Source organism: Oryza glaberrima, chromosome 11 (assembly GCF_000147395.1).
Source record: "Oryza glaberrima chromosome 11, OglaRS2, whole genome shotgun sequence".
Taxonomy (NCBI): Eukaryota; Viridiplantae; Streptophyta; class Magnoliopsida; order Poales; family Poaceae; genus Oryza; species Oryza glaberrima.
This window is the reverse complement of record NC_068336.1, coordinates 25,669,823-25,740,519: the sequence shown is the minus strand read 5'-3', so window position 1 is coordinate 25,740,519 and position 70,697 is coordinate 25,669,823. Positions and strand designations below refer to the sequence as shown.

At 44.6% G+C, this 70,697-nt stretch overlaps 6 protein-coding genes across 9 annotated transcripts in view; all 6 read right to left on the bottom strand.

Moving 5' to 3' along the window:
• The window catches only part of LOC127754130 (disease resistance protein Pik-2-like), an 11,106-nt gene extending 5,884 nt beyond the window's left edge, over positions 1–5,222 (bottom strand). Inside the window, exons 1-2 of the mRNA XM_052279597.1 lie at positions 5,003–5,222; positions 3,619–4,911 (exon numbers count right to left, since the gene is read on the bottom strand). Coding sequence (XP_052135557.1) covers positions 3,619–4,886 — 1,268 coding nt within the window. The 5' untranslated portion in view covers positions 4,887–4,911; positions 5,003–5,222. The remainder of the gene's footprint in view (positions 1–3,618; positions 4,912–5,002) is intronic.
• A 1,974-nt stretch (positions 5,223–7,196) lies between these two features.
• Positions 7,197–13,683, bottom strand: LOC127755547 (disease resistance protein PIK5-NP-like). Of its 4 annotated transcripts, none has more exons than XM_052281222.1 (4): positions 13,556–13,683; positions 12,031–12,908; positions 7,697–9,873; positions 7,197–7,608 (listed from the first exon to the last, which is right to left on the bottom strand). In XM_052281222.1, exons 2-3 carry the CDS (start codon positions 12,828–12,830, stop codon positions 7,773–7,775), a joined length of 2,901 nt encoding a protein of 966 aa, XP_052137182.1. In that variant the 5' UTR covers positions 12,831–12,908; positions 13,556–13,683; the 3' UTR covers positions 7,197–7,608; positions 7,697–7,772. The 4 variants fall into 4 exon arrangements, with proteins under 4 accessions (XP_052137182.1, XP_052137181.1, XP_052137183.1 ...); XM_052281221.1 differs by having other exon boundaries at positions 7,197–7,605; XM_052281223.1 differs by having other exon boundaries at positions 7,197–7,605; positions 13,564–13,683.
• Positions 13,684–17,873: 4,190 nt separating this feature from the next.
• On the bottom strand, positions 17,874–21,110 carry LOC127755209 (uncharacterized). The gene is made up of 4 exons (XM_052280868.1): positions 20,983–21,110; positions 19,967–20,416; positions 18,260–19,504; positions 17,874–18,164 (listed from the first exon to the last, which is right to left on the bottom strand). Exons 1-4 carry the CDS (start codon positions 21,088–21,090, stop codon positions 18,081–18,083), a joined length of 1,887 nt encoding a protein of 628 aa, XP_052136828.1. The 5' UTR covers positions 21,091–21,110; the 3' UTR covers positions 17,874–18,080.
• Positions 21,111–32,262: 11,152 nt separating this feature from the next.
• Positions 32,263–37,396, bottom strand: LOC127755465 (cytochrome P450 87A3-like). The gene is made up of 9 exons (XM_052281144.1): positions 37,164–37,396; positions 34,505–34,829; positions 33,950–34,096; positions 33,514–33,765; positions 33,086–33,175; positions 32,908–32,986; positions 32,700–32,806; positions 32,444–32,574; positions 32,263–32,353 (listed from the first exon to the last, which is right to left on the bottom strand). The coding sequence occupies exons 1-9, from the start codon at positions 37,394–37,396 to the stop codon at positions 32,263–32,265; spliced, it is 1,455 nt and encodes a 484-aa protein (XP_052137104.1).
• Positions 37,397–56,863: 19,467 nt separating this feature from the next.
• Positions 56,864–60,241, bottom strand: LOC127753980 (uncharacterized). Its single transcript, XM_052279427.1, has 4 exons — positions 60,110–60,241; positions 59,286–59,690; positions 57,375–58,616; positions 56,864–57,287 (listed from the first exon to the last, which is right to left on the bottom strand). Exons 1-4 carry the CDS (start codon positions 60,173–60,175, stop codon positions 57,219–57,221), a joined length of 1,782 nt encoding a protein of 593 aa, XP_052135387.1. The 5' UTR covers positions 60,176–60,241; the 3' UTR covers positions 56,864–57,218.
• A 4,999-nt stretch (positions 60,242–65,240) lies between these two features.
• LOC127754947 (uncharacterized) lies at positions 65,241–69,509 on the bottom strand. The gene is made up of 4 exons (XM_052280556.1): positions 69,287–69,509; positions 68,293–68,739; positions 66,354–67,700; positions 65,241–65,650 (listed from the first exon to the last, which is right to left on the bottom strand). Exons 1-4 carry the CDS (start codon positions 69,353–69,355, stop codon positions 65,615–65,617), a joined length of 1,899 nt encoding a protein of 632 aa, XP_052136516.1. The 5' UTR covers positions 69,356–69,509; the 3' UTR covers positions 65,241–65,614.
• Between the last annotated feature and the right edge of the window lie 1,188 nt (positions 69,510–70,697).

Below are 70,697 nucleotides of genomic sequence, written 5' to 3'. Positions count from 1 at the left end.
ATTCTTCGCACGTACTTGTAGAGCCCGAGAGAGTTGCGGATCCAAGTGAAGGCCAAGACCCGCAAGACTTTGAGCAAGGCAAGTCATCACTATTCTTTGAACATGTTGATCCCAATTGCGAAATTATTTTGTTTACAAATAAAATTGCATGCAATGATGAACATCCTATTTGTGATTATGCCATGCCTTGATTATTGTTTACCCCTTATTCCTTCGTAACCATGTTTACGTATGAGTCCCTAGTCAATTATGACAATTGCTTAGGAATGCTATTCTAGAATTATGCATACTCATATTTATCAAATGCTATATGCTTGGGCAATTACCTTTGGGAAGGTAATTGAGATGCGGCATGTGGAGACATGAGCGCCACATTGCCATGATATTGATGACATGATTTGTGAAAGGAGAAATAAAACTAAACAACTGTTTTCGACTGGGGCAGACGGAGGATTTGGGTGGTATCTGGAAAAGGCTAGTACCGGCCCCGGTCAATTAAGGACCGAGCCATGAAGTTAAGCATGAAACGACTCCCGTACAACCGCACTTCTCGTATGGGTATAGACCTAGCGGATTAGATAGCCGAGCGGAGGCAGTATCCCTGCATAGATGGTTCACCCCTGAGTGAGGCAGGTGCGCTACCGTGGGACAGCCGTTGAGGTAGGGCCGAGAGGCGTGCCCTACATCGGTGTCGCCATTGGTAGGACTGCCATGAGTGTGTGAGAGAGAAACTAACTTAATGAGTGTGTGAGACTTCCTTTCCCAGGAGCGCCAGAACTCCTCTCACTGCTAGAAACTGTGTACGCCTAGAGTGCATGAGGATGAAAAGTTCATGGAGCGGGTACTGCCAATGCGAGGTTATCGAAAAGCTTTGCCGTGGCGCGTCTCATGTGTTGGGACGAGGCTCATGTGTTGGGCAGTCGCGGAGTGCGGGTAAAGTGTACATCCACTGCAGTGTGAGTAAACCAAATCTATTCGAATAGCCGTGCTCGCGGTTATTGAGCACCGGGACATGTATTACACTTGGCTAGACTCTAAATTCTTAACCTGTGTGGGATGGGATATTGCATGATGATTTTTATGCTGATGGAGCCACTTCCTGAGAGGTGGGAATGTGGACGTCCTCAGAAAACCATAACGACTCGATGGCGGGAAGCTATCCTTGGGATCACAATGGATGGTGGACAGAACCGTCATTGTTTAATATGAACGCTGGTACTAAAATTTGGTTAGTCTGTGCTAGGTCTTAGGCTTGCGAAAAGAATTACAAAACTGGCTTTGCGCAAAGGAACCATAGCTATCCTTTGAATACCCCTATCATGTGCATTTCTTGCTGTGGTGGCTTGCTGAGTACGGTTGGTACTCACCCTTGCAAATATAAAATTAATCAGAAGTGGGAGATGAAGCTTCGGAGGATCCCTATGCCTACTACCAGGAGGGAGATGAAGACGATGGCACTCAGTAGGTCTTAGTTACGGTCGTTGCCTGTGGCAATGGCATGCCGCTGCCTGAATTCCGCTGCCTCATCTATTTCTGCTTTTGGATGTATTCCGGACCGCTCGGTTCGATGATTTAAGAGAATGTCTGCGGGCTTATGATGTAATAATTAGCACTAGACTCTCGTGTATGTGCTTTTGGTATTTCAGCTATAAACTCGTGTGTACCAGACTACTTGATCCAGGGAAATGGTACTGTTTACACGAATGATTCCTGTTATAGAAACGGGGGTCTACAATCTAGCGGCGGCTGCCACGACGACAACGACACAGGGCGATGGATCCGGTGGCATGGTCTCCCGTGAGCAAAAGATCTAGCAGCGGGGGTCGAGCTCGGGGACGACAACGAGCGCGACGGTGGTGGGCTCAGCGAGGTGTTGCGACAGCTGGCTGTGCTTCCGGCCGGCGGTGCTTGCGACTGTGGCAGCCGGCGGCACTGATTTTGGATTTTTTTTATCCCCAAAATTGTTTTTACTGGTGGTCCTCTTTAGCTTGCCGCTAGCAATAATGGTTGTGCTTTTGCTAGCGGTTGTCTTAGCATGTCCGCTTGTAAAACTTGATTTTCACCATAGAAATTACCGTGGTTTGTAGCTGGAAATGAATTAGTTGATTTGAACATTTGAATTACTTGTAGCAAAAAAAATGTAACTGTTGTTATGTAGCACGGTTTGATAATATATTCTAAATACAATTAAAAATTGCCGGTATAAATATGATGGTTGCAAATTGTAATTCAAATGTATCCATTGGAAGTCAGACTATACTATTTTAATTTACATGTATTATTAATAAACAACAATTCTTCAATACCACTTGAAAGTTTAATTATTGTTCATTTCCTTAATTTTTATCATATAGTATTACCTATGACAGGTTAAGTGGACATTGACTATATAGTAGTTAGTAGATGATACCCCATACTTTGCTGAGGAATTTATGGATGAATTTATGTTAAATATTATAGAAATGATATACGTTGAAATATTGTTAAAATGATGTGAGGACGATGATTTGACATATACTAAATTAATAAATTGTAGATGATATGTCTATAATGCATGAGATTTAAAATGCTCTAGAATTATACTCCATCCGTTGCAAAATATAAGCATTTTTTAATTTCAACACAATTTTTAAAATGCTACTTTGACCAACAATACCTATAAAAATAAGATGTTTTAAATAAAAATATTTGCATGTTATGATACTTTGTTTAATGATAAATCTAGTAACATCAATTTTACATAATTAATTTTTATTATTATTTTATTAATAGTCGAAGTTAAAAAATATGACTTGGCACTATATAAAAAAACTTATATGCTAGTGGGTGATGATGTGGCATATTTGCATATTAAGTTATTTATTATTGGATGAAATCGATGGTCCACATACAGGAGTAATTAATATCATTCAGGATATAACTTAACAAATATGTCTGCGCGCGTGCGCTCGCCCATGTGTGTGCATGTGTGTTTGTATTGTGTTTGTATGTTTGTTTGTTTGCACACTTGCATGTATATATGTATGTACGTACGTACGTACGTACGTACGTATGTTGCCAATATATTATCAACTAGCTGATGGTAAATTAATTCATGTGGTATGTATACTGTGGAATTTCTAATGGATTTAAGCTTATGTTGTTAAGAGCTCTTTATTTTCGTACATAAGCACTTCTTCTAAAGAGTTTAATATACATTATATATACACACACATATATGTATATATATAAAAGTTGAAGATGTTTTTGTCGGTACTTTGGTACGTTATCCATGTATGAGTCAGTTTTTAAGTTCGTTCGATTTTGGAAATACAAATCCGTATTTGAGTTGGGTTTTCGTTCGCTTATGAAAATACAGAAGGAGTTGTATAAGATATTTCTTTAAAATACTCGCATGCTAACTTGAGACGATCGTACACCTAACTGCAGCATATATATATATTTATTTATTTATTTATTTATTTATTTATTTATTTATTTATCTCTGGTTGTGTGTGGGGGGAGGGGGGGGGGGGGCGCTGTAGGTGAAGAGTACAGTAAAGCCTATTCGATGTTTTGCCACAAAATGCAGGTATGATATCAATCATGACGAAACAAGGGGTTGAGGAGGCTCGGTACCTTTTTTCATTTAGGTGCTCCTGGAGCAATTTTGAGAGACCGTCACGCTTCACTGTTTGAATGTTAATAAACTCCTTCCCGGAGCCTGAGGTGCTACCACCTTTGTCATCCTGCGGTGGGTGGCGACGGCGATCCCAGGGCATGAAGGCACCCCGTATGGCAGCAATGGCACTAGGCTTTTCATCGGAGGTGCCCGTGCCTTTCGGGGGGCCAGTTGCAGTGGTTAATACTACTGTCTCAGATGAGCCGGCGGCGGCAGCATCGTTGTCGTCCTGCGGATCGTTGTCATAGTGGCGATCCAGGGTGGAAGCTCTCGGGAGACACGCTAGCTTTAGTAGCTTCCCCTCTCTCATGGAGTTGGAGTTGCTTCCTCCTAGGCGCTGGCGCCGGAGGGCCTTGGGCATGAGAGGATCCAGGTAGCTGATGAGTGCCTGATGGAGAGGCTTCTTCTGGGAGGCGTGACCACCATGCTGCTCCTGACCATCCTTGGACTGCGGCATGACTTGCTCCAGTATGATTCTTAAGATGGCCTCAACGTCGGAGCTCTGAGACACCGTGACCATCGCCCGGCGGTCAAATTGATCGCCGAGTTGCCGGTACAGTGCCGTGGCGATGGTTGTCTTCCCCACCCCTCCGAATCCGAGGACGGACAGCACGCCGTCTTGGAAATTCTCGTTCGTCACCCAAATCTTCAGCTCCTCCATGTAGGCCTCCACTCCCACCAGGCGCTCCCTCACGCCGACCAGCTCAAGGTTTGTGTGCTGGTTCTCGGCGGCATCAAATCCAATGGTGGCTGGACCAGATTTGTTCTCTCCCTTTTGGGGGTTCTCGACGCCGTACCTCGTGCGCCGCTCGCCGATCTGCTGCGCCCGCATCTTGAGCTCCGCGATGTTGGAAGCGATGTCGCGGCGCGGCCACCATGTGAGGATCTCGTACACCCTGGACACGACGAAGCCGCACAGGTAGTCGCCGCCGGGGTCGTGGGAGAGGCGGTGCGCGAAGTCGTCGATGCAGTCCTCGATGTCGTAGGTGACGTCGCGGATCTGCTTCATCCAGTCCTTCATCCGGTGGTCGTGGTCGTCGCCTTTGCCCTCCGGCGCGCCGCTCAGGTCGCGGATGAACGCCTGCATGCTCGTCAGCTCGTCGCGGATGTACTGGATGTCTCCCCGGACGCCACGGATGAGAGCGTACTCCTGGGAGAGCAAGCCCCCGAGCTTGGTCAGCAGAGACCTCATGGTGGCCTCCGAAGCACCCACCACATGCTCCATTGCTGCTTGATCTACTCAAGATCTCCTGCAGCTTAATGGGATTATGATTTCGGAGAGAGAGAATGTATATCAAGAAACAAAACTGGACGCATGCAACACTAGCTAGGAGTACTTACAATTCCAATCAACACGCCTGTAGAGAGAGATCTTCTTTTCCAACAGCCAAAATGTTTTTTTGTAGTTGAATTCAGGACTACTTCACTCCTTAACTTAATTAGTCTAAACTAGTACGTAGTGCTCAAATTTTGGTCTCTGGATCAATATAGCACATCTAATAACGCGCCATGTGAAGGAATCCCCACTAAGCAAGATGCTCAGCCGCCTAGCTCCAAGTTAATTATCTCAAGGAATCCCCACTAAGCCTTATCTAGCCTGTTAGTGGACCAGCTCAAATATGACCTCATGCGGACTCAGAGGCTCCAGGTACTTAACACGCGAGACTGGTGGAAAAATAACACGAACTTGGCGTTGGGGTGGGTTACTATAATGGATAACAAATGGAAGCAACTTCAATTTTTCTATATTCTTACCTTCATTTCATATTATAAGTCATTTTAACTTTTTATTAAATTGAACTTATTTTATTTACGTTTGATCAAAGTTTATAGAAAATATAACAATATTGTATTGGGGGAGTTACTGTGCCAGCCCTCCTATTGTGGCCTACTCCCCGCAGGGTTTCAAATTTCAAAATCAAGATTTCTATCGGAGGTGGGCGGTAGAACCGAAATTTCGGAATTATTTCGTACGAAATTATTTAAAATTTTGACTGATTTTGAATGAATTTGAATAAAATTTGACCAAATTTACAAAATTTTGCAAAAAAAAACAAAAATTTCGGGCGAGATATGCACATTTTGGTGGGGGCGAAATTTCTGAAATTTCAATCCCTGTCTCCCCAGTCATCCTCCTTCCGCCCTTTGTCCTTCTCTTGTGTTCTGCAAGACGCTTCCTCTAGCTCAACTTTGCCTCGTCACACATCGCCAAGCTTCACTACCTTGCCGGACTTCACCACTCTTCACTTTGTCAAGCTTAGCCTCTCATCAGGCTTAATTGTTCTTCACCCGGCTTCGTCTTGCTATGAGTTTGTTTGCTTGGGCAGTCCGGCCGAAAGGCCTCATAACCTGCCTCTTGCCTCCAACGGTAGACACAGTGAGGCGCTATGATAATTTCATCAATTTAAAGATATTCGGGCCACCCTCCGTACACCATTGATTTTTACCATATGTTTGACCATATGTCTTATTCAAAAACTTTTGTGAAATATGTAAAACTATACGTATACATAAAAGTATATTTAACAATGAATCAAATGATAAAAAATAATTAATAATTACTTATTTTTTTTAATAAGACGAACGGTCAAACCTATTTAGAAAAGTCAACGGCGTCAAATATTTAGGGACGGAGAGAGTATGTGTTTTATATAAATAGGTGTATGCTTATAGGGGCGAGTATATATGAAGGAGGGTGCACTTGGCCCAATATTTGTTGCCAGCAAGATCGTACTGTGTTTTTTAAGCAATCAATTATAGTGACAAATTCGATCGGCAGAGTTATTGCAACAGTAAAATAAATTTCAATTGAAGGACTCCACATTTTCTTTCCCACTGCACTGACATCATTTCCTTTGAATTAAATTTGAAAAATATACTGCTTATTCAATTTTTTCAGAAATATTCCGTATGCAACTTTTTTAAAAAAAATTATACCGTCGATCTCGCACAACCGTTACGCGAAAATGACGTGGGTGTAACGTCAACGGACGGTATTGCGCGATGAAAGTGCGAGAGTGCATGGTCTCGCGAAACAGAAGAGCGAGTCTCACTGATGGAACGGTCTCCACTTTGATTAGTGATTAATTACATAATTAACTTTTAACTGATAATATTTAGGGATTAATTATCTTGATTAATGATTAATTAACAGCTTAATCGCTAATCAAGAATTAGTGGCAGTCCGGTATCGCTGTTTTAATCAGCGAGACCCGTTCCGTGTGTTCTCGTCCTTTTGCCGTGCGATACTGTCCGTGATGTCATGTCCACATCATTTTCACACAATATCAACGGTATATTACTTAAAAAAAGATTTGCATTCCGAATATTCCTAAAATAAGATTGAATGAATAGTATATTTTTAAATTTAGTTCCATTTCCTTTCACCCGTTACCACTTACCAGTAATCTGTATATGAACTTTTCGCGCTCTTGTTAAGTTCGCTGTTTTTACTAACTAGGACTATCGACATGAGCATACAGAATTTCAACAGAGAATAAAAACACTTAAAAACCACAAAAAATCAGTAACTACAAGAAAATATCGGGAAAACACAAAGGTTGAGGGATCTTCGAACAAAAGATATATATAATTTATTGTGATTCAATTATTGAGAAATCGTGATATGTTAGATATCAATGTGAACAGGGACACATTAGTTCCAATTCAATACATACTAATACATGCCGAATTTTGGAGAAACCAAATTACCAAAGTACCACCTGATTGTTACTTGCGCTCCTCACTGCTGCGAATTGCAATCCCTAGCAAATATTTTTCAACTTAATTTGGCTTCTATCTTGATTGATTTGGTTTGGCTTGAGTATTGTAATTCCAATAGGATCTGATTTGCCCGTCTGCTCCACAACTATGTCTGGCACGAGAATGAGGATTAATTTGCCGTTTGTACGATGCAAGTTAATATACCAGTCCATATAACCTACCTGCTACAGGCAATACAAATAAAATTAATATATATGCACATTAGATACCATTATAACATACAGCTAAAATTAATAGACAACTTTGTCATACCAGAGAACAACGGCAGTAGAATGCAGTCGGATAGGGCGTTAACAATGACAATATTGTTCTTCAATTTTTGCCTGTGCTAATCCTGATGCATGCCATCAACAGCATTGACCAGGACAATCTCGTGTTCGCCATTTCGAGAAACAGCATTTTGTGGGAAAATCTCATGCTCACCATTTTGAGAAAGCACGATCATATTGGGATGCTCACTGCTTTCTTTTCTCATTTTAGAAATTGTATCCTGTACACTAGCACTGCTTTGGTAATGTGCCGAGTACCGGAGGATAACCTTTGTGAGACATGGTAGGCATGTAATACCTGAAGGAATTTTACCCGCTGGGCCAGCATAAAGCTTCAGTTCGAGGTATTGCAGACTTGGCATAGCTTCTTCTTTAAAGGTTACCCAAGGCACACGGCAATCAAATGTGAAACCATTTAGTTTGCTAAAACTTGCTTCCTTTGTGATTTCTAGTTGTTTTATTGGCATGTGAACCTGTGTTAACACAAGTCTCTGCAGGGAGCTCATCTTGCAAAGTATCTTCAGATCACTCTCTTCTAGGCTGCAAACCCTGATATCTAGAAGGGTAACATTGCTGAATTTATCAATCCAACCAGGAACACTCAAACATCTTCCGGCCACCTTCAACTTCTGAAGTTTAGGAGGATTCTGGAGTGCAGGAACTTCATTGCCCAAAATGAAATCACCATAAATTGTCAGGGATTCAAGATTGCTAAATTTGAATATAGAATTCATCATACGAAGATTACACTCCTTGCCCTTGGTCCCGTCATAGCACACTACTGAAAGCTCCGTCAGCCCTGTCAAACTACTAAGCTCCCCCATGAAACTTGCTGAGCATTGTGTTGAATCGATGGCACCCAGCACCTTAAGTGACTTTGAAGGATTACCTCCCACAGGGAACTTCACTCCGCCGTGAAAACCACTTTGACCAAAAAGCAAACACACCAATTTACGAAGTTGAACAAGTTCCTTCGGTATCTCTTTGACCTGTGTATGCCTTACATCCAGAGTCTCCAAATCTGGCAACTTCCCAATTTGCAGTGGGAGTTCTGCGATTTCGGTTTGGGTTACAGCCAGTGTCTTGAGACCTCTTAGATTCTCAATCTGTGGAGGTAGCACAGTTATTCGTGTTTTCTTCAGACTTAGGTACTGCAGCAGGATCATGCGGCATATATCATCCAAACTAGAGTTGTCCACATTCCAGCAACCTTCCAGATCCAACACGTGCAGGTGCTCCAAAAGCTTAAAAGAAACTGGCTTTGCATAACCACATAGAGTTATGGAGCGAGCAAGCGATAGACTCTTAGGTTTTTTATTTGAATCTCCTGAATCCGAAATAATCTGAATATCACCTTTATCAATCGAGATTCTTAACTTAGAACAGTGAAATGAGAGGCGATGGATAGGCTCCTTGCATGATATCAAAATATTATCAGAAAGGAAGGTAGCAAAATTCCTTTCTCGTGCTATCTGCCTAAGAACATGGTGCATCAGAAAGTGGATTTCATAGGTTTCCTCCCCAAAACTGTTGTCCACTTGCTGAATCACATTCCTATTGATTAGTTCCTCAAAGCATTTATTCGCCACTCCGTTAATACTAAGGTCATTCTCTTTAAGGATAATTCCTTCAGAAATCCATTTCCTAGTCAAAATACCCCTCTCAATCTTATGATTGTCTGGTAATGTACTTAAGTACAATGAGCAAACCTCCAGAGTTTGGGAAGGACCACAGCAACTGAGGAAAAGAGATTTTTTCAATTTCTGCCAACTAGGAAAATTCTCAAGTTCAGAATGCAAAGAACTCATCATGATCTTCTGAGACTCAGTTGTGACTAACTTGTTGCGCAGAAATGAGCCAATACATTTTAGTGCTGAAGGCATACCACCAAACATTTTCAAAATTTCATCAAAAACTGGTGCATCTGAGCAACTGCCCTCATGGCCCAAAATTTCCTTGAGAAACAATGTTCTGGAGTCCTGGTGAGCAAGAGGCATGACCTTATACGTCAAATCATGCTGGCCAGAGCTACATGTTTCGGCTATGTTGTTTAGACGAGTTGTAACTATCAATCTGCTACCATAATTGGCATCAGGCAAGGCATCCTTGATAGTCTTCCAATGTTGCATATCCCATAAATCATCAATTACAATGAGGTACCTGTTAATACCACCCCAAAAGAGGAACACTAGTATCAAACTTAGCACAAGAAGTAAGAAGGAAGCTTGGTAGAAGTTGACACAACCAGTCAACAAGAGGAGAAAGCATCAGCATATATATACCCCCTCCTTCCTAAATTGATCATTATGTAATAGAATCCAAAATTTCTCAAATTGATCATCATATAACTGCATGGACACGGATTTCATCGGAATACAATTAATACAGTATGGGAGAATGTGTGCATACTAGGGTGTAATTGGCATAGGATTTTAATCGATGCATGCATTGTGGGAGAATGTGCGCGTGGTGTCTTGATTGATGTGATTTAAATTGTCCTTGGTCTTGGTGCATAAACTTATATGATGATCAATTTGGGAAGGAGGGAGTAATTTGGACAAAAGGTATTTAGAAGCATGAATAACCCTAAGTGACAAACTACAAAAATAATAGAGATACCAATAGTTCATTCTCACTTTTATGGAACAAGCCATCACTAAATACAACTTCAGGGATCATCACTAGAACTTTTTTCTTGAAGTTATGTTAATTAGGAATATATGATCAAATATAGGAGGAATGGTGCCTAGGAAATTTGTGGAAGGTGTGGGGTGGGTGTAAAACCCCACAAGTCCATTACTCAAGTTATCCAGTTTGACTTAGATATGGGTGTTTATTATTCTTAGTTACATCGATACTTGGTTCCACCAAGATGTCCTAACTCTTAAGGTCTTTATTTCTCCTTGGTATCCTACAGTCTTAGTTCCTCCCAGGTTGCTCTACAGTCTTCTATTCTATAAGTAGATAGACCAATTAGAGTACGTTGCACCAATGGGTCTTTGAGCCCTCTGGACTTGTATGAATTATTGAATGGGGCTGTTATATCACGGGATCCCGTCTGGACAGGATAATACCAGGTAGGTATCACATTCTGATACTTGTCGGTATCAGGTTATACCTATGAGGTATCAGCTGATATTTGCGCGGTATCAGATGATACCACATAGGTATCAGCCAATATCTGGTGGTATCAGGCCTGATACCGAATGATACCTATCGTTATCAGGCCGAATCTTAGGTACCATACTATACCTTGCCTTTACACTACTCCTCAAACAATTCATCTTCTTCTCTTCACCACCAAACAATTCCTCCCTAAATTTATCCCCTTCCTCCTCCTTCAAGAAAGCCAAGAACAAGAAAGAGAAAAGATATTATGTGGTTCGGTCGATTAACCTGTGGATGGAAGACAACATCTCCATGCCTCCATCGACCTCCCAGCCTCAACTTCCACGCTGTCACCACCGCAGGTGGTGCCGACCAGAAGCAACACGTCCTCTTCCTCATCATCGGTGTCGGGGCAGCATCGGATGAGGCTGTAGAGGAGGAGGGGGAGGAGGAGACGGTGACAGCGGCACGCGATCGTGACAGGGACTCTAGCGTCGACGTCGATGCCGCTCGCTCTCCATCTCGCCTCCTTCTTCGATACCGTGTGGGGATCTTTTTTTTCTTTCAAACGCATGGTGGGGCAGGATGCCGGTGTATAGCGTTCCCGTTATTGACAACTAATTGGCCACTCTTCTCCACCAACACTTGATTTTCAACCATGGTGGTGTTAATCCCGTAAGTTGGTTGCCAAACACGAGAGGAAAATGTTCAATCCCCAGTGTGATCCTTGTAAGTGGCTGATTTGGAAGGAGCACAACACCCGAATCTTTGAAGGAGTGGTGGTCTCGATGCAAGAGCTCTACGCCACCACCATCGTAGATGAATGGGGCATTTGGCAGGCCACGGGACTACCCACCTTATCCGGAGATAATCTTAATAGGCTAGCTTAGCGGGTGTAATCTGTAAAGTGCGCCAGCTTTCATGGCCGAGTTGTGTGTAGTAATGATCGAACTAGCACCCTTTCTATCTTAATATACTTCGGCCAGCTTCCGCTAGCCCAGAGAAAATAATAAAAGTAATTGCCAACAAAAGATGCATATTGGTTGTTATCTAACCTCATTTTTATCATGTGAAATCTTATATGATCAATTTCATAAGAAATAATACGGTGGAACAGAAAACATACACAAATTAATTTTTAGGTAGGTCTTGTCAGAAAAAGGACAGGCCAAATTATCAAATGATATTAATTTTAATAAATGTTTATACCTCTTATCCTTTAGGTCTTGTCCAATTTGAGCAATGACTTGATTTTCGTTCAAACTAGTTGGATACTTCCGCAGGCCAATTTGGTCTAATACATCAAATAAGACCCTCTTCATATCAGGCATCTTGGACACTGTCACAGAAGCATGCCTCTGAAATTCTTCTCGAAGCATTCGATACACCTTTGACACAAGTGCGGTTTTACCAATTCCACCAATTCCAAGCATGGATAGAACCTTGGGTTGCAGCACAGCTTCGTCCTCACCATGCTTCAGAAATTTCAGTAGTACATTAAATGGGCCATTGGTGCCAATGAGCTCCGGTTGGCCCTCTGAATCGGGGTATGGTGAGTAAGGAACAAGCTGCGGTGCAAGCTTACTCTGCTCTCTGATGCTTAAAAGGTGCCCAATGTGATAATTTATCTTGTCCATCACCTGACCAACTTTATTGAAAACATCGACATAGCTTGACCTTTTGACAGGGTGCTTCTGTGACCCCTCTTCCTGCAGTTGATGAGCATAATACAAGTACTTCTCCATTACATCCTCAACAATGAAGGCCAGCCTCCTCACTGTGGCAATCCAACTCTCATCTAATGGGTCACCAAGGTTGACTGTGCTTATCTGCTCTTGGATGAAATCATTGGTGATATCCAATTGCTCCTCTATTTGTTTGATCTTTTCCAGCAATTCCTTGACAAGCTTATCCTTTTTAGATAGCTTGAACATTGCGTTCTTGAATGAAGCTTCAGTCTCTAAACAGGTTTTAATCTTTGACATTGCAAGGGCTATCGCTTCAGACATCTTGTGCACTCCTTAGTGTGGCTACTAGTTAGTTTCTCCGTGAAGGAAAACGCGGAAACTCCAACTGCTATGCCTTATCTGCTCTCCACGAACAAGTAACAAAGAAAAATTTGTCATTGAAATATGCAGTGGAACAGGAAAATGTTGAAAAGTACTCATCCACATATGTAGTAGTCGAAACAAAATATGCGGATCACAAAAACAAGCTGAACTTTTGCGCGCATTAGCAAAGCAAATCTTGAGACACCGTAAAATGCCAATTAAATTAACTGAAATCTGAAGCCTGTTCGAAAGGCACCCGTGGACCTGATAACCTAACCTGAATCTTGTCTGAAAACTATCCCCCGGGGATCCATATGGTATGAAATTTATCGTCTGAAATCATAGTTCCCAAAGAAATTTGTCCCAAATTCCATGAATTAAATAAATTCGTTCTTACTCCATCACTGCCGGCGAGCAGGGAGCGATGGCGCCCAACTCCGAGCAAAAGGTGGCAAACATGAAAAGGATGATTTTAGCAAGTTGAAGTTTAGAGCAGAAAGAAACCAAGGAAACGAAAGCAACACACTATGACTAAAATACGAGAAAAACACCAAAGAGAGAACAGCACGATGTGAGACGCCCCCCTCCAAAAATAAAAATAAATCCCTGACGAACAAGATTGGGGATGGGAATCATCAAGCAGGGACCCTTATTAATTAAGAAGAAAAAAGATGGGTGCTTACTTGCGCACCCGATGCGATAGCAGATCTCGTTGAATCGCAGGGGGTGAAGATTTGCAAGCAGAGAGGAGCCGAGGAGTCGTCTCTTTGGTGTTGCTGCCAAGTGCGAGGAAGACGGCGAAGTACTAGTAGTACAGCAGTTTACTGTTCTCAAAAAAAAAAAAAGCTACATTAGTTTATATTACAAAATGGTACCCTCTGAAAACAAAAAAGTTTACAACCCATTGTCCCAGTAACCCAGCCCACGATTTATAGGGACGAAAATCAGCTGGGTCGATCCATGAATTTTGATGGGCCAACATGGGTCGGGATCAACATACATAAGAGAGTCCACCCGCAGCTGTTCGGAAAAAGTACACCAAAGGTCCCTCAACTTGTCATCGAGATACAAAATCGTCCTTGAACCACAAAACCGGATACAACGCATCCTCTAACTTAAAAAACCAGTACAAACTAAGTCCCTCAGCGGTTTTGACCCCGGTTTTGACCAACGTGGCAACTGACTCAGCGTGGAACCCACGTGGGCTCCACATGTCAATCTGTCCACGTCATCACCCATCTCTTTTCCTTCTTCTCTCTGTTCCTTCTCTCTCTACTCTCCCTGAGACGATGGCGGGGCGCGGCCTTGCGGCGGCGGCGTGACCCTACGGTGGGCCGGCGAGGGATAGGCGGCGGCGGCGGCGCTGCTCTGTGGTGGCCGGCGGGCTGCAGCGCCATCGACGCTCTCTCCCCATTCCCCTTTTTTTTTCTTTTATTTTTGACTTGTTTCTCTCCCCCGATGCCGCCGCTTTCCATGGCAACTGGCGTGGAGGTTCGCGGAGGCGCGGCCGGGCTCATGACGCGGCGGCTGGATGTGGCCGGATGCGACCGGAGGCAAGGACAACACCGCCCGCAGGCTGTAGCCGTCAAGCCCCCACCTGCCGCGCACCTCTCCCACCGGCCGAGCTCGCCGCCGCCGTCTGCGCCCTGCAGGTCGAGCTGCCCATCGCCACCGTCTCAATGGCATTAATGTCTCATTGCCAGCTGCTCCCGGCCACCGCCCGCTTCACCGCCGGTTAGCTATCCCGGCATTAATGGCGATTGACGGCTAGGGGAAAAGCCGTGACGAGAAGGGCGGAAACCACGGCACCCTCGACCTCGCCGGGAGACTTGCGGCGGTGGGCGCCCTCGCAGGCAACCGCGATGAGGTGCGGCGTGGCCGCGCGCGCTACGGCGTGGAGGTGCGCGGCTTTTGCGCGGAGGATGTCAGCGACGAAGGGCGCCGCGGCCGCGCTCACGACGACGGCAACGAGCGACGCCAAGGCCGGGGTCACGTGGGCGGCGAGGGGCGCAGCGGCCGCGCGAATGACGACTACCAGGGGCTCCGCGGCCGCACGCACGATGATGACGTGGGTCTCCTGCTCCGGGACCGTCGCGGCCGTGTGGCGGGTGGTCCTGACGAGCCGCGCCGTGGCCGCGTGCTTGACCATGGGGTTCTCCCGTGCGAGGCGATGCTGCGGCGATGGCTAAGCCTCTCCGCTCCATTGTCCTTGTCTGCGGCGATGGCCCCAACCTCTGCGCCAAGATCGCCCACTTCGGCGCCACCGATCTCGTCGGTGAGCTCCCGGAAACTGAAACCGATCAGGGCACGCGTGGGTACATGGCGCCGGAGCTCATCGCGAGCGGAGCTCCATCGCGGCGGTCGGACGTGTACGTGCTGGGCGGCGGTGGCGGGCTAGTGGCGGAGGGAGGAGGGGAGACAATGTGGTGGTGGGTGGACTGGAGGCTGAGGGACTCGTTCCCGGTGGACGCGGTGGAGGCGATGACGACGCTGGCGCTCCGGTGCATGGCCAAGGACGCGGTGGCGCGGCCGGAGATGTCGTGGGTCGCCGCCAAGGTTTCCAAGCTCTTCCTGGAGTCGCAGGATTGGGCCGACTAGTTCCGCATCCCCCACCGACATCTCCATCTCCATCGCTCCAAGGTGAACCCCACCTCGCCGGAGACTCACTGCCCACCGCCGATTTGGGTTTCCGCCGCCTTGCTCCCCTACCCAGAGCCACAGCCCACAGAGACAAGAGTGAGAGAGAGAGAGAGGGGAGGAAGGGAGAGACAAGGGGGAGAGGAATGAGGCTGACGTGGCCACGCTGACATGTGGGGCCCACGTAGGTTCCACGCTGACTCAGCAACCACGTTGGATAAAACCGGGATCAAAACCGCTGAGGGATCAATTGTGACCGGTTTTGATTAGTTAAGGGATGCGAAATATTTGGTTTTGTGGTTGGAGGATGATTTTGTAACTCGATCTACTTTTTCCCAGCTGTTCACCCTACCTGCACTGCAGCTAGCGCCTCTTGTTCCTTAGCCTGGTCGAAGCTCGTGTTTCCTAGATGGAGTATATATATTGGGCCTAATCGATGATTGATTTTGTGTTATTAATGGGCTGATTAAAATTAGGTGAACAACCACTAGAACAAGGAGCTCTCTAGCGCTGAACAATAGTCTCATGGCTTTCTAGCTCACTCGGTTTGTTGTTGAATTGTTGACGAGTTGAGTTAGGGATTTAGCTCAAGATTTGCTAACAAGAATTAGGCTGTGTTCTTAAGTCTAAATTCCCAATCTCACTCTCTCGTTTACCGCGCACATGCTTTTCAACTACTAAACAACGCATGTTTTGCAAAAAAATTCTATAGAAAAGTTGCTTTAAAAAATCATATTAATATATTTTTGAATTTTTTAAGCTAATAATTAATTAATCACGCATTAATCCATTGCTCCGTTTTCCGTGTTGAAGGTGAGGGTTCCCAACCCTCACCTAAGAACACAGCCTAATGTGTTTTACTTGCCGTCTATCTTAGGTAGGCCGGGACGGTATTCCATTTTATGTGCGGCCCATCTTAATTAGTTGGGCCCAAATTTTTTTTTCTTTTTAATCTTTTTCAGATCAAAATACGTATACATTCCGTTGTTAGGTTTAATCTCGTTTGGTTATAGTGTGAGTTGTAGTTGGTCGTGTCAATAGAGGTATGCATGAGTTAGTTCGATAGATAGAATCCATGATCTGCATGCAGGTGACGTCGGTTTAGAGTATGGCCGAGTTCAGTGGTGGATCTGCCATGGGAGCGTGCGGGGTCTTGAACCCCACACTGCCGATGTTGTAATCATATTAGAGCTCTTTTTTGATCCGTCTCTAGCCGAGTCAATTAAAGCTATAGTTTCGATGGAAATAATAGATCAGATAATTGTTGGGCCAAATTTCCCTCCACATGGAGCCTTTACTCTCATCCCATTGCAACCAAAAAGTCTAACAAATGTGAGCCATTAATTCATGTTTTGATCAATGGTGGATATTGCCTCATCTCATTGTCATGGGAAGAAAAACCCTAGCCTTCATCGGAGGGAGAGTGAGCAACAACCATTGAGGTGAAGAAGAAACCAAAAAAACACAAGAAAGGGAGAGGAGAGTGGAGAAGAAGTGCAGCTTGTTCAGCTTGGGGGCTCTTACCCGATCTTAATTAAGTCAGCGGTTGGAAGCTTAAACGTGGTTGGATTGGTATCAAACTTAGTTAGTTTGTTTATCACTTTGAGCTCTTCAATCTAGTCAGTTTGTGTGAGAATTGATTGAGTAGAGCACCGGATTTGAGTGATGGTTTTTCAACTCGAGTTACTGCAGTTACAGCTTGCGCAGCAGTTGGTAGAATGTCCGTTTGAAGGGTCAAACGGTGTCCGACTGGGTTGTTTTTTGAATAGCTTGGAAGAGACTCATAGACCATCATTTCTGCCAAGTTTCGTGCAATTCGCATCTGTGGTTTAGGAGGTTTCAACTGAAAACCGAAAAGGACAGAATTTGCTATTTCTCCGCTTGTTTGTTGATATACCTCTTTTTAGCTTTGATGATTGATGTTGTTGATGTCAAATGTGTAACTTGATGTTATAGCTACTGTTGTGGTGTGCCTTTAGATGTTCTAGAGAAGACTCCATTTGTACCAATTGTTAATTATAGTGGAAGCTTGCAGTGGACCGTTGGTCCCATGGTTTTTTACTCCTCGCACCGAGGAGTTTTTCCACGCAAATCACTGTGTTTTGTATGCTTATGTTTACTGTTGTTCCGCTGTTGATTTGCTAGTTAAAACTATCATCAAAGTTCATAGTAAGATGAGTAGTTGATTGTGTGAAATATGTTTGCCGATCGGTAAATTCTACTTTGCACATGAAGTGATTTGGTTCAGTCCCAACAAATATCTCTATGCATGCATGCGTGTGTCCGTTACCTCAAGTGATGCTCTACATGCAAGGAAATGTAGGCTGCACGTAGAAAAGTGATTAATTAGCGATGTGGTTGGCAGTCGTGCGGCTAAGCGTGGCTGAGATTGTGTGCTATTTAACCATGTAATCAGTGAACGGTTGGTACACGTCGATCGGGATCGTTGAGGTTCATTATTAGGGGAGCGGCGCAGAAAACAAATCATCAAGTAGCAAATGCAAACAGAGACAGGATAAATCAAGGCAGAACAGTGCATTGCATTCATGCACGAATTGATGCAGCAGCTAGCTAGCTGTCTGATCGATGAATGATTGCTTCATCTGCTACTTCTTCCCCGGCGCATCGCTTCCGGTTGCTCGCGTGCACCACGGCCTGCATCCACCATATCCATCCATCAGATGATCTAAGCTTGCCTGCTTGGTTGCTGATGATTAATTACGAGCATATATATGCAATGCAATGCGTACCAGGTACACGTCGCGGTGCATGGCGCGGTCGATGGCCTCCAGCGACGCCTCCCGGAACACGGCGGTCACCAGCTGCTGCTCCTCCTCCTCCTCCGCCGACGCCGATGCCTCGTACATCAGCGGCACCTCCCGCCTCACCTTCGACCACAGCTCCAGCCGCTGCCCGATCATGTCCTGCACATCATCGTCGCACCCGGGCTTCTTCTTCGCGGCTGTCGGCGGCGGCAGCCTCCGCGCCTCCTCCACCATGCTCACCATCGCCGGCGTCATCAACCCCGCCGCCACCTTCTCCGGCGAGCCCATGGCGGTGGCGCGCTGCATCTGGTGGCTCGACACCCACGAGCTGACGTAGGCTAGTCCCCTCCTCAGGCTGCTCACAATGGCGTCCACCTCCTTCTCCATGCCGTCCAGCTCGACGACGCCCAAGACCTGCCAGGCTCGCCGGACCTCCTCCCACTTACGCTGCAGCTGCTCCGTCGTCGTCGTCGTCGTTTTCTTCTCCAAGATGATGATCTCGCTCTCGACGAAGCCGGCCACGATCTCCAGCAGCTCGAACCGGACAATGTGTTGCAGCACCATGGGCGAGAGGAGGAGCACCTCCTCCTCCGGCCTTTGGACGAACACGCCACGCCCACCGATGGATATCGCTGAGGCATCCGGAGCGCGGCGGTAGGAGTAGCCGATCTCGAGCAGTCGCTGCTCATGACGACGACGACGACAATGGTGGTCACAGACGGTTGCGGCGTCGCAGTAGCCGCACTCCAAAGATGACACCGACGCAGCAGGCAGGTGCAGATGGATGATGAAGTTCTTCACCTCGCCGGCGTAGAGGACGCCGACGACGACCTCCCCCGAGGCCCCGCCGCACGCGACGTGGCTCTCGTAGCCACCGGAGTCGATGCGCTCTATCCGCGCGCCGCTTAGCTCGGCGACCTTGAGGCTGACGCGCGTGTCGATGGCGGCGACGGTCTTGAGGCCGCCGAGGCACACGGCGAGGGCGCCGGCGATCTTGTCCATGTTCTCGTCGTCGACGAAGGAGTAGGTGCCGCGCGATTCTTGCGCGATGTAGAGCAGCGCCTCCGAGTTGTGCGCCGCGCCCAAGCCGAAGGTGTGCACGGGGTACTTGCCGACGGCGCCATGGATGGCCTCGCGGCTCCACCGGAACCCGCTCGTGTCGTCGCCGTCAGTCAGGAGGATGATGAAGCCTACGCGGTTCCGGCTGTCACCGGACCGACTGTCCAATACCTGTGATGTGATTAGGTTATGGATCAGATTGTTAGTTTAATCCTTAAACAAATTAAAATCATGATATATATCGATCATTGAAATCAATTCCTTTGCATGCCACCAAAACAATCGTAAAAAAAATTAAAATAAAATGATAAGATAGATTAATATGAGTTATATTATTCTACAAATATTTATGTTCAAATTTGATTTGTGTAAGTTGTAAGAAAAATAGTAAATATAACTGTGAATCTACGTATATTAGTTTCAATTTAATTTGTTCTTTTTCTACAACTGTAATATGAGTCGAATTTGAGCTCTATATATATTTATGAAGTGATATGCCTCATATTAATTTATTTCACTTTTTTCAATAGAAAAATAATAACTATTAGATAACACTTAAGAAACAAGAGTATATCCTCATCGCTGCGACTCTGTTCAAAACGTCAAGTAAAGAAGAATGTAGCTTATATATACCCTGATGGCCTCCTCCAGGGCTGGCATAAGTGCAGTGCCTCCCTGGGCCTCGAGCCAGTCAACCTTCTTTTCAGCAATTCTCCGGCCATTACCGGAGATGTCCAATAAACCGGTGCTATATTCTTTGACAGGTCGATCGTTAAATGCCACGATGGAGAGACGATCTCCGTCGTCAAGTTTCCTGATGATGAACTTTATGGCCTCCTTCAGCACATCCAGCCTCGACGGTGGCTTGTTCTTCTCGAAGTTGGAGGCCGCCATTGCCGGATCACCCATGCTGCCGCTGACATCGAGCACCGCGACGATGTCTATGGGGACATGGCCCTTGAGATCCGCCATTGGTGGTGCCTCGACGCGCAGTAACACCTGAAAATCCTTGGTCGTGTGGCCTCGTGAGATTGTGGGGAAGATGGTTGTGGTGCTCACTTTCACTGGATCTGCACTCGTCGCCTGCATAGAGACGATTATTGTTGGTGGTTAAAATTATACTTGTTGTTGGTCAGTTTCAACGGGACATAGATTGACTATCGTGACCTGCGAATGAATGTGTGCGAAATTGTCAGCTGATTTTTTTCTTGGCGATAATGTTTGCTGGGTGTTCTTGGAATTGTTCTTCTCAAACTATTTACGAATGATTATTTTCAACTAATTCCTTTCCAAAATGTATTGTAAGGTACTCTGGCCCACTTCAAAATATATCCATGGCTATTGGCTAATGCTCAATTTTTTTCTGTTTCCTTATCCAATATATATAAATATAATGACATTTTCTCCATCTTTTGTACCACATTTATTTTCCCATCTTTTTTTCTGTTAACACCTACAATGAATGTATCCTCTTTTATTCCCGCGGGCCGAGGTCATCCCTCTTTGCATATATGGTTAAATGACTTCGTTAAATTCATGTACTGCTTGACCAAGATATGGTTTTAAGAAAACTGGAGGAATATAATACTACCATAGTGCAAATTATAAGTTAAGAAACAAAAACAAAATAGGGTAGGAGATAATCAGACCTCTTGGAGCAGTAGCGTGGAGAATAGGCACACCAACAGAGGCCACAACCAAAGCCGCCCTGCCTCGGATCGAAGACATCCCCTCGAGGTGTAAAAAACCAGCTCCATATCTGTGATGTAACTGAGTGTTATTTGTGATTCTTGTGTTCAATCGATGGAAATGTTATAGCTAATATATAGGCCAGCTACAATTGCCTCTCCACACCTTGAGCACTTTGATAATATATTAAAAGGTAATTCAATTGATAAAGACCTTGCTTCCAAGTGGTTAAACCAAGTCAACTTTACCATTGGGTCTACACATATAATAAGGTAGGGAAATAGTTAGTCCACATGCTTTGATGTCATATAACAACTGTACATATAATTTATTCTGCATATAGGTTAAATAGTTATGAAAAATTTTAAAAAGAAAACAAAACTGTATATTGTGGTACATATTCCTCCATAGATACAAGTTCGACCTACATGGGAAACAAAAGCAATAAATCCAACTAGAATGCATATGTACGCACATTTCATAGTTTGGTTTACTTTTCTACTTCTTGTAATTGTATTTTATCTTGCATATTTACGAAGATATACGTGACATTATCATCTATTAGTTTATTTTTCAAAGAAAATTATAACTATTTAAATCATATAAAAAACGACATAAGTACCTTAAAGGTTTAAATTAGTTTCTTGCTAAAGAAAAGTGTTCACAAGGTCAACAATATTGGATCTCGGATCTACCACATCGATCCAGTGGAGACCATGTACAAAATATATCAATGCATTATTTCTTGTTTACATCAGTTAACCGTTTGGATGGTTGGTGCACGCGTTGCAGTGAACAGTGATAGATTTTTTTTTATTTTTTTTGGAAAGCTGCACTGACATTATATCATTAGCGGAGTAAACAGAGCACAACAGCTAGCGAACAAATATTATTTGAAGGGGAGATAAAATCAAAACTAACTAGTACATAATCACAACGCATTTATGCTTTTTTTTTAAAAAAAAAAAATGTCGCAACAAACTTTTGCTCCTCCCATGCATTCATGCTCCAAGTTCATTGCATTATCCATGACGTGTGTCCTTGTTACGTGATCAATATGACGCGAAAAAAAAAAATTTAAGATCGCATCTTTTCCCAATAGGCGCACATGCAGCCACATGCATGTAGCAAGTTCCAGTTTTCTCCACGTCCCGAATTCAATCTAAAAAAATGCAGTACTCTAGCTACTAATATATGTACAAGTACATACAAAGAATATCCGAGTGAATGGGTCAGCTAAACAAACTAATCTGGTCTTATCCATCTTATTAGGGCATCTCAACGCATAGTTTATGTACGTACACAAGCATGTGAATAACATCCTCAATCCATCTTGCAGCAAGAAGCCCCACCGGACCACATTATGGTATGTACTCCAATTCATATGTGTGTTGCTCTCTCTACAAAAGAAAAAAAAAACTTTCCTTGGGCCAAATATATTGATTTGGATTCTCTGACTTGCAAAGTGCGGTGATTATATGAGCTAATCTTGGCCATCGACCCCAAAGATGAATTTTTGAAAGGAGGGATTTTTTTTTTTTTGAAAGGAGGCCCCAAAGATGAATGGATCAGATTATCCAGCCCAAAGAGACTTTTTATTATTTTCCGAACATTTTGTCCAAAAATAGCAGTTTGGATGTCACTTCCAAAAGATTGCTTAAAGATAAATGTGGACACAACAATATCAAGATCATGGACAAGGGAGCCGTTGGAGCTACCCTCCGTCAAAAAAAACTTAATCCTAACTACAAACCTGCACATATGTGTATCCAGGTTCGTAGCTAGGTTTTGTTTTTTTCTTGGGACGGAGTAGTATGTGTTGTGCAGATGTGCTGCATTCACTGATGGAGAAACCATTTATACTCCTGGTTGGTTCCAACCGGGACTAGCAATCCGGGACTAAAGATGCCAATCTTTAGTCCCGGTTGAAATATGGATCTTTAGTACCGATCTTTAGTACCGGTTGGTGTTACCAACAGGGACTAAAGATACCAACCGGAACTAAAGAGAGGGTAGCGGCAGTCCCACTAGGTCTCCTTTCCTTCTTTTTTTTTTATTGTTTTTGAGCCAGAGTTTAATCCTTGTATTTTCTCCCAAATCGAGTGGGATGCATATTCCCAAATCAAACCCAAATCAAAGTAACATCCCAAAACATTCACATCACAAATCTTGAGTTACTTGTATACACAAATCAAATACATCACAAATCTTAAAAAAAATTACACACAAACCAAATACATCGCATATTATACATCTCAGATCCAAGCAACAAATCATAAAATTATACATCTTCAGTGAATCATAAATTGTAAAAAAAAGAAAAAAGAATTGATGCCAGCAGCGCCGCCTACCGCCGCTCGCTACTTGGCCCGTGCGCGGCCCCGCTGGCTGCCTGACGCGTGCGGCCCCCGCTGGGTGCCGGATGGGAAGGGAGGAGGGAGAGGAGGCAGCCCTCGTTGGGCGCCGGATGGAAAGGGAGGAGGGGGAGGAGAGCGCCGGATGGGAGGAGAGCGCCGGATGGGAGGAGGAAGGGGAGGAGGGGGAGGAGGAGAGGGAGATCGATCCGAGGAGAGGAGAGGCCGTTTGTTGAGGAGATTGAGGCCGGTTGTGGGGGAGAGGATAGAGAATAGGGATTATATACTACGCGTGACTTTTAGACTAAAGTGGTGATCTTTAGTTCCGGTTTGTGACACCAACCGGGACTAAAGATCCTCGCCCCTCTGACAAGGTACTGACAGGGATGAGCCGAGACTAAAGATGACCAACCGGGACTAAAGATCGTAGAATGGCTGTGGGGTTTTAAACCGGATCTTTAGTCCCGGTTATTTTTGAAACCAGAACTATTGTGGTTTTGGGTCGACTGAGCAAATATCAGTTTCCAGTAGTGATTCGATGAATTTGTGGTGACTAGTACTTTGGTTTAGAAAGTGCTCTCTGACACAAATACAATATAATTACTCGGGTATCGAGGCAAGAAAGCAACATTTTACAAAAGTAGAATTTCTTTATGAAAATCGGGCTTGTGACTTTGATGCTCACAAGCTAGCTAAGTTTGCTTGTACTATACAGGGAGAAGCGTCATGCTTGGTTTTCAAATCCTCCTTGTAATCTAAGTAGGAATGTAAACTTGGTTCTTAATGAATAAAGTGCCCGATTTTTATTCTCAAAAAATATATAATTCAAATAATATTATTTTGGAAAAAATACACCGAAGGTCCCTCAACTTGTCACCGAGTTACAAAATCGTTCTTGAACCACAAAACTGGATACAACACATCCCTTAACTTCCAAAACCAGTGCAAATAAAATCCTTTGGCGGTTTTGACTCCGGTTTTATCTTATGTGACTTGGGTCCCATGTGCTAGGGTGGCCACGTCATCATCCACCCTCTTTCCTCCCTCTTCCTCCTCTCTCTCTCAGTTTTCTTGTTGCGCAGGTTGCGACGGTTGCCCCGACGCGACGGGCGGGTTCGCCTTCGACGAGGCAGCCATGGCGCAAGGACCTACGCCTAGTGGCGCCCGCCGCCGCTCGCCGATGACACTGTCGCACATCGTGTTCGGCATCGGCGCCTCGGCACGTACGTGGGACAAGCGGCGCAGGTACGCGGAGCTGTGGTGGCGCCCCAGGGAGATGCGCGGCCACGTCTGGCTCGACGAGCAACCAGTGGGGCCCTGGCCGGCGACGACGTGCCCGCCGTACCGCGTTTCGGCGGGCGCGTCCTGTGGCAGACTCGTTCTTGGACGTTACGGTGGAGATGGCGAACGTCACCACCGATTTTCCCGAGGCGCGGTGGTTCGTGATGGGTGACGACGACATGGTGTTCTTCCCAGACAACCTGGTGGCCGTGCTGAATGTCACACCCCAATCCGGCACCGCCATACAACGGCACCTAATAGGAGCGTGTCGTAGGAATAACGGCGCGAACCGCTTCCTACGAAACTGCGATCTCGGTACCAGTCCCAGGACATAGTGCTGGTACCCACGGTGACAAATATGAATCATTGCGAATCCTTAAAATAAATAGAGGACTTATTTACCTTAACTTAGGTTGCAGCTCAGAACAACCCGAGAATGCAACCGACGATACGGACGAGGAAACACCAACAACAGCAGCAGGAGCGGAGCCAACGGACTAACACCCAACACCACAGGCGACGGCTGGGAACCAGGACGAAACCCTAATCTTCACTTCACTTTATCTTTAGCTTCAGAGCGAAGGAACTATATATATTTATATAGAGCAAAGGTGAGTACTTTCGTACTCAGCAAGTCACGGGAATTTAGGAGTTTAATGCAAGCTTGGAAGAGAGGCAAGGTTGATTTGCAAATCCTTTGTTTGAAATCATTTTGAAATCACTAAGTGATTCACTTCTTGTTAAGTTTGGGCCGAAAGGAGACTCGCGTCTCAAATCGACTTAAGAGATGCTTTTCAACAACTCAAATGGTAATGTACCGACCTCCCGGGTCAGATCATTACTTCTTGGCTCCCAGAGCCATTTCACTTGATTAAGCGGCTCCCAGAGCCTTTTTCATTTTCTCGGACTCCCAGAGTCCAGCTGCCCAGCAGCACAACAATCCGCTTCCACTCGGGAAGCCTAGTCTATGATGCCCGTAGACATCCCGAATCACACAGATTCGTTTCTGACCACTCAGGTCATCCATATGCCTCATAGGCTGATTCTGGTTACGATTCCCACACCACAACAACTTTTCACAAAGCACAGGCAAACAAATCTACGCAACGGGAACCACCTCACATCCGCCCATGACCGTGGGCACGGCTGTTCGAACAGTTAGTTAACCTCTGCAGAGGGGTACACTTTACCCACAAGATACGAACTTATTCCGAACACCCGTCGGTATCGGAGGTTCGCAACAAAGCCTTTCCCAAGCCGACCCAGGGATACCTCATGCCACATAGAAGGATCAAATCCTCACATAAATATAGGCCATTTTAGTTTTCACAAATCAAACTCCAACCACCTCGATCGGTAATCAGGCAAGCTTCGCGTTCTTGCCTTACCAGGAACCCGGGTTGGCTCCAACCGACCCCGCCCCGGCATTCCCAACTATTGGCATGCGAGGCTTCCCTGAACCGACTAGTTACTTAGCTAGGGTGTCCCATACCACCTTGTGGTTGCACTTTGTTATGCGTGATGAGTTTCCCACAGGAATCGGTCCTTATATGCGAATACGGGACAGTGCCACACAGGCACAACCCCCGCATCGCGAGTTTTCACAATTCATTTTATTTTCAAACACACCGACACCATATGTCGGGTTTTCGAGGCTTCACAAACCCATTTCCCAAGTTTTCGACAAACAACGGTGTATGTGGGATATTTGGTATACACGCTCAGAGAGCACGAATACCGAGGTACCACAAGGGTGGAGCGACAAGGAATCAGGGTAGTACGACCTACAGGAATTAGTACGACTACTGGGTAGGTCCGTCGGTTTGGCACGCAAACCGAGGCCAAGCAAGTTGAGTGTGTGATTCTAATAATGCAAGTTGCAAACAAAATAATAATGAATTTCCAATTATAGGAGCAATTCATCAAAGGGTGACTTGCCTTGCTCAAGGTCTTCACGAAGCTTCATGAATCTTCGAGAAAACCCGCGATCGACGAAAATCCGGTAACCGCAACTATACGCAAACAATCAAAAACCTAAACAAAAGACCAAAAGAAAGATCCTATTTAGACTAAATAGTAGTGCCATTAAATAGATCTCAATTTTACGGAAATACTGGAAGTGGAACGAAGTCAATCGGATGAACGGATCGAGAGATATGAATTTTGGAATCTTAACTGGAATTTCTGGACAAGGAAATGATTTATTGGATTTTTCTAGAACACGAGAAATGGTTTATGGAATAATATTCTCAAGAATATTATTGATGGTCACTAACGTGCGGGACCAAAGGAAATGATTCATGGAAATTTTTGGAATAAGGATTTGATTTATGAAAAAGGGAAAAGGATTTATTAATCCCTTTGAATAAGAAAAGGAAGGAGGGATAGGAATCAGACTTTCCCGAGCGGCTTGGCGCGGCCCGAGAGGATTTGCGCAGTTCGGCCGAGCTTATTAGGCCGGCGCGGGCTACGGGGAGGCGGCCCAAGAGAGGGGCGCGGGGAGAGAGAGGGGGATGGGGAGCCGGGTGGACCGGGCTCACCTCGCGGGGTCCCGAGCGGGCCCGCTTGTCGGTGAGGCGGTGCACGGTGGAAACGGCACATGCGGGGGCGGGCGCTAGGGTTTCGGGTGCGCGTGGCTCAGGAGCGGTGCACCGGGTGGACGGATGGTGGCGGGGCCACGTGCAGCCGCACGGCTTGCCGTGAACCGCGCGCGCGGGAGGGAAGACGGAGGGAGGGGGGCGGCTGACCGGCTTGGCCCGGTCAAAGCCCAGGTGGCGCCGACGTGGCGCCTACGTGGCAGCAACGCGGGCCGGCGGGAGGAGGAAGAAGGGGAGGCCGAGATGGACGGCGGACGGCGGCCAAGTTCACGAGAGCTCATTGTGACGATTCGAGAGAGAGGGAGTACACCGGAACGATGGGACGGACGAGAGGAAGTGAGCCACCGGATCGGATTCGCCGGGGGGGAGGCCGGCGACAACGAATCGCGGCGGCGCACGCCGGCGGCGAGAAAAGGGGGAAACTTCACCGGAGCAACGGGGGTTCGATTAAAAGGGTTGGGAGCATATCCGGGGTTCAAGGAATCCGTTTCCGGCGCCGGATGGGACGGAGGAGCACCGAGGAGAGCCGGCGACGAGAGTCGGCCTCCGGGAGTGGGCGCCGACGGTGGCAAGGCCATGCTGAGCGGCGGCGGAACTCGGGGCGGCGTCTACGCGCGTTCGAGGGGCTAACCGAACTATCATGCAAGCTAGAGATGGCGAGGGAGAACGAGGAAGGAGAACGGAGGGAGGCACTACCGAGCTGGGCGCAGTGAAGGACGGCGGCGGTGCGGGGCGAGCTCTCCGGCCTCGGGCCGGGGAAGGGGAAGGAGAGGGTGCCCGGAGTCCCGCGTCACGCGTCCACGCACGCACTGGTCTCCCTGGTGCTTCGGCGACGGACAGCGAGGGCGACTGTAGGGCGGGGTGGCAACAATGGCGCGGTGGAGGTTGGGCAAGGAAACGAGGAGGAAAGGGAGGGGCTCGGGTTGGGTTTTATAGGTGGCGATGTCGGTTTGAGAGAACCGACCTTGGGGCGGTCAAGGAGATGAGGCGGGTGGCGCGAGCGGTCAAGCGGCGCAGAGGTGGTGACGCCGGCGGTGGTCGGGGAAAGGGAAAAAGAAGGGGGAAAAGGGAGCTCTGCTCCTTGCTGTTTCGGGAAAAGTTGAAGGTGGGAGAGGGAGTGAGAGAGGGGCTGCCTCTCTCGGCTTTGGAAGCTAGCGGCGTGGAGCGGCAGAGCGGCAGTGCACGACGCAGGCGACGCCAGGGCTTGACGCGGCGGCAACCGGGCGGCTGCGCGGCGCAGGCGTGGCAGGGCTGACGGTGGCAACGACCGGCCGGTCAGCCATGCGCGAGCGCGGGAAAGAGCGAAGGCGGTGGCGGGTTTTGGGCGGTGACGGCGGGAAGCGGCGTCGGCGCGAGAGAGAGAAAACGAGAGAGAGAGAGAGAGAGAGAGAGGGAGAAACAGAGAGAGCGAGAGAGCTCTCTCTCGGCTCGGCTCGGCACGTGCAACGCACGTGCGAGGCTGAGGGAGGAGAAACGGCTGAGGAAGGGAGGTGGGCTAAGGGGGAAAACGGCCCACAACACCCGAGGGAGGTAAAATAGACTTTTGCAGAGAAGACTGATTTGGAGTGGATTCGAATTGGGGTTTTGGATTCGAATTTAAATTTGACATTCGAACTTGATGGTTTAGGGAGGAATCAAGGGAGACTCGAGGAGAAGTCAAGGAAGAGATTCAAAACGGAAACTTGGATATTTTTTTGTAGTCGGAGCGAATATTCGGCAAGGATTCAAAGGAAGGGATTGACTTTCGGAATTTGATTTCGGAGACTTGAATTTTGGATAGGAAATCTTGAGGTGGAGGATTTTTTATTTCGATGAGAGGGTACAACGGGATTGAATTGAGATCCATGGCACGACTTAGACTCGCACACAAAGAACAAAATTTTCGCAATTAGGATTTTACCGAATTAGTTTTTAACGTCTCGCGAGAAGCGGAGCGTTACACTGAACAAGTACGACCACGCGGAGATGTACTATGTCGGGGTGCCGTCAGAGAGCATGGAGCAAGACGTGATGCACTCGTACGGCATGGCATTCGGCGGCGGTGGGTTCGTCGTCAGCTCCCCAGCGACGCGAGGCGGATGGACGGCAGCGCGCTAGCCCGCTTCTTCCCCGTCGGCCGCACCGACCCTCTTCCCCGCCGCGTCGGTGACGCCGCCGCCGCCGCATCGGCCCTCGGCCTTCCTCTCAACCGCGATCCTCCCTCGCCAGCCGCCGGCCGCGCCGGCCCTCCCCTCCACCCCACCCCGACGACGACGCGCGCGCGACCACGGCAACGGCGCCGCATGGCACGCGGAGGAGGAGAAGGGAAGGCAAACGACCGCCACGGCCATCCGGGTCCTTCCCCTCCGACGGCGCGACGCCACGGCACGGGAGCACGTAGGATAACGACCCCGCCGCGCTCGTCGCCACCACCTACAGGTACGGCGTGCCTCTGCAGAGTATCAGAAGCGCGCGACGTACAGAGACGGCGAGGAGGTCAACGAGTGACGACCGGAAGTCGAACACCCGCGCCTGCGCGATGACGGCCTCCACGAACGATGCGTCCCCGACGCGGAGGTGCGCGGAGAGGAGCGCGGACGGGAGCGCGAGGTCGAGTATCAATCACAACGAGCATCGGTTTTTGATTTGGCTTGGATTGCTGGGCCGCGTCAAGGCCGACGGTTGAGGGGGACGGCCGTCCAACAGCCATCGGTGGCCTCGCCCGTCGCAATGGCCCTCCTCTCCGCTGTGCTCCTCCCCCGCTGCCGGCCACACCGGCCCTCCTCCCCGCCGCGTCGAAGACGCCGCCGCCCGCCGCCTAGGGGGAAAATGAGAGAGGAAGGAGATAAGAGGGGAAAAACAGAGAGGGGGTAACGTGGATACCCTGACACGTGGGGCCCATGTGGGTCCCACGCTAACTCAGCCGTCATGTCAGATAAAATCGGGGTGAAACCACCTAACGATTTAAAGTGAACGGTTTTGTAAGTTGAGGGATGTGATATATCTAGTTTTATGGTTGGGGGACGATTTTGTAACTCAATGACAAGTTCAGGGACCATTGGCGTACTTTTTCCTATTATTTTAGAGTATAGTATTAGATAGCCCATTATCACCGGACCAGCCTTTCAGATTGGGTCGTTACCATTGCCGGGCCCATCATGAAACAGAATGGCCATGGTCCGATCGCAATAGGCCGAGGCAAGCAGGATGGGCCGCGCTTGTGGACCAATGGCGTGACGCGCTGACGCTTTCGAAATCACGGGCCTGACTTGTCATGAGGGCAATCTTGGGCCTGGCCCACGAGATAAGAGGGTGTCGGACAATGCAACAACAACAACGAAATTTGCTCGCGACTCGATCTTACATGCATTGATGACCAACAAAGTTGTCACTTACATCTCAACCTTAATAGTAGTGTTAGCTAGCAAATAGACTTTTAGATATGAATCTGAACAAACGGGAACAAACGTCCTCATCAATCTTGCCTGCTGATAAGGCAACTGCAGCTACTATACTACGCATTATATATGCAGGGATCGATCGATCGATGGACGTATTATTACTCAACAAAGTAGAGAGATTAATCAGATTCAGGCGACTGCACGCGGCTGCTGATTCATCAGCTGGCATTGCTTCAAATTGTTCGCTTTCACCATGCCCTGCACCATGCATCATTAGATATTTCTTAGGGCTTATTCGGTTCACAGGATTTCCAAATCACATGTATAGGAAAAACGTAGGAATAATGTAGGAATGCACGTGCAAAACAAATGATTGGAACACAGGAATTTTTCCTCCACCGAGCTAAACAAAAGAGGATAGAGTAGATGTTTTCATTCCTATGGAATTAGTACATTTTGGAGGATTTTTAGAGGATTGGAATAGTGTTCCTATGGAAAATTTTCCTTTGAATCCTACAAACCGAATGCATGAATAGTGCTTATTCCAAAGGAATTGAGATTTCCTTTAGGAATCCTTCAAAACGAATAAGGCCTTACTGTGCTCATAGGCTCTGTTCGATGTAGCTTGCTGCTGCAGCAGCTACAACTACACCAATAGTATCAGTGAGTAGATATAATATAGTCACTATAGCAGCGGCAGCTATGCAGTAAAAAAAGTTACACCGAACAGACCTAATTAATCACTGAAAATTTACTTGAGGAAATCGTATTGTATGTTAACCTGGTAGATTTTGATCATGAATTGGTTGATGTCGTCGAGCGATATGACGCCCTCGTACGCCGCGTTGAAACGGTAGCTGCTGTCATTGTGTCCCGACAACCGTGGATATCCGTGTCTAACGTTTGACCTGAGATATGACGCCCTTGTACGCCGCGTTGAAACGGTAGTTAAGAACTTTGGAAATGCAACCAACAACTACCTACTACTAGCTCCTACCTCCGCCCCAAATAAACGCAACCGTGGATATCCGTGTCTAACGTTTGACCATCCGTCTTATTTAAAAAAATATAAAAAAATGCGTGAGACACATGATATATACCAGCTATATATTTCTATAATAAATACACATGATATATACCAGCTATATATTTCTAACATTTTGATAATTGATCAAATGCGTGAGAATACTACAATATGCACATAAAGTCAAACCCATCAAGCTATAAAAGTAAATTTATTCTTGTGCATGCAGTTGCTCCAAATTTTCACCATATTATCATATAATTAATTTTCTCGCAATAACACGCCGGGGTTTTACATAGTGCAGAGAAAGTAGTACACTCCCTCCGTCCAAAAAAAGCTACCCTAGGACTCCTCCTAGTACTACGAATCTAGGCAGTGTCCAGATTCGTAGTACTAGGAGAGGTTGGCTTTTTTTTTTTTTTTGATGTAGGGAGCAGTATATATGGTACTATGCTCAGGGCCTACGTTGCAGTATAGTACAGAGAAAGTCTGCCCCTGTTTATTACACTGATACTTCCAGAGAAACACACACTATTGACTGAACCCAAACACTTTATGCATATCTTTAAAGATATGCTATAATTTCCTTTGTTCATACAGTTAATTAGGTCTGAGGGATGAGCTGGATGTGATAGCCTTTTGGGAATATGGCCTCTGAGATGCGCAACACCTCCCCTCCTTCGATCTCTTTCCATCTATATATTCAGAGTTGTAAATGCATGTTAGTGAGCTTCATGAGCAAAAAAATACACACATTATAACACACAAAAAGTATATATATGCACCTGTACTCGGTCACCAAGATGTGGAGGAATAGTGCAATAAAAATCTTGCTAAAGTCTGCCCCGAGACAAAGTCTTATGCCTCCTCCAAACGGCATGTGATTCCTTAGTAACTCAGCTCGCTTTGTCTCATCCTATATTGTTTTTAATTTTCTATTAGCATTGATATGATAGATTTTGAAATATCTATGATGTAGCTTGAGTACCGTTGCTATATATAAACTAATTAATCAACGGTTCAAATAATTTTGTCACTAACCATCCACCTCCATGGATTAAATTCGAGTGGGTCTTCGAACAATTTTGGGTTGAGATGAACTGCCATGGGGCTAATCATGACTAGCCAGCCGGCTGGAATTGTATACCCTGAGAGAGAAAAATATCATCCAATCACCATGTTCATGCATTGCGTTATTTCAAGTATTATTTATGCAATTTAAATCTTATGGTCTATATAAAAAGTGTACCATTCACTTGCACATCTACAAGTGTTTTCCTGAAAATTCCTGGCGCGACGTTACTGATTCGAGTAATTTCATTCATAACCTTCAGGAGACAAGCTCAATTGCGTTAACCAAAATATTTACAAAAGTGATATGATCGACGCTTTAAAATAGCAGTGCACATTACCAAACAATTAATTACCTGAGGAGTGAATATCAAGGATTTGTACTCCTCCCATGTGAATCCGGAATTCATGTCATCTCGTTTCTTCAATATTTTTTTATGCTCCTCCTGGAAAACATAATTGTTGAGAAGTAGTAGTATATATTTATGGTCAGCCTTTCATCATCATGTTAAGCTTTTGGTGGAGACAACACCAAATATATATTGTTCAGATATTTTAATATTCAAACATGCATATGATTCTTATATACAGTTGAAAACTAAAGATTTGGAGTTTGCTGTAGATAAATATGTTTTTTTAAAAGCTGTTTTTATAATGGGGGTTATTTAGTTATTTTATACGAGTTAATATTGTGCTTAATTTCAGAATAAGCATGCATGTATTTTCCTTTGTGCCAAGAAAAAGAGACAACAAAATGATTCATGTATATATAGAAAGAACAAACCTTGAGCTCCTCGATGACTTTAGGATTGTCGGTAAGGAACTTAAAACCTACGGCCAAGGTCGACGATAATGTTGCAAAACTGGCAAATAAGAGTGCAGCAATTGCATCTACAGCAAAATTGACATCTATAACCGGGTTATCATTCTGCAGTTCTTGAACAATTTGGTCAACAAGGTCGTTGTGTCTTTTCTCAGGTGCACTTAGCCTCTCTTTCAGTATATCAGTCAGTGTCTTTTGCACATTTCTCCTACCCTATGAAGAAAAAATATATATCATAGTTAAGGACGGCAGAATCAGCACAACATTTTGGAAGTTGAGCATCCTCTAATTCATATTCAGAAAATAAAAAAGAGCTAGGAATATTTATTTTCTCATGAAGTAAACAAATTGGATCGACCTGATTGATTAGTTACCTGGACAGTGGACACCAACATACCTGCATGCATCGATAAAACTGTGTCCCCGGAAAATATATGGGAAAGGAGACCATCCCTTGAAAGAACTCATCGAAGTTTTTCCTCAGTTCTCTTGACTTTGAGCGGTCAAGGCTAATCATCTTCTTAGCTATCAGATCAAATATCATCTGTACAAATCAGATAGATAAAATGAATTCCTTTCCATTTTGTTTCAGAAAGTCCATCTATTTATACTCTTTTAAAAAAAAATTCAGTGATGGTTGTGAGTGATGAATCTACCACCACCCACACAATGACATGGGGTCACTAAATTCAGTAATGTTGTGAGTGATGAATCTATCATCACCTGCCTACTTCCAATACAGCTTACATGTGGGTGCTACTGAACAGTGACGCATGCAGACTATTCATTTCCAAGATATGAAGAGGAAAAAACCATGTTCGACCTTCTTCTTGCAACACATAGTGTACTCAATATACTACAGGACGGCTGAACAACAATAGATTGAAACGGCTTAATTATTGGACATACGCATGTGTGTCAGATAAGAATGAAATTGTGTCAATTTACGTACATTTGATATGCTCTCCTTGACGTCGATGCTAGGTTCCTTGACCCATGTCATGAAGCTTTCCCTCATGGAACTCTCTAGTTCGGGTAGGAGCAATTCTTTCATGTTGTTTGGGCCGAAGAGCTTGGATGCGAAACTTCGGATGAACTTGTGAACAGTGTCAGTGTAGACGGTGACACTCTTCTTGCCAAAGATGGTGTTCGTTGTGTTAGGGTACCAACTCCGAAATAGCTTCCCTTCTTGCTCAAATATGAACCGGTTCACCTCTGGATCAAGTGAAACTACAATAGGCTGCCCCACCAGGCTTGTCTTGAAGACTGGACCATATCTGGCAACCATAACATTAAAACTAAGCATGAACCAACACAGCCTAAAGTGGAGATCTGTTGGTGTGTTGCGCACATGCACAATATATATATGTAGGTCTTTGTGTCAATAAAGATGGGATGTTTTAAGAGTAAATTTGACAAAACTACATATACTTTAATCAAATTATCACAAAATTACAGATTTAAAGTGATATATTACAGAACTACAGATTTATATATTTATCACAAAACTATAGGTTTAAGACTAAGTATCACAAAACTAAAATTTAATAACAAAATTATCACAAAACTGCTAATTTTAGGGGTTTAAATCCTTAGCACTAATGTTATGTTTGATTTATAATTAGATATCCAAGTTTTATGATTAAATTGGCATTAAACCTTCAGTTTCATGACAACTTTGTTACTAAATCTTTAGTTTTACGATATTGCGGATTAGATTTGTAGTTCTATGATAAATTTAGTGTTAAATTTGTAGTTTTATGATACATCATGTTAAATTTATAGTTTTCTAATAATTTGACCAAATTACTTGTAGTTTTATGAAATTTACTCATGTTTTAACGAGGAAGTTATTCCATTTGTTTATACTATACTTGTCATTGTATACAATTTGTGGCTCCAAAATTTCTCATGTTTGACTATTAATATGTCCAAAACTACATGGATTGGCTTTATTTAAAATATATATTGGCTCATTGCATTATATGTTAATGCAAAGAGTAGATTTATATTCACTTACTTAAAATTTTGTTTGCTAAAAAATGAAAATATATGCTAGTATATCTTTTTCTTAAAAATGACATTCATATATAATATTGTGGTATCATTTTGAGTCCACAACCATATCTATATATCCTATATAGTTGGAACCAAAATCTCACATCTATTGAGCCACATCACCTAGAACATATTTACCACTGGATCTTTCATGAGTTTAATCCCAACCATCCTTCATGTCTTCAGTTACATTTCTTTTTTTTTATTGATGGTCATTACTCCTATGCATTCATATAGATGACACTTATTTACCTCCTGCCTTTATGTTCAAATGCATTATTTCTGCAGCTCAATGTAATATTTTTCAGATCAATAGTTCATACTAATCTGTATATCTGAAATTGTTCTACCATACCCGCAACAACATATGGGCGGGTATCGTCTAGTCCTATCTTACTATAAAATTAATGTCCACTAACTACTAAAGCTCAACATGTAAGCATGCCATCACCCACTAGCAATTATTACATATTTAACCTCATGAAAGCATACAACATCATCTATAATTTATTTAATTCTACAAATCAATATGCAAGTATATCTAATCATTACTTCTCACATTATTTCTATAATATTTTAATAAATATATATATCAGTTTTATAATATTTAGCAAGTACTTATCAATATGTTCCACATTAATCACGGATGATAGCATTTGTTTGTTTTATGATAAGTACTGGTAAAACCCTCACGTTTCATTTTTCTTTTCTTTTCACTCCTAGCTTGATTGTAAAAAAAATATATTGAAAATTGCTTAGTATTTCACGCATCAAAGCGTGTGGATTCAGTGGTATAATAGTTGGCCCAATGCACTATTACATCTATCCTTAGAGAATGTTCTTTCTTCCTCCATCAATACATTGATGTAAACTATATAATAAAGGTAAAAGCTGCACCTTGAAGGCTGCGAAAAAGACACAAATTAAGCTCAACATGTAAGCATGTCACATCATTACCCACTAGCAATAATTACATATTTAACCTCATAAAAGCATGCAACATCATCTATAATTTATTTAATTCTACAAATCAATATGCAAGTATATCTAATTATATTACTTCTCACATTATTTCTACAATATTTTAATAAATATATCTATTAGTTTTAATATTTAACATATACTTATCAATATGTTCCACATTAAATCACGGATGATATCACCTGTTTGTTTTATGGTAAGTACTGATAAATCCTTACGTTTCATTATTTTCTTTTCTTTTCACTTCTAGCTTGATATAAAAAAAATATATTAAAAATTGCTTAGTATTTCCCGCAGCAAAGTGTGTGGATTCAGTGGTATAATAGTTGGCCCAACGCACTATTACATCTATCCTTAGAGGCTGTTCTTCTTCCTCCATCAATACATTGATGTAAACTATATAATAAAGGTAAAAGCTGCACCTTGAAGGCTGTGAAAAGATAGAAATTTTGAACACAAAAGATGGATAGGGAAAATAGATTTCTTTCAAGATTTTTGCATTTATCAGTGCGTTACTAAAGTTTAAGTAGAAAACCAACATTAAAATATTAAGTCAATTTGAACCACCAAACCTCTTCATCCTTTGCTTGTAGTAGCCTGGCATGTCTATAGATGGGCTTTGTTTGAAGAACTGAAAGGTTTCACCAACAAGAGGGAAGCCCATGGAGCCAGGAGGAAGCCTACCATTGCACTGGGGATTCATCCATCTATATACCCCATGAAGTAGGAACCATCCTATCACGAGTGTAACACCATAGATAACCAAATACGAATATGATCCTAACAAAGTCTCCATTATCTCCATGCTCTAGCTAAGTATGAACCGTAGTGTAAGGAGCAAATTTCTAGGCGAGTAGTTCCGATCCCACACATATCACAAGCTGATATCTTGATGCTTATATAGTGACTTTCTTGTGTACTATCAGCTGTCCTAAATTTTTTGATGCAAATTGCAGCTGGCTATCAATTTATGAAGTTACTGATCCCCTCTGATTTGTCAGTTTTTTTTTCAACTGATAAATACTACCCTGGGCATCAGTGTAAAATCAAACTAAACATGCTATTGGGTTAAGAAGAAGAGGTTGGTGAGGATGAGGAAGATCCACAGGAGGAGTTAAGCAATAGTGCAACAGAAAAGCAATTAGAACCTGAAGATGGCTTTGGTTAAGTCAATTTACGACTCCATCTTCACCAGTAGCCAAGGTAGGCATAATACGCGTGGTTGGGCATCCGAGTGCTTCAAATGGCATGTTGTTTCTAGCTACCCCTACCCTTGAAAACTTGTTTACTTTTGAGGGCCGGTTTTCGGGGCATTGGATTCTCACCAATGTTTTCGTTACTCAAGCCGACATTCTCGCCGAAAAATCCGATAACGTACCTATATGAGTGGGATGGATGGTAAATCATTTGCAGTCTTTTTCGGCAGGACCTAGACATATATTGAGCTCGTAATGGTACCTCACAATTCAAAAGTCTCTCTACGGCTGAAGAATGAGCGTAGGGATTAGCCAGCGAAGGCGGTTTATTTAGTACCTTTACTTGGTAAAGCATGAGAGGTGTGCCATCTTTTGCCTCAGGCTGATTCTACTTGGTTGGTAGAAAATCTACTTATCCAGGAACAGGCGACGGAACATACGAAGGGACATCTCTCTTTCAAGGAGGCAGCGGGGATTCGACTTCCCCTGGGGGTAGGGAGTATTATGAAAGGAGGTTAATCATAGATTATCAAAAACCCTAGAATAAATTCTTCCTGGGTCGATGCCCGAGCGGTTAATGGCAGGCTTCAACGCTCCCCAAGACAACAGAGCCCTCATAGTGGGGAGGGTAAAGAGCATCCAACGCAAAGCAACCTTTCATTCCCTTGTTTCGTCGCTGGAGCAAAAACTAATAGTGAGATCATCGATCTGTCAAGCGACTATTTTTTTCTTAGAGGAAAATATATTGCTTGTCCTTAAATCGTTAGCGGGAGTTACGTAGTTTTTTGAACTTGCAAAATGCATATGTAAACCCCTAAATTTATTAAATTATGTCATCTAGATTTAAAATAATCGAATAACCCTTCATCCGTTGTCACATTGAGACAAGGGAAGAGAGGCAGAGGATGAGATAGGTTAGAGAAAGAAAGGATGAGAGAGATGACTGACGAGAGGCAGGTAGGAGAGAGAATCAAGGTGGTGGCCACATCCGTGTTCACGCTCATTCCCGTCTCAACTTCCCACTTGTAAACGTTTGGACGATATGACTCATTTTAATAAGTTTAAGGTTTAGGTGTGTTTTTTTGATGGCCACATCCATGTTCATGTTGATTCCCATGTGTCAGCTCCCTAATTGTAACATTATTTGGACCATATATATGGCTTATTTTAACAAGCTTAGGTTTTAGACGTGCTTTTTTAAGCCCGTGAATCTGATCAATAGTACACTTTTATAAGTTTAAGAACCTGTCACAGGTGTATTTTACTCTATCTGTCGGTTACTTTCACAGTTCCACTACTATACCATCATTCAACAACTTAATTAGTACATGTATTTGTAAGTTTAAGTACTGCGAGCTCTAGTGCATTTTTCTTTGGCTAATTAAAAGATAATGATATACTAGTAACTTAAATAGAAATGTGGGTGTATGTGTGTTATATATGGTGTGGATTTTTCCAATGTCATATATACCCCACCACCAAAACTTCACCCACCATATTATATTGCCATGCGGAGTCCAAATGTATGTGTCCGCCATGCTAGAGGGCTTTATATATTGTGATTTCATTAATAGTTGTACAATTCAAAGTTGTATAGAATCAACACTTTTACGCATTATATTTTCAAATCTAAGAATTCATAATTAATACATCCAAACTTGTATTCCATTTGGAGTTCTTTCCCTAACTTTCCCAACTCACCTCCCTCTGCTTAACGGTGCATTTTTTTTTTTGCAAAAAAAGAAAATTCTATACAAAAGTTGCTTTAAAAAATCATATTAATCCATTTTTCAAAAAAAACTTAATTAATCATAAGAAAATGTGTCGCTTTGTTTTGCGTGCACAGGAGGTGAGTCCCAAGCTCACCTCCCAAACATGGCCTTAAGGGCAACATGTGAAATTATCAAATTAAAGTAATTAATAATAAAGAAGGTACATGCACCAGCAAGTACTGTACATGTTTCCCTTTCAAAAAAGTACTGTATATGCAGGGGTGGATTTATGAAAAAAAATTGGGGGGCTCAATTACACAGTTTCTTCAATCTTCAGCTATATAGGGATCTTTAATTTATCATTTATGGTAAAAAAATCGAAGGAGGTGCTCTGGGGATATCCATGGGTCTTATGTTTGTAGGGGGACTCAACGTTGGATCCACCCCTGTGTATATGTAGTTTCGAACACAAATTATAACCCCTCCATTTGTTTCACATTTGACCACTACTTACTGTTAAATGGTTAAATCATCATAACATGAATAAAACTTTTGTGGTTGTATTTAGGATGTCATACATAATATGAGATCTTTCTGATATTTGCAATTTTTTTTATAGAAAAGATAAGTGATAGAAGTTTAAATTTAAAATAAATAGGTCCATGTTTTAAAACATAGGGAATACTCGCTCAAGAAAAGAACAGAAAAAGTACTATCTAATGCTATGAAAACTATCATGTGTAGAGACTAGAGAGCACTCGATTCCTTGTCTCGGTTACCAGAGTGAGCTTATAAGGCTGTGTTTAGTTCAGCGCAAAGTTTGGATTTTGGTTGAAATTGGAGATGATGTGATTGAAAAATTGTGTGTGTATGACAGGTTGATGTGATGGAAAAGGACTGAAGTTTAGATCCAAACTTTGGATCTAAACATAGCCCAAGTAGCAATAAGTACAATACAATGCTACAGTAATTTATGGTTATTTTAGAAGTACTGTATAATGCTAGGAAATATCGGAGCAATGATGCAGTACTATGTTGTGGACTTATGGTTAATAAACGCCTAAAGTATGTACTAGTAGACGATAAAATTAACAAACTAAACGATAGGCTAGGCCTTAAATCTGTAACCTTTTTTTACCGCTATCAACCAAGTCGATAGCTGTTGCGTGTGGAATCCCGATCGAGGACAGCAAATTGAATGTACGCCAATTTGGTGAGATTCCTCTTACTTCCCTAATAAAAAACGTTAGCTTCTAGAGGCATGTGATGTTTTAATAAAGACTTGACCACGCAATAATAACATCCAAAAGTCAACAGAGTGCGAAAGAGAAGCTGAAGTGCATGAATGGAGTTTTGCATGGCAAAGAGAGCTCCTTCTTGTTTATAGTGTTGGTTTGCAGAGAAGAAAGTGAGACTCACCTAATGGGATAATCAGCAAGCCTAATTAATCTATTATATACTAAAAGTCTATTCCTACAAACGCTCCTAAGTCGTTATGTGACACTTCTATAGATGCTCCTGAACCGCTACATAGTACTATCGATCTCACTGTTGATTTGTATTTAAATTGATGGATACATTATTATGAACTGTTAGATTAGGTCTGGATGTGTCTTACCTGTTGGTTAAGGAAAAAAACATAAGTACGTATATAACAGTGAGAAAAAAAGCTTACGCAAATATGCACGTACCTACCATAAAAAAGATAAAGCCAATAAGAAACATACATACACATACGTATTATCATCGAAACAAAATCGATGGTTTTTAAAATATACCTCCTCTGTCCCAAAAAAATTCAATCCTAGCTATGAACCTGTATATATGCGTGTCCAGATTCATAGCTAGAATTTATTTTTTCTGGGATGGAGTAGTAACTTTTTACTGTATAAAAAATATATTACTCCACAAATATGCACAAATATAAACTAGATGTATAATATAAATATCAAATTGATTATCTCTAAACGTTCATCTTTTAAATTATTTTTAAATTATATATCCAATCTGTGATCTTGTTGTATTCCTTTAATTAAATAAAATATTTGCGTCTTATAAAATTTATATTGTGGTTCTAAGTACATCACCACAGCTCGGGCTGATATATACTAATTAATGTTATGATAATTTTAAATAATTTCATATCATATTTTAGGATATCAAATATCACTTGATAAATATATTATGCTAATTGAGAAAAAAATAAAAAAATTTAGATGTGTTTTTAAGTAGATCTAATTTAATTTTAATTTGTTTGAGATTAAGTTCTCAAAGTTTATTTTAGTTTTCCAAAACTATTAGATTGGTATTTGAGAAGTGGATTTTTTTTAGAAATAATATTATTTTAATGAAAAATTACAAAAATAGTAGCTGATCGGCTAAAATCGCAAGTTTAATACCCTATCGAACAACCGCAATTCGATAGGGGAACTGCGGTTGTTTGATAGGGTTGTTGGTCCACTGAAAAAAAAAAAGGTACATGAAAGGGTCTGGCAAGGGGCCTAATCGAACTCTGGATGTTCAATAGGTCCTATGCACAGTGGTGCACAGTGGTTGTTCTCTTCTATTTTTTTAAAAAAATTTTTATCCCCTCTCGAATTGCAGTTGTTCAATATGTAGCCCTATCGAACTTTGGTTGTTCGATGGGTGCTAAACTTGTAATTTTAATTTGTCAACCTCTATTTTTGTAATTATCTATTAAAAATTATTATTTCTAAAAAAATTCCTTGAGAAGTGAGCATCATACATTGTACATAGATGTCAAAAATATATCAAAAGTATTTTCTGCCAATGATTTTTCTATAATACAACCCCTTTATCCATCATGAGATTTATGGTGACGTATGTATGTCATTTTTTTCTTTGCGAAATAGTTTCAACAACAAATAAACAATCAAATAATACGCGCAATAAGGCACTCATGATATATTAATTACTAGGAATTTTAACATGTCATGCGTACTTGATGGATGTATGTCATACACCCCACCGATGTGACTATAAGTATACTCCCACGAATTAGTTATTATAAATAAGTTTGGAAGAATAAATACATTCTTTAAATCAGTAAAGGTGTATCATGTTGTTGTCAACAATAGGTGTTCAAAACAAACCAAGTGCTAAACTATGGGTATTCGACAAAATATAAACAATGCTCTGGAGATTATCGTGGTGATATGTTTCTCTTTGGCTATTTTTTTAAAGTACGATCGGATGGTGAACCTCGTTTCTTTTTTAATATTCTAGCTATACTATAAAAAAAATGAGTAGTAATGAGTAAAATCTTAAACAAACCGTGTCTCTATACCACAAATCTACTCAAAACTTAAGAAACAACTATCATGCATGATCACCTTTGTCTTTCTCTTTGTCCTTCCCTGAGGGACACCGAGTATGAACAACAGAATTTGCTACGGTATCATAAGTTTAACAGGGGCGTATATATGGGCTGACTTAAGACGATCCCAGAGTACCAATGTAATACTATATAAGGGTGTAATAATAAATTAGACATTAAAATTGTGCTCCAGGCTGGTCTCAAGAGGGGGAACAACTATCTCGATGAGAGACCCATATTTCAAGGCAATAGAGTAAGAAAGCCTTGACGGTTATGACTGGCTTTACCCACTAAAGGGGCATTCATGTTTGACTTTAATAGTTTAATTTTAATGGTGTTATCCTATTAATTGGTAGAAGTTGTATTTTTAAAATATTGATATATGGATCTGGAAATAAGTGAGATACATATACTTTTTCATCTATTAATATGTACTCAACTTTTAAAATAGTGATAATAAGTTTGTGTGACAGTAGAAGAATGTATATATATGTAATTGTGACAAAATGACTTTTAGTCTGACAGACATTCTTAAGTATATTAAAGTCAAACGATCTATTCATGGTGTATAAACAGTGAGGTATGACTTCTTTAAACATTATTTCATAAAACAATAAATAAGATGTCTCCGCATCTACGAACTAATAGCATAAAATCATGATTAGGCCCAGTCTAGGAAAGACAACTTCAATCAGAAAATTAAAGCGCAGGTGGTGGCATGTGAGGTGGAGAATGTGGAGGAGCGCTGCCGCAGTGGATGTGCGCGCGAACTGGAGCGCTAGGAGAGGGCTCGGTAGTGAGAGGCTGGAGATGGTGAGTGGGAGGATGGGTGGTGTCTGGTGAGAGGAGTGGAAACGGTGTGTGTGCGGAAATATCCGTAGAGAAAGGGAAGTAGTAGGTGAGAGATGAAGGAAGATGATTGAGATTTACAGGTGGGTCACGTTGTTTAATTTCTTTTCTTTGACTATAATGCCACGCGGGCATCATGTCGGATAAATACCCAGTTAACATACCACGTATGATGAAACCATCGTTCAAATCGCTCGAGGAGGTAAATTGATCCGGTTTTCATAGTCGAGGGATCATTAATAACCAGTTTCGATTTTGCTATATATTTGTCGACAAATTTTTCTCCAAAAAATTGATAGATGTAATTACAGTACAATCGTAGTGTAATTACACTGTAACTATAGTGTAACTTGTATGTAACTTTCAAAAATCTCTCCGTAACATGTTATTTCGGTAAAATGGAGGTCGTGAGAACAAATTCTTTCATATATGTGTGTGCTATGATTTGTTTTCTTACTCACCAAAACAAATCTTGTAATAGATCTAACGATTCAAAATTATGTGAAACTTACATATAAGTTACACTGTAGTTATATGCAAGTTACAGTGTAATTACATATAAGTTACACGTAATTACACTACGATTGTACTATAATTACATCTGTCAAATTTTTGGGGAAAAATTTGTCGACAAATGTATAGACAGTCCCACCCAGTTTTACAATTGAGGAAAGCGATTCGATCAAGGGCAGTAGGTTAGGGAGACGTAATAGATTTATTCCTATCTTTAATGGTCCATTTGCACTCGATCCGCCTTTCAAATTGGGTCGTTTCCATTACCTGGCCCATCACGAAACAGAATGGCCCTGGTTCAATCCAAATGGGCCGAGGCAAGCAGGTGGCATACTGTCACACCCCAATCTGGCACCGCCGTACAACGGCACCTGACAGGAGCGTGTCGTAGGAATAACGGCGCGAACCGCTTCCTACGAAACCGCGATCTCGGTACCAGTCCCAGGACATAGTGCTGGTACCCACGGTGACAAATATGAATCATTGCAAATCGTTAAAATAAATAGAGGACTTATTTACCTTAACTTAGATTGCAGCTCAGAACAGCCCGAGAATGCAACCGACGACACGGACGAGGAAACACCAACAACAGCAGCAGCAGCGGAACCAACGGACTAACACCCAACACCACAGGCGACGGCTGGGAACCAGGACGAAACCCTAATCTTCACTTCACTTCATCTTCACTTCAAGGCGGAGGAACTATATATATTTATATAGAGCAAGGGTGAGTACTTTCGTACTCAGCAAGTCACGGGAACTTAGGTGTTAAATGCAAGCTTGGAAGAGGGGCAAGGTTGTTTTGCAAATCCTTTGTTTGAAATCATTTTTGAAATCACTAAGTGATTTCTTTCTTTTTAAGTTTGGGCTGAAAAGAGACTTGCGTCTCAATTCGACTTAAGAGATGCTTTTCAACAACTCAAATGGTAATGTACCGACCTCCCGGGTCAGATCATTACTTATCGGCTCCCAGAGCCATTTCACTTGATTAGGCGGCTCCCAGAGCCTTTTTCATTTTCTCGGACTCCCAGAGTCCAGCTGCCCAGCAGCACAACATTCCGCTTCCACTCGGGAAGCCTAGTCTATGATGCCTGTAGACATCCCGAATCACACAGATTCGTTTCTGACCACTCAGGTCATCCATCTGCCACATAGGCTGATTCTGGTTACGATTCCCACACCGCAATAACTTTTCACAAAGCACAAGCAAACAAATCTACGCAACGGGAACCACCTTACATCCGCCCATGACCGTGGGCACGGCTGTTCGAACAGTTAGTTAACCTCTGCAGAGGGGTACACTTTACCCACAAGATACGAACTTATTCCGAACACCCGTCGGTATCGGAGGTTCGCAACAAGGCCTTTCCCAAGCCGACCCAGGGTTACCTCATGCCACATAGAAGGATCAAATCCTCACATAAATATAGGCCATTTTAGTTTTCACAAATCAAACTCCAACAACCTCGATCGGTAATCTGGCAAGTTTCATGTTCTTGCCTTACCAGGAACCCGGTTTGGCTCCAACCGACCCCGCCCCGGCGTTCCCAACTATTGGCATGCGAGGTTTCCCCGAACCGACTAGTTACTTAGCCAGGGTGTCCCATTCCACCTTGTGGTTGCACTTTGTTATGCTTGATGAGTTTCCCACAGGAATCGGTCCTTATATGCGAATACGGGACAGCGCCACGCAGGCACCACCCCCGCATCGCGAGTTTTCACAATTCATTTTATTTTTAAACACACCGACACCACATGTCGGGTTTTCAAGGCTTCTCAAACCCATTTCCCAATTTTTCGACAATCAACGGTGTATGTGGGATATTTGGTATACGCGCTCAGAGAGCACGGATACCCAAGTATCACAAGGGTGGAGCGACAAGGAATCAGGGTAGTACAACCTACAGGTAAATAGTGCGATTATTAGGTAGGTCCGTCGGTTTGGCAGGCAAACCGAGGCCAAGCAATAAGTGTGTGATTCTAATAATGCAAGTTGCAAACAAAATAATAATGATTTTCCAATTATAGGAGCAATTGATCAAAGGGTGACTTGCCTTGCTCAAGGTCTTCACGAAGCTTCACGATTCTTCGAGAAAACCCGCGATCGACGAAAATCCGGTAACCGCAACTATACGCAAACAATCAAAAACCTAAACAAAAGACCAAAGGAAAGATCCTATTTAGACAAAATAATAGTGCCATTAAATAGATCTCAATTTTACGAAATTACTGGAAGTTGAACGGAGTCAATCGGAGCTACGGATTGTCAGATATGAATTTTTGGAAGCTCGAATGGGATTTTCCGGACAAGGAAATGATTTATCGGACTTTTCCGGAATACGAGAAATGGTTTATGGAATTTATAGAAATAATATTCACAAGAATATTATTGACAGTCACTGACGAGTGGGGCCAAGGGTGTACCGTTCAAGGAGGGGATTTAAATGGACTTTGTTCTTGGGGGATGGACACTCGGCTTGGGAAGAGGGAGGAATAATAGACTTCGTTTGTTTTAATAGGCTGAGGAGGGGGGGTCGGCCGATGGGCCAAGCCCACGAGCCAGAGGAGAGAGGGGGGTGGCTGACTGGGCAGGGGTGGACTCGGTCAAGCGGCCGAGCGGCTGAGGTGGCGTCCACGTGGACAGCCACGGCGGCAAGGCGAGACGGGAGGAGGAGGCGCGCCCGGAGATCGGACGGCCGACGACGCGCGAGGCGTTCCGGCGAGCGGCGGCGAACCGGAGCGAGCGGCGGGCACCGGAAGCGAGAGGGGGCCAAGGGGGTTCCATCCACCGGCTCGGATGTGGGAGGGGAGGCGTGACGGCGGCCGGCGACGGCGGCCGTGCGGCGGCGGGATGGGTGGCACGGCGTGGGCGCGGCCGACGAGGCGGGCGGCCGCGGCGGCGAGCCGGGGAGGTTCGAGGGGGCCCGGGGATGGTGGCGGCGCAAGGAATCGTCGGGCGGGGGACCGACGGCGGCGGATTGCGGCGGCGGCCATCGCCGGCGGAGAAAAGGGGAAAAAAATTCGTCGGGGCAACGGGAGTCCAATTCACCGGGGAAGGAGCTTCTACACGGCTCCGGGAACTCGTTTCAAGCGACGGGCGGCGACGAGCTAGCCTAGGGAGTCATGGCGACGGTGAGCGACCTCCGGGGCAGGGCAAGGCGGCCGGCGAGCTATGGCGAACGGCGACGGGCGCGGCGCGGCGTCTAAGCGCGAGAGCACGAGGGTGACGGCACTGCGTTCATCGAGACGAAGAACACGGTGGGGAGCTCACCGACGAGAGGGGTGCGGCGTTGGCGGCGCGGATGGAGTCGCGGCGAGACGAAGGGAGGGAGAGGTGGCGCCCGGAGCTCCTCGTCACGCGTCCACGCACGCACCGGCTCCCTCGGTGCTCGGCGACAGACGGCGACGGCAAGGACAGCGGGAAGGCAACAATGGCGCGGTGAAGGCGAGGGAAAAACGAGAGGGATATGGGGAGGAGGCTCGGGCTTTATAGGCGCGGGGGATGTCGGTTTGGGGAGGGAGGAAACCGACCTCGTGGGCGGTCAAGGATGCAAGGGCGGCGAGCTGGCGGTCGTTGACGCGTGCAGCCAAGGCGGCGGCAGGTGATGACGCCGGCGGTGTCGGGCAAAAGTGGAAAAGGAGGGGAAAAAGGGAGCTAAAAGGAGGGGAAAAGGGAGCTCTTCTCTTTGCCGAGTTGGGGAGGGAGAGGGATGGGAGCGGGAGCTCGGCCTCACGGTTTTGGCAGGACACGCGTGGAGCGGCTCGGGCACGCGCTGCAGAGCTCGCGGCAGGCAGCGGGGCCGAGCGGCAGCGCGGCGCAGGCGCTGACGGTGGCGGCGACCGGGCGGTCGGCCACGACTGGCGCGTGCGCGGGAACCAAAGGCGGTGGCGGGTTCAAATGGCGGCGACGGTGAGAGAAGAGGGAGAACGAGCGAGAGAGAGAGGGAGAGAGGGAGAGAGCGGCGCTCTCTCTCTCGACTCGATCGCGTGCAACGCATGTGCGAGGGGAGAGGAAGGCTGGGAGGGGAGAGGTGGGCTGGACTGAGAGGGGGAGATGGGCCGGGGAGGAAGAGTCGGCCCACTGAGCCTGAGGGAGGCAAAATAGACTTCTGCAGAGGAATTGAATTGGAGAGAATTGGAGTTTGGATTTGGATTCAAATTCGATATTCGAACTCGAGGGTTCAGGGAGGAAACAAGGAAGGCTCAAGATAGGGTTTGGTATTTTTCGGAATTGGGAGCGAGTGTTTAGCGAGGATTCAAAGGATGCGATTGAATTTCGGAATTTGATTTGGAGACTTGAATCGGAAGAGGAATTTGAGGTGGAGGATTTTGATTTCGATGAGAGGGAACAACGGGATTTGAATTGAGATCCTTGGCACAACTTAGACTCGCACACAAAGAACGAAATTTTCGCATATAGGATTTTGCCGAATTAGTTTTTAACGTCTCACGAGAAGCGGAGCGTTACAGACCCACCCTCCTTACAAGAATCTCGACCCCGAGATTCGAAGGTGGATCACACACACGAAACCAAAAAGAGATCTTCAGACTCCTTCACAGCTTCAGACTCTGCTGGTCTTTCTTTATCTCAATGTTGCAAACTTGCCACAAAACGGTCTGGTACTCTGACTCACTTAGCATGCTTCAACTTACTGTGGCTCGATTCTTGCATGTGGAACATGTTCTTCACCTGCTCCTTCAACTTGCTCGAGATTCATAACTTTTCCATTTGTTTCTACTTGCACATGGTTCAGACGACTTTGTCCAACAGGCGGTGACGTCAGCGAGATAGATCCACTGTTCGGTGCCTTCAAACTTTTTGGTCTAGATACGTTGGGAAGGCCTGTCGTTGGTTGAACTCGCTTTGACTTGACTTTCTGAGGGCAATACCACGAATAGTGTCCCATCTCATGGCAGATGAAACATTCGACTCCTGCCTTATGACCACGTCTTTTCGGAGGTGGAGAGCATGACACGGAATTACTTCCTTCAAGGCTTTTACTGTTGATCACTGTGGTTTGCTGACTAGATTCTGACATTGTCGAACGAGACGTAGAACCAGAACCATTGGAATACTGAGATTCTCCCTGATAGTACTGCACTGGCGGGTTTGTTTTTCGACGCAAACCTTCTTTTGCTTGAACCTCTAAGGATATTACTTTGCGTTTCTTGTATTCTTGCATCTCTTTTTCTGTATCTTCTAGTAACAAGGCCTTATCGACCATATGTTGAAACGTCGGAAAGTCGTGAGCCAAAAGTTTCACTCGCAACTTCGCATCCATTCCTTTTAGAAACCTCATGATCTTCTTGTTATCAGTGTCTACATCTTCTGGGGCATATCGGGCCAATCTATTGAAGTGACTCAAATACTCGTTGATACAAGAGGATCCTTGCTTGATATTTGCAAATTCTTCCTTCTTCAAATCAATTATGCTTTCTAGGATGTGTGCTGAGCGAAAGGCTTCGGCAAATTCTGTCCAAGCGATGGTACTAGTATCTGGATGGGCGACGCAGTAGTTATCCCACCAATCTGCGGCAGGACCTCTTAACAGATATGCAGCGTAAAGGGTTTTCTCTTGCGGAGTACACTGTACCAGATTTAATCTCCTTTCCACATCTTTGATCCAATCGTCAGCTTCAATAGGCTCAGTTGCTTGAGAGAACTCCGGTGGACGAGATCTCAAGAAATCATTCAGTTTTGATCGGCCATTATCTTGAACCATATGGGATTGACGCTCTTGTGTGTGTTGTTGTTGCATAGCAATTATATTCTGAATCACTCCTTGTAATATCTGGGTCTGCATGGCCATGAGTTGGTGAAGGTCCACTGGTGGGGGTTGATTACCTCTTGAGACATCATTAACTGATCCGGAAGCAATCGTATGATCACTCTCGGCTTCTTTCTCATATGTCCGGTTAACTGGTTGATCGGGAATTTCTGACTGAACTGGCTCTTCTTCAAAACCAAAGCGGTTAGGGGCACGGATCTGACGGGTAGAACGACGAGCCATCTGCTTCAGAGCGACTGAGATCTGACCGAACCAGAAATGGGATAAGAAAAGGAGGAAAACAAAAACACTAGATCAAAACGGTTTTCGAAAATGCAGAAGACTTAGGTGGTGTATTCCAGCCGGTAACCCAACTGGTCTAACACCTGAACACGGACTACCAAACAAACTCACACACTAGTTCACCACAACTCCTACCGAGCGGGTGACGGAGCTAGGGTTGCCTACCAACAAGGGCTTAACTAAGACTCCTAGAGGCTTGAGCACACCTTTCTTCAACTGGGCGTGAAGACAGGTTTACTCTAGGTTAAAAGTCAAAACAAATGATTAACTTCTACTTTTGGACACGAAAAGATTTTTCGCAAAACTAGAGCTAAAGGGGACAACGACACCTTAGCTTTCACAGATAGTTTTTGTACTCAAATAATGCCATCTTATTTAGGGGTTTCGATCCTAGGGCCAACTAAGGCTCTGATACCATCTCTGTCACACCCCAATCTGGCACCGCCGTACAACGGCACCTAACAGGAGCGTGTCGTAGGAATAACGGCGCGAACCGCTTCCTACGAAACCGCGATCTCGGTACCAGTCCCAGGACATAGTGCTGGTACCCACGGTGACAAATATGAATCATTGCAAATCGTTAAAATAAATAGAGGACTTATTTACCTTAACTTAGATTGCAGCTCAGAACAGCCCGAGAATGCAACCGACGACACGGACGAGGAAACACCAACAACAACAGCAGCAGCGGAACCAACGGACTAACACCCAACACCACAGGCGACGGCTGGGAACCAGGACGAAACCCTAATCTTCACTTCACTTCATCTTCACTTCAAGGCGGAGGAACTATATATATTTATATAGAGCAAGGGTGAGTACTTTCGTACTCAGCAAGTCACGGGAACTTAGGTGTTAAATGCAAGCTTGGAAGAGGGGCAAGGTTGTTTTGCAAATCCTTTGTTTGAAATCATTTTTGAAATCACTAAGTGATTTCTTTCTTTTTAAGTTTGGGCTGAAAAGAGACTTGCGTCTCAATTCGACTTAAGAGATGCTTTTCAACAACTCAAATGGTAATGTACCGACCTCCCGGGTCAGATCATTACTTATCGGCTCCCAGAGCCATTTCACTTGATTAGGCGGCTCCCAGAGCCTTTTTCATTTTCTCGGACTCCCAGAGTCCAGCTGCCCAGCAGCACAACATTCCGCTTCCACTCGGGAAGCCTAGTCTATGATGCCTGTAGACATCCCGAATCACACAGATTCGTTTCTGACCACTCAGGTCATCCATCTGCCACATAGGCTGATTCTGGTTACGATTCCCACACCGCAATAACTTTTCACAAAGCACAAGCAAACAAATCTACGCAACGGGAACCACCTTACATCCGCCCATGACCGTGGGCACGGCTGTTCGAACAGTTAGTTAACCTCTGCAGAGGGGTACACTTTACCCACAAGATACGAACTTATTCCGAACACCCGTCGGTATCGGAGGTTCGCAACAAGGCCTTTCCCAAGCCGACCCAGGGTTACCTCATGCCACATAGAAGGATCAAATCCTCACATAAATATAGGCCATTTTAGTTTTCACAAATCAAACTCCAACAACCTCGATCGGTAATCTGGCAAGTTTCATGTTCTTGCCTTACCAGGAACCCGGTTTGGCTCCAACCGACCCCGCCCCGGCGTTCCCAACTATTGGCATGCGAGGTTTCCCCGAACCGACTAGTTACTTAGCCAGGGTGTCCCATTCCACCTTGTGGTTGCACTTTGTTATGCTTGATGAGTTTCCCACAGGAATCGGTCCTTATATGCGAATACGGGACAGCGCCACGCAGGCACCACCCCCGCATCGCGAGTTTTCACAATTCATTTTATTTTTAAACACACCGACACCACATGTCGGGTTTTCAAGGCTTCTCAAACCCATTTCCCAATTTTTCGACAATCAACGGTGTATGTGGGATATTTGGTATACGCGCTCAGAGAGCACGGATACCCAAGTATCACAAGGGTGGAGCGACAAGGAATCAGGGTAGTACAACCTACAGGTAAATAGTGCGATTATTAGGTAGGTCCGTCGGTTTGGCAGGCAAACCGAGGCCAAGCAATAAGTGTGTGATTCTAATAATGCAAGTTGCAAACAAAATAATAATGATTTTCCAATTATAGGAGCAATTGATCAAAGGGTGACTTGCCTTGCTCAAGGTCTTCACGAAGCTTCACGATTCTTCGAGAAAACCCGCGATCGACGAAAATCCGGTAACCGCAACTATACGCAAACAATCAAAAACCTAAACAAAAGACCAAAGGAAAGATCCTATTTAGACAAAATAATAGTGCCATTAAATAGATCTCAATTTTACGAAATTACTGGAAGTTGAACGGAGTCAATCGGAGCTACGGATTGTCAGATATGAATTTTTGGAAGCTCGAATGGGATTTTCCGGACAAGGAAATGATTTATCGGACTTTTCCGGAATACGAGAAATGGTTTATGGAATTTATAGAAATAATATTCACAAGAATATTATTGACAGTCACTGACGAGTGGGGCCAAGGGTGTACCGTTCAAGGAGGGGATTTAAATGGACTTTGTTCTTGGGGGATGGACACTCGGCTTGGGAAGAGGGAGGAATAATAGACTTCGTTTGTTTTAATAGGCTGAGGAGGGGGGGTCGGCCGATGGGCCAAGCCCACGAGCCAGAGGAGAGAGGGGGGTGGCTGACTGGGCAGGGGTGGACTCGGTCAAGCGGCCGAGCGGCTGAGGTGGCGTCCACGTGGACAGCCACGGCGGCAAGGCGAGACGGGAGGAGGAGGCGCGCCCGGAGATCGGACGGCCGACGACGCGCGAGGCGTTCCGGCGAGCGGCGGCGAACCGGAGCGAGCGGCGGGCACCGGAAGCGAGAGGGGGCCAAGGGGGTTCCATCCACCGGCTCGGATGTGGGAGGGGAGGCGTGACGGCGGCCGGCGACGGCGGCCGTGCGGCGGCGGGATGGGTGGCACGGCGTGGGCGCGGCCGACGAGGCGGGCGGCCGCGGCGGCGAGCCGGGGAGGTTCGAGGGGGCCCGGGGATGGTGGCGGCGCAAGGAATCGTCGGGCGGGGGACCGACGGCGGCGGATTGCGGCGGCGGCCATCGCCGGCGGAGAAAAGGGGAAAAAAATTCGTCGGGGCAACGGGAGTCCAATTCACCGGGGAAGGAGCTTCTACACGGCTCCGGGAACTCGTTTCAAGCGACGGGCGGCGACGAGCTAGCCTAGGGAGTCATGGCGACGGTGAGCGACCTCCGGGGCAGGGCAAGGCGGCCGGCGAGCTATGGCGAACGGCGACGGGCGCGGCGCGGCGTCTAAGCGCGAGAGCACGAGGGTGACGGCACTGCGTTCATCGAGACGAAGAACACGGTGGGGAGCTCACCGACGAGAGGGGTGCGGCGTTGGCGGCGCGGATGGAGTCGCGGCGAGACGAAGGGAGGGAGAGGTGGCGCCCGGAGCTCCTCGTCACGCGTCCACGCACGCACCGGCTCCCTCGGTGCTCGGCGACAGACGGCGACGGCAAGGACAGCGGGAAGGCAACAATGGCGCGGTGAAGGCGAGGGAAAAACGAGAGGGATATGGGGAGGAGGCTCGGGCTTTATAGGCGCGGGGGATGTCGGTTTGGGGAGGGAGGAAACCGACCTCGTGGGCGGTCAAGGATGCAAGGGCGGCGAGCTGGCGGTCGTTGACGCGTGCAGCCAAGGCGGCGGCAGGTGATGACGCCGGCGGTGTCGGGCAAAAGTGGAAAAGGAGGGGAAAAAGGGAGCTAAAAGGAGGGGAAAAGGGAGCTCTTCTCTTTGCCGAGTTGGGGAGGGAGAGGGATGGGAGCGGGAGCTCGGCCTCACGGTTTTGGCAGGACACGCGTGGAGCGGCTCGGGCACGCGCTGCAGAGCTCGCGGCAGGCAGCGGGGCCGAGCGGCAGCGCGGCGCAGGCGCTGACGGTGGCGGCGACCGGGCGGTCGGCCACGACTGGCGCGTGCGCGGGAACCAAAGGCGGTGGCGGGTTCAAATGGCGGCGACGGTGAGAGAAGAGGGAGAACGAGTGAGAGAGAGAGGGAGAGAGGGAGAGAGCGGCGCTCTCTCTCTCGACTCGATCGCGTGCAACGCATGTGCGAGGGGAGAGGAAGGCTGGGAGGGGAGAGGTGGGCTGGACTGAGAGGGGGAGATGGGCCGGGGAGGAAGAGTCGGCCCACTGAGCCTGAGGGAGGCAAAATAGACTTCTGCAGAGGAATTGAATTGGAGAGAATTGGAGTTTGGATTTGGATTCAAATTCGATATTCGAACTCGAGGGTTCAGGGAGGAAACAAGGAAGGCTCAAGATAGGGTTTGGTATTTTTCGGAATTGGGAGCGAGTGTTTAGCGAGGATTCAAAGGATGCGATTGAATTTCGGAATTTGATTTGGAGACTTGAATCGGAAGAGGAATTTGAGGTGGAGGATTTTGATTTCGATGAGAGGGAACAACGGGATTTGAATTGAGATCCTTGGCACAACTTAGACTCGCACACAAAGAACGAAATTTTCGCATATAGGATTTTGCCGAATTAGTTTTTAACGTCTCACGAGAAGCGGAGCGTTACACATACTGGCATGACGCGCTGACGGGAAAAAGTACACCGGAGGTCCCTCAACTTATTATCGAGTTACAAAATCATCCCCCAACCACAAAGCCAGATATATATCATCCCTTAACTTACAAAACCGTTTAATCAGATCTTTCCCCGCCGTCGCTGCCGCCGCCCGCCGCATCGACCTGCTGTGCCCAGCTGCTCTCTGCCGCCACCGCTCGTGGAAGAGAGGAAGAGAGGTGAAGAGGGGAGGAGAGAGGAAGAGAGATGGAGTGGGGAGAGGGAGCAGATGCTGACGTGTGGGGCCCGCATGGTTTCCACCTTGACTCAGCCGCCACATCGGACAAAACCGGAGTCAAAACCATCGAAGGACCTAAATTGAACTATTTTGTAAGTTGAGGGATGTCATATATCTGGCTTTACGGTTGGGGGATGATTTTGCAACTCGACGAAAAGTTGATGCTTTTGAAATTACCGGAATAAGATCACTTTGACTCTCTCAACTGACCACCGAATCTAAATCGTAACTCTCAACCGCAATACCAGAAATCTTGACCCCCCTGAACTGTCAAAACCGATACAATTTAACTCTCTTGGTGGTTTTGGAGAGCGGTTTCGCTGATGTGGCGCACACGTGGCAGTGTTGACTTGGTCTTTGTCCCACGTGGCAATAACTTGGCGCTTATGTGGCATTAAAATTTAAAAATATATGCGAGCCCATTTGTCATTCACACAAAAAAAAATTGTGGGTCCCACATGTCATCCTCTCTTTATCCCTTCTTCCTCCTCCCTCTCCTCCCTTCTCTATCTCTCCCTCTTTCTCTTCGGTGTGGGGAGCGGTGCGAGCGGGGCCGGAGCTGCGGCAGCGGCAAGCGGGACGGCGAGCGGGCGACCGCTAGAGTTGCGGACCTGGAGGCCGAATCTGCCCCTCGCTTCCTTCCTCCTCCCGATAGACTGCGCCATGGCCGTCGCCGCGGCGCCGCCGACGATGGCCGCTTCCCCATCCTCTTCGGACGTGTGCTGCAAGCGGGTGCTTCGCTCCATTAGTGCGTAGCTCAAGGCAGGGACCTGGACACCATGGCCGACCTCATGGACGCGGCCGACGACGCTGCCTCGTCTCTACCGTTATCCCGATCATCTTCCTCGTCGGCATCGTCCGACGAGGACTCACCTTATGGGCATGCGCGGCGTCCAAGGAGGTCTTCGTCGGGAAGCTTCTGGTGAAGGTCGACGGAGGACGTCGCCGCATGCCATGCTAGGAGCTCGCTGGTGGCAGTCATGGCGCAGGCTCTTGCGCACTGAGTCGGGTACGTCTGGGTCATCGACGAGGTCAGCAACATGCTAGCTGGAGTCGTGAGCTTCGCAGACGTACTTGTGGTGCTCTGGGAGCATCCATCACCACTCCTCGCTTCGCACCGCTGCCTCGAGGCCGAGACGTGCCCACCGCCGCCGCAAAATCGGAGGCGGCGCGCAACCTTGAGCGTCCGCACTGCATCCGCAAGGAGGAGCTGCTCCCGCGCTCGTCGCCGAAGGTCCATCGCCTGGCACCCGCCCACTGCCGCCTCTACTCGAGCCCCCGCCTGCCGCCGGCTCATATCGAGGGGAGAGAGAGATAAGGGAGAGAGGAGGAAGAAGGGTAAAGAGAGAAGATGACATGTGGGACCCATATGTCAGTGGAGCCCACAAATTTTGTGTGTGTGAATGACAAATGAGCCCTATATATATTTTTTAATCTTAGTGCCACATAAGCGCCACGTCAATGCCACGTGGGATGAAGACCAAGTCAACACTACCACGTGTGCGCTACGTCATCAAAACCACCCTCCAAAACCATCGAGAGAGTCAAATTGTACCGGTTTTGACAATTTAGGGGTTAAGATTTCTGGTATTATGGTTAACGGATACTATTTAGATTTGGTGGTCAGTTGAGGGAGTCAGCGTGGTCTTGACCCGAAATTACCTGACCTGAGGTCTCTCCTGGGCCAGGCCCATCGAGACAAGAGGGTGTAGAAGGATTGGACAATTAATGCAACAACAACAAGAAGAAGCAATGAGCAGAGGTTAACTAGCTTGCTATAAACTCGATCTTACATGCATTGACGACCAACAAAGTTGTCACTTACATCCCTTATTATTCTCAATCTTAATAGTAGTATTAGCTAGCAAATAGCTAATACTATCTCCGTTCAAAAAAAAGCAGACTTTTACGAATCTGAACAAAACGTCCTCATCAATCTCGCCTGCTGATAAGGCAACTGCAGCTACCACGCATTATGCAGGGATTGATCGATGACATGTAAAAAATGGATAGACGTTTATCCGAGTGTTTAAAACAGTTTCCCATCGATCCCATCGATCGATCGATGGACGTATTATTACTCAACAACGTAGAGAGATTAATCAGATTCAGGCGACAGCACGCGGCTGCTGATTCATCAGATGGCATTGCTTCAAATTGTTCGCTTTCACCATGCCCTGCACCATGCATCATTATTAGATATTTTTTACTGTACTCGTAATAATTAAGCACTGAAAATTCACTTGAGGAAATCGTGTGTTGACCTGGTAGATTTTGATCATGAATTGGTTGATGTCGTCGAGCGATATGACGCCCTCGTACGCCGCGTTGAAACGGTAGCTATCGTCATCGCGTCCAGACGCCACCAGCAGCGGCGGCGCAGGCGGCAGCTGCTCCACGCAGCTGTACTCGCACTCGTCGTGGCACTCGCCGTCGCCGCCGCCGCTCTCCGCCGTGATCGCCACCTGCAGTGTCAGGTGCACCTCCAGCGTCACGAACACGCCCACCACCTTCGCCGGCGACCCCATCGCCGTCGGCCGCTGCATCTTGTAGCTCGACATCCATGAGAATATGTACGCCGCCATCGACGACGACGACGAGACGCCGACGACGTGCTGCTGCTGCTTCCGCAGGCTGTTCGCCACCGCGGTGATCTCGCCGTCGAGGGAGCCCAGGTCGAGGCCGACCCAGAACTGGTGCTCGAGCACGAACCTCTCCCACCTCGCCAGCAGCTTCGTCCCCAGGTCGTCGACGTCGGTCGCCGGAGTGCGGCGCAGGAGGATCTCGTCGTTGATGAAGGCGTCGACCATCTCCAGCACCCTGAACTGGAAGATGTGGTTGACGACAATGGCGGAGGGCACCTTGGGCAGCACGGCGGCGGGGGGCCTCTCCACGACGAGCACGTCTTGGATCGGACCACCACCACCAGCTGCCGCGGCGTCGTCGACGACGACGTCGACGCCGCTGCCACTGGTGTAGAGCTGGCCGTCGAGACTGGCGACGAGCAGCTGCTGCTGGTCACAGCAGACGCCCTCCCCCGGCGAAGTCTCAGGCGCGGCGGGCACGTCGAGGTGGACGACGAAGCTCTTCACCTCGCCGGCGTAGAGCGCGCCGATGGCGATCTCGCCGGAGGCCCCGTCGACGTGGGAGACGGAGCTCGCGTAGCCACCGGAGCTGATCCTGTCGATCCTCACGCCGCTGCCGCTCGCCGCCTTGAGGACGACGCGTGCACCGACGGCGGCGACGGACTTGAGCCCGCCGAGGCACAGGGCGAGCGCGGCGGCGACCTTGTCGGCGTTGGCGTCGTCGAGGAAGGAGTAGGTGCCCTGCGACCGCTGGGCGACGAGGCGCAGCGCCGCCGCGTCGTGCGAGGCGCCCAGGCCGAAGGCGTGCACGGGGTACTTGGACAACTCCGGCATGTCGGAGCTGAATCGGGTGATGTCGGTGACGAACACGATGAACTTGGCGCGGCCGACGGAAGAGCTCGCCGGCTGATCCTCCAGCATCTGCACGCATATCGAACAATATGAATTATTTTTTTGTTTTTTTTAAAAAATCACTTTGATATTTATCCTTGCATTTGAAAAGAAAATAATATTTATCTATATAAGCAAGAAAATACATCTTGAGTAATTCTAGAAATTTAAAAGAAAAGTAGAGTTACATTTAATTATTTATGCTAAAGTTACATTTTTATGGAGCTAGTTTTTCACTCATTAAGGGGGATATATCTCCTTTTGTTTTTTCCCATCTCCGAAATGCCAACCAAGTAGTTATCAAAAGATCTGAACAAAATATTGATATGTCGAGAAAATTTTAACTCATGTAGATTAAATTTATAGTTGCATGATTGTAAAATAATATAGCACACAATGATTTATATTGTCAGATAGTCTAATAAACTTTCATGACTAGTTAGATGACATGCAAATGATGTATAGGACATCCGTTTCAGTGGGAAAAACACTTTCCACATTCCTATATTAATTACTTGTGCACTTTTAGGATTTCATTAACAAATAAGACAATATTATACAACTGATAAATAACAAAGCTGATCAAATATCATTGTCGTGATCTTCTTAATTATAGTATGCAACTATGCAAGTAGACCAAGGACTAAAAATATATTAGGAACTCGATGTAGAAATACACAAACCAAAGAAAGCACATACCTTGAGGGCCTCATCCAAGCTAGACCTTGCTGGATGGGCAAAGCGACGGCCCTCCAGCTCATCCACCTTCTTCTCAGCAATCCTTCGGTTACCATGAATATTCATAAACTTAGGGATGATCTCTCGACTCATGGGTGGTCCAAAGATGGCGAGAGAGTCTTCATCACTGAGCTGCCGAATGGCGAACTTCATGGCCTTCTTCACTGGTTCTAAGCTCATTCCACCACCACCAACGTCGAGCACAGCGACGAGGTCGATGGGGACACGACCCTTGAGATCCACTGGAGGCGGCGCCTCGATGCGTAGTAGCACCTGAAAATCCTTGTTCGTCTGAGCTCGTGGGATCTTGGAGAAGATAGGCGTTGTGCTCACTTTCACTGTCATCCCTGCAGCAGCACTCATCTCCTGCACACATGATACATGAATGTGTATGTGACAGCAATGGTTTGAGATAAGTTTTTCACCTCGTTTTTTTCCTTGTCTATCAGTTATACCTTTTCGAAAGACTTCAATTTTGGTACAAACCAACTGTAAAAGAACTAAACATTAATCTAGGAGTGTTATTCTCAGTGTTGTTGTGAAAAAAAAACATATATATTTGTTGTTACATATTGGCAAGTAACTAAAAATATTAATTAATGCCAAAGTAGAGTCGTTATTGTATACAAGTATACTTTTAAATAAGTAGAGTTAATTACTGTATATTGATCGGTCACATGATAACAAGTATACATAATGTTGATGTTTATGCGCACCATCCTGACGATACCCATATGGGAAAAATTAAAGATATACTGTAAAAGTTAAAGGAAAGTAGTTAAAACCTGTGCGAGCAATAGCGTGGAGAAGAAGCCCGCCGACAGAAGCATCAAATTATGGAGTCTACCCATCTCTACTGCAATGTGATTCTTGCGTTCGGTTTGATGCTCTTTCAAATAATGAATCTCCAAGAGCAAGGTTGAGTGCCAATATATAGGCACAAATAGCTCACCCTAGCTTGATCCTTTGATAGCAGTAAGCTACCCCAGATGGTTCATAACTAATTAAGTCAACTTAATTAACTAGGTCAAGTAGTAGATCAACACTTAGGACCGAAGCTACTAATAAAAACATATATATTTAAATAGGCTGTTTTTATCTCTTGCAACAGCGTCCTACATGTTCTCATTTAGTTTCTCGTTAATGACAATTTAACGTTCTAGAAACGACTTCAAACATAATCTGCTCCCCTCCTCTGCCCCCAAAATAAATGAATTCCTACTATCCCCTGTATCCCAAGACCGCCATTAATAGAAAGGTGTAGAATTGGTTGGTGGCCATGAAAGCATTGCATTGAAGGGAGAAAATTTCTTAATTAGTGAACCAGAAAAAGTAACAAAAAAGTTAAGAGTTGATTTATTTTACGACAAACTTTAAACTATAGGAATTTATTTATTTTTGATACAAAGAAAGTACATAAAATTGCAGCAATCCTTGATCTAGGATCTACTTAGCACATTTGCTGGAACCTAGTCCCTCGATTGTTGTTTTCTTTCGAACGGGGTGTGTGTGTATAGTATTACAACGAAATTGTCACCAAGACACCAGTTTGATTATTAATTATTAATATAAAATCTTGAAACAAGTAGGAAACTTATAATATTTTGTAAATATTCAAATCTGAAAACAATTCTAGCCATACCATTTTCAAATAATATCAAATTGAAAATATTCCAAGAGATATTATTGGCCAAAGCTTAAATGTGTTGGCTGCTTATATTTTAAAACATCATTTATTTTGTGACAAGAGTGAGTATAAGTAAAATACTTACATATTCGATGATTGGTGATATGGTCTAATTAGAGACAGGGATTGTATTAATTTATAAAATGAGTAAAAACTACATGTTTTATGATCTACTCCCTCTATTTCATAATGTAAGACTTTCTAGCATTGCCTACATTCATATAGATATTAATGAATTTAGTCACACATATATGTCTAGATTCATTAACATCTATATGAATATGGACAATGCTAGAAAGTCTTATATTATGAAACGGAGGAAGTAAATGATTTATAAAGTCCTACCTTTTCTCAAATTTCCATTAATTTCAGCATATCCAAAAACAATATTTTTTTTTCAAAGTAGCGAGTTAAACCATCAATCTTAGTCATAAACTCAACACTTAAATATTTCATATACACTAAAAAATTTAAGTAAATCCGTGGTCAACACATATAGGTCGGGGTTTTGTAAAACTTTAGAATCATAATACCAATAGTAGAGTTTTATGCCACTAGTCATGATATTTTGGGTTTTATATGCAACTTTGACCATAAAGCATAAGGTTTTCTAATGTTTAGCTAACATGAGTTTCTAGAGTGGGAATATTAAACACGCTTCCTCAGTCTTTAAATGTAGCTACGTACTCTCTCCGTTCCAAAATATAATTATATATTTCCTAAAGTTTTTTCACGAGAAAGATAAAAAGACTAGATTAGATTTTTCCCTTTAAGTAGAGGTATTTTAGTCATTTCATGGTACAAACACTCCTCGATACTATAGAAGTTGCTATACATTTTGACATAAAATTTGAACGCTTAAAGAAAAACTTTAGAAAAGCATAATCCCTTAACGGTGTTGATGGTTTTGCACATGTCGGCATCCCTATTATTTGGGATTAATTGCCGAGAAGACTTGCTATTGTAGTCTTGCTTACACATCACAAAAATGCAGTACAAGAATTAATTGTCTGACGAGAATGGACGGTGATGTTGATTGCATATATATATATATATATATATATATATATATATATATATATGTATATATATATATATATATATATATATATGTGTATATATATATATATATATATATATGTGTATATATATATATATATATATATGTGTATATATATATATATGTATATATATATGTATATATATGTGTGTGTGTGTGTGTGTGTATATATATATATATATATATATATATATATAACGTTGTACGAGAGTGAAAGTCTTAGGGGGTGTTGGGAGAGAGGGACTCTCTCAAAAAATAAATCCCTACCCTCTCTCCAAAAAATAAGTCTCTCGAGGCCGTGTTTAGTTGCAAATTTTTCTTTCAAACTTCCAACTTTTCCATCACATCAAAACTTTCCTTCACACACAAACTTCCAACTTTTTCATCACATCGTTCCAATTTTAACTAAAATTCCAATTTTGGCGTGAACTAAACACACCCTTAGGGCAAGTTTTACGGTGGATGTCACATCTAATTTAAGCCATATCATCTTCTCATTAATTAAGAGGTAACAAGTACAACATATATATCACATATATATAATACCCCAATTCCAATATTAGTTTACTCTCACTTCATCTTCCACTTTTCTTGGAGATTGTGTGGAGGTTACTCCTTGCATGAGGGGTGGCTCAATCTCTCTCTTCTAACTTTTCTCCTCCACCTCATCACATAATCCTATATGGCAAATTTAGGGGCAATATGTAGAGGCTTGTAGTACTTGCCCTTGTGAGAACAGCGTGAAATTTTTTGTTTTGGGAACTAATAAGGGCCAAACTAGCGGTCTTCTTGATGAGATCGAGATAAGATCATCAGACAATTGATTGATTGTCCTTCTCCATTCAATTTGATGGTATATGCAAGAAAAAGAGAGCAGAGACTCTAGACAACTGGACGTGAAGTTAGTTTATGGGACAGAGTGAGTACGTATACGTCATCCATTATTTCGTCATCCATAGGTGTGCAGTATTCTCAATTCTCATGCGTGCGATCTCATGATCATGTAGATCCATTGCTTAGTACATTTCATCACATAAACATTCCTTGATACTTGGATGATAAAGCTAACAGTTTGTTTCCTATCCTTATAATGTTGATTTAGTACATTGTTGATTGTACTCCTCCAGCTTAACTAAGGGGGTGTTTATCCAAGGGTGTAAAGTTTTAACGTAACACATCGGATATTATATAGGGTGTCGCATGGGGTGTTCGAATACTAATAAAAAATTAATTACAGAATCCGTCAGTAAACCACGAGACGAATTTAATTATTAAGCCTAATTAATCCATTATTAGCAAATATTTACTGTAGCACTACATTGTCAAATCATGAAGTAATTAGGCGTAAAAGATGTGTCTCGCAAATTAGTTGTAATTTGTGCAATTAGTTATTTTTAGCCTATATTTAATACTTCATGTAAGTGTTCAAACGTTCGATATGACAGGGTGTAAATTTTTTTGTGTGGGAACTATGCAGGGCCTAATATAAAATTTAAACGTTAGAAATAACTGTATGAGAGAGTATACTAATAATATAAAAGCTTGTATTTCATTAACTCTGTTGGATGGTATCTCAGATGTCGATCGAACACGGGAGTACTCCCTCCGTTTCACAATATAAGACTTTTTAGTATTGTCCACAAATATATAGATGTTAATGAATCTATACTAACATCTAAATGTATATAGATAATGCTAGAAAATCTTACATTATGAAACGGAGAAAGCACTCTCTTATTGGGCCCTAAGACTTTCTATTGGTAGTCTTGTTTACTCATCACGCGCGAACGCGGTACAAGAATTAATTGTTTGTACGTGAGGACGGGTGATTAGGTGTGAAAACGGATGAAATGTGTGGTGAGAACGGACAGTAATCTTGATTGCACATGTGGAGTAGTTAATGGTTTTAGGAGGATTATTAGCTAGCGGTTTTCTTGATGAAACAATAAATCGATTGTCCTCTTTCATTCAATTCGATTGTACTGGAGTATATATGCAAGAGCCTGAGACAATTGATCACTCCCATCAGTATATGTCATCCATTGTTACGTCATCCATAGGTACGTCATCCACAGATGTGCTCATGCTCTGGCCAAAGGGAAGCTTGACTCCGTTGATCTTTTTTCCTCGTTTGGGCCAATCACTACCAAAAAAATCTTTTTTAATGTTTCTGGACTCTGGTAGTGAATAGTGTAGCTTTGTTTAGTTTTGGACAAGCTAGCCTACCCCTTCTACAAACTATTCTTCCCATGTCTATTTGCAAACACAACATATATATATTGCTTCATGAACCAAATAGTTGTTGCATATGCTGATATGCAACACACACTAGCTTTTGGTACCTGAACTAATTAATTCCTCCTTAAAAAAAGGGCTTGTATTTTATCGCTGAGAAGGTAATACTCTCTTTTAGTCATAAATATTCGTTGTTTGAAGTTTTTCTTGATCATACATTTAAATTTTTTGTCTGTCAATGAGTTTTAAATTAATACATAATTAGCCTAAAAAAACTTAAAATAGCATCTCGAAGACGAGAGAAGCTCTGATCTAGCATCTCTTTACATGATCTAGCCAGATCTCAATAGAGTAGCTGATGTGAATCAAGGTTTATATATATCATATGACACTGATCAGTCATCAGTTTATCATGAAAATCATTGTGAACAAATCCAGAAAAGAATTAGAGCATGGATATATTGAGTGTTCATAATTAATTTATTTCCAAAACCCTGAAATAACATGGAATTATTTCCATTGTGCTTTCACCGACGAGCCTAAGCAGGTTTCTAGGGTTACTGGGCGATGGATCTGCTCCTAATTGTGAAGGAGCAGATTGATTAGAATAGTCAGATATCGCAAGACAATTTTGCAAGTTCTTTTGATTTCAAAGAAACGAAAGTAGCAAATGCGAACAAACAGATAAATATACCAAGGACCATAGCAACCAGCGAGTTTTCTCTAAGTCAAACATTTTTATCTTTAACCATTAATTTAATTATACGAATTAAAATAGTTTACCAACACGTGAATTACTTCCTATGATGAATCTAAAAATATAAATCTTATGGTGTTAAACTATATAATTAAGTTAGGAATGTTTGACTTAATTAGGACAAAGCTAAAATGACAATTTAAATCCTAGGAAAAATTACAATGGACAAGCAAGTGCTGGTAGGATAATCGATCACGAGATAATATTTATTGAGAAGGAAAATGGATACAGTAATGGAAAATGAGCAGATCCAGCTTGCTCTTGCGGCCAACGGCAACGGCACAACTCACACGACTGCTGGATTATTACTAGCTAAGTAGCTCTCCAGTAAATAATTAATCTCGTGATGCATACACACAAATTGATCTACGAGCTAGCAACATAGGCAAAGCTCATACACTTGTTCAATACATGCAAATCAACGCAATAGAGACATGCATATGGCAAAATACTTATAAGATTACTTATAGCTAACAAGCATTAGGCTTGAAGCTGCTTCATCATTGGCTAATTATTCCACCTCTGGCGCCGGATCGCCGTGGCCAGAAAATCTAGCATCGCCTCTGGTTGCTTACGTGCACAACGGCCTGCATCCACCAGATCGATGTGATAAGTAGTAATATTCAAGTGATTTATATGTACTCAGAGTAAAAAAAAAATCATTCCTGTAAATGCTTATACTCCCTCCTTCCCTAAATCTCCTTCCCTAAATGTTTGACGCCGTTAACTTTTTTAAACATGTTTGACCGTTCGTCTTATTCAAAAACTTTTGTGAAATATGTAAAACTATATGTATACATAAAAGTATATTTAACAATGAATCAAATGGTAGGAAAATAATTAATAATTGATTAAATTTTTTGAATAAGACGAACGGTCAAACATTTTTTAAAAAATCAACGGCGTCCAACATTTAGGGATGGAGGGAGTATTATGGTACATGTTTCAGAATCCCTGCAGCGAACCTAAGTTAATTATTGTAAAGAACACCACTTTTAGGCATATGAATTGACATTTCCAAATTTATTATAAGATAAAATTTCATAATATTACACTTATATACATACAACTACTTTTGTATTTATATGAAATCAAATTAGGTTGTCAAACTTATACCTGATTAACTTTGAAAAGTCTAAAACATAAATTATGTGACATGTCCACAAGGAAGTTAAAAAAAAAGATTGACCTTTATCTAGATTCATCGTATTAGATGTAAAAAAAATAGATTCATCGTATTAGGTTATATGTTTTGCGACGAAAATGATAGTTCCGTGTAGAAGTACGTACCAGGTAGATGTCGTGGTGCATTGCTCGGTCGATGGCCTCCAGCGACGCCTCCCGGAACACGGCGGTCAGCTGGACGTCTTCCTGCTCCGACGACGCCTGGTACATGAGCGGCACCTCGCGTCTCACCTTCGACCACAGCTCAAGCCGCTGCCGGATCACGTAATGGAGATCGTCGCCGCCATCGCAGCCGCCGGGCCTCTCTCTCGCCGCCTCAGCAGCGGCTGCCGCCGGCGGCGGCGGCGGTGGTAGCTTCCGCGCCTCCTCCACCATGATCACCATGGCTGGCGTCATGAACTCGGCCACCACCTTCTCCGGCGAGCCCATGGCGGTGGCGCGCTGCATCTGGTGGCTCGACACCCACGAGCTGACGTAGGCTAGCCCACCCCTGAGGCTAGCCACCATGGCGTCCACCTCCCTCTCCACGCCGTCCAGCTCGACGCCGCCCCAGAACTGCCGGGCTCGCCGGAACTCCTCCCACTTGCCCTGCAGCACGTCGGCGGCGCGCGGCTTCGTCTTCGTCGTCGCTGGCTTCGACGCCATCTCGGCTTCCGCGAAGCCGGCGACGAGCTCCAGCAGCTCGAACCGGACCATGTGCTGCATCACGACGGGGGAGGGGAGGGGGATTTGTTGCTGTCGGCCGCCGCCGACGCCGACGCCGTCGACGGAGACGAAGACGGCCGCCACCTCGGGCCTCTCGACGAACACGCCGTGCCCTTCGACGGACACTGCTGCGGCGGCGGCGCCCGGAGCGTGGCTGTACGAGTAGCCGACGGCGAGCAGCTGCTGCTGGTGACGGTGATGGCAATGGTCGCAGACCGTGGCGGCGCCGCAGTAATAACCGCACTCCGACGACGAGAAGGTCAAGGTCGTCGACGAAGCAGCCGGCACGTGGAGGTGGACGACGAAGTTCTTCACCTCGCCGGCGTAGAGCACGCCGACGACGACCTCACCGGAGGCCCCACCGCAAGCAACGCTGCTCTCGTACCCGCCGGAGTCAACGCGCACTATCCGCGCGCCGCCGCTCAGCTCGGCGGCCTTGAGGCTAACGCGCGTGTCGACGGCGGCGACGGTCCTGAGCCCGCCGAGGCAGACGGCGAGGGCGACGGCGATGTTGCCGAGGTTGTCGTCGTCGACGAAGGAGTAGGTGCCGCGCGATCCTTGCGCAATGTGGAGCAGCGGCTCCGGGTCGTGGGACGCGCCCAGGCCGAAGGTGTGGACGGGGTAGTTGGCGACGGCGCCATGGATGGCGTGGCGGCTCCACCGGAATCCGGTCGTGTCGTCGCCGTCGGTGAGGAGGAGGATGAACCCTACGCGGTTCCGGCTGCTGCTTTGCCGCTCATCCAGGATCTGTTATTAATTAGGTCAGAGATCAGATTTGTATAGCACACTCTATACCTGTAAAATTTGATCATGCAATTGAGGAATTACCGTCCTTATACTCACATAGGTGACCTTAATTAGATGACCTTAATTTACATGCCATTGGTCTATAGGAGGGTAAATCCTTAATTTTCCATTTAAAGGGAAAATACAATATAATCATAACTCCATTAGAATGGCATATTTTTAAGCCTAAAAAAAATGAAATTTTACGTACTTCTTATGGTCAAAACAATATGTCATCTTTGATATTGACATGGTTGTCAAGATATAATGTAGCCACTGGTTTCTACCATAATAATACAAAGACGTGTGGATCTATATGGTGTTACTAAAAAAATTGATTACTACTCCCTCCATCCCATAATATATGATATTTCAGTACGGAGTACCATATACTAGCCAGTTTTGATGCCTCCAACCAAAATATTAGGAAGATATTGATTTTCAAATTTTAGAAGTTTGACCAGAAATATGCGCAAACAACATGTTTTCATGGCTGGTTAAGGTAACATTTTGCCAAACTTGCAAATAATTGTACATCATTGCACACATATACCTTGACGGCCTCCTCCAAGGCTGGCATAAGCGCGGTGCCACCACGGGCCTGAAGCCGGTCGATCTTTTTTCCGGTGATGCTCCGGCCATCGCCAGAAACATCCAACAAGCCGGAGCTATATTCCTTGACGGGTCCATCGTTAAACGCGACGATGGAGAGGCGATCACCGTCGTCAAGCTTCCTGATGATGAACTTCATGGACGCCTTGAGCACATCCAACCTCGACGCTTGCAGATTGCTCTCCGACGACGCCGCCGCCACCGGATCATTCATGCTACTGCTGACATCGAGCACTGCGACAACGTCTATGGGGACATGGCCATTGAGATCGGCTGCCGGCGGCGCCTCGACGCGCAGTAACACCTGGAAGTCCTTGTTCGTCTGAGCTCTTGGGATTGTGGGGAAGATGGGTGTGGTGCTCACTTTCACTGCAGCTACACTCATCGCCTGCATTCAGAATTTCAGATGCAATATGTGTGAAATATTGTTGGTTAAAATTATTATATTATTGTTGTTGGAATTGTTCGTGATGTTAAATTGTTGCAAACGGGTCTTCTAAAATTAGAAAAGACATGGTTATCATTTTTGGGCTACTTAGCAGAGGTGAGTAGCACTCTGGTTGGCTTTTCTCAAACATTTACAAATATAAGAATCCCATAAATATACAATTAATCCTCTGTTTTTCCACAGGTCATTTCCCTTACCATTCTGTCGGTTAAGTGATTTAAATCATTGTACAAGTTGACAGAATATTTTGTCTTCAAAGGAAAACTGGAGCAGTAGTACTTTGCGAATTTCTTTACTACTACTGTAAAAGTGGATACTTCCTGCTCCTCCCTCACCATTCAGAAAAAAACGGAAACACAAAATCCAACTCCATAAAACCAAACAATGTTCGTCCGTATTCCTCTAATCCCGTTGCAAAGCACGGGGCATATGTATAGCACTAGTTAAATTAAGAAACAGGCTTAAAACAAGGAATTAGCAGTTAAACCTCTATGTGCAGTAGCGTGGAGAAGATCAGGCACGGCAGCAGAAGCATCAAATTATGAAGTTGCCCCATGATACTATTTGTTGTAAACCGTCAAACCGAGTCTTGTGTGATTCTTGCCTTCGGCTGATGCAAATGAATCTCCAAGACAAGCTTTTGATTCAGTGCCAATATATAGGCTCAAATAGACCCACGACTTAACTAGTAAGTCAATGCAAACCTAGTCGCTAGCAAGAACAACACATATGAAAAGCTATGAGAAACGATTACTAAAAGTATATGCCATATATTTTGATCTCTTGCAGGTACGTACGTACACCGTATATGTTCTTGATAATAATGACAACGTACTATACGACTGTATACACAAGGTCAGCAATTAATGATGGATCTAGGATCAAGCTAGCACATCCACTGGAACCATTTGGTAACTTGAAGTGGAGTATTAGTCAAATCAAATCAACATACTTCCTCCGTTTAATTTCACAATGTAAGTCATTTTAACATTTTTCACATTCATATTTGATATTAATAAATCTAGACATATATATCTATCTAAATTTATTAATATCAAAATGAATATGGAAAATGCTAGAATGACTTACATTGTGAAACGGAAAAATATATAATAATTATCTAAAATTAAGGACATATGCCACAGTTTGGTTCGATAAACATATCGCTTTGGCAAACATTTTCAGACATATCTCGCAGTTTGTGTGGAATCAAAATTTGTTTGTCACAAGCAGTGTGGCAAATTAATTTTGGCAAGAGCAGCATACGAGCGTGCATGATGCGTTGATTACGAACAAGAAAAATATATAGCATGTCGCAAGTGTCACAAAGTTTGATCTGAATTTTAGCCAACAATATATTCGGATAAGTTTACTAATAGAATTTGACTATTATAATTAGTTTCCTAGTATGACTCTTTAAGTCTTTCCCTACTAGGACATATCTGCTATATATATCCCTTGTAAACCACACGGGGAGGATACGATAGCCCAATGTATTCCCTGCGTTTGTATCCAACTTCTCTATAATGATCATTGCCGGTCGGCGCTCGTGATTTTTTCCTGCAAGGGTTTTTCATGTAAAATTCGTGTCTTCGTTGTGCATATATTTTCATAACAACATTGAACCAAACACTATCACAACATAAACGCGTACATGCACACCATGTACACACGGTATCGGACAGCGAAAGAGAGGAAACTTAACGGGTTGTTCCTTACCGGCCGGGTCATCTTCATCATTCGAGGACTACTCTTTTCTGAATTTATCTCCAAATATATATATAATCTGAAATGTCATATAAATGAAAATGGAGGGAGTACTAAGTATTTCGGCTGGTGGTATATATTAATAAGCTAAAAAGGTCTTAGAACTCCTTCGAAACGTATGCTTGAAAAAA

Excerpts from the sequence above, each read along its gene's own strand:
- LOC127755465 (XM_052281144.1), bottom strand. The coding sequence starts at position 37,396 with ATGGAGATAATGGAGACTTTGTTAGGATCATATTCGTATTTGGTTATC. Across the intron at positions 33,176-33,513 it reads AAGTCATCGAGGAGCTCAAG|GAGGAGCATAAAAAAATATT; the intron begins GTTTGTTCTTTC and ends TATGTTTTCCAG. Across the intron at positions 32,354-32,443 it reads ATCTTGGTGACCGAGTACAG|ATGGAAAGAGATCGAAGGAG; the intron begins GTGCATATATAT and ends CTGAATATATAG.
- LOC127754947 (XM_052280556.1), bottom strand. The coding sequence starts at position 69,355 with ATGGGGCAACTTCATAATTTGATGCTTCTGCTGCCGTGCCTGATCTTC. Across the intron at positions 68,740-69,286 it reads CCACGCTACTGCACATAGAG|GCGATGAGTGTAGCTGCAGT; the intron begins GTTTAACTGCTA and ends TTCTGAATGCAG. Across the intron at positions 67,701-68,292 it reads CCTTGGAGGAGGCCGTCAAG|ATCCTGGATGAGCGGCAAAG; the intron begins GTATATGTGTGC and ends AATTAATAACAG.
- LOC127755209 (XM_052280868.1), bottom strand. The coding sequence starts at position 21,090 with ATGGAGCTGGTTTTTTACACCTCGAGGGGATGTCTTCGATCCGAGGCA. Across the intron at positions 20,417-20,982 it reads CCACGCTACTGCTCCAAGAG|GCGACGAGTGCAGATCCAGT; the intron begins GTCTGATTATCT and ends GTCTCTATGCAG. Across the intron at positions 18,165-18,259 it reads TGCACCGCGACGTGTACCTG|GCCGTGGTGCACGCGAGCAA; the intron begins GTACGCATTGCA and ends TGGTGGATGCAG.
- LOC127755547 (XM_052281222.1), bottom strand. The coding sequence starts at position 12,830 with ATGTCTGAAGCGATAGCCCTTGCAATGTCAAAGATTAAAACCTGTTTA. Across the intron at positions 9,874-12,030 it reads CAAGACCTAAAGGATAAGAG|GTACCTCATTGTAATTGATG; the intron begins GTATAAACATTT and ends TGGTATTAACAG.
- LOC127753980 (XM_052279427.1), bottom strand. The coding sequence starts at position 60,175 with ATGGGTAGACTCCATAATTTGATGCTTCTGTCGGCGGGCTTCTTCTCC. Across the intron at positions 58,617-59,285 it reads GCTTGGATGAGGCCCTCAAG|ATGCTGGAGGATCAGCCGGC; the intron begins GTATGTGCTTTC and ends ATATGCGTGCAG. Across the intron at positions 57,288-57,374 it reads TCATGATCAAAATCTACCAG|GGCATGGTGAAAGCGAACAA; the intron begins GTCAACACACGA and ends TGCATGGTGCAG.